The sequence below is a fragment of the Lathyrus oleraceus genome, chromosome 5, assembly GCF_024323335.1.
Source record: "Lathyrus oleraceus cultivar Zhongwan6 chromosome 5, CAAS_Psat_ZW6_1.0, whole genome shotgun sequence".
Taxonomy (NCBI): Eukaryota; Viridiplantae; Streptophyta; class Magnoliopsida; order Fabales; family Fabaceae; genus Lathyrus; species Lathyrus oleraceus.
The window spans coordinates 381547377-381619465 of NC_066583.1; the positions used below are offsets into that span (position 1 = coordinate 381547377).

General features: G+C 36.8%; 2 non-coding genes and 2 pseudogenes across 2 annotated transcripts; 3 read left to right on the forward strand and 1 right to left on the reverse strand.

The window, feature by feature from the left end:
- Positions 1 to 8744: 8744 nt before the first annotated feature.
- On the reverse strand, positions 8745 to 21698 carry LOC127080857 (uncharacterized; annotated as a pseudogene).
- A 36745-nt stretch (positions 21699 to 58443) lies between these two features.
- TRNAG-GCC (transfer RNA glycine (anticodon GCC)) lies at positions 58444 to 58514 on the forward strand. Its single transcript has one exon. It is a non-coding gene; the product is annotated as a tRNA-Gly (tRNA).
- A 9-nt stretch (positions 58515 to 58523) lies between these two features.
- LOC127089992 (small nucleolar RNA snoR114) lies at positions 58524 to 58602 on the forward strand. The gene has a single exon (XR_007791536.1). It is a non-coding gene; the product is annotated as a small nucleolar RNA snoR114 (small nucleolar RNA).
- Positions 58603 to 62679: 4077 nt separating this feature from the next.
- LOC127080860 (uncharacterized) overlaps positions 62680 to 72089 on the forward strand; it is an 11422-nt pseudogene continuing 2012 nt past the window's right edge.

Below are 72089 nucleotides of genomic sequence, written 5' to 3' on the forward strand. Positions count from 1 at the left end.
CAGCCAGGCCTGAAGGTTGCTATCCCCGAGTGGAGCGGGTTTCAATGAAATATATCTCCAGCAGTGTTCATCCTACCAGTGAATTGGACGAGTTTCCGTAGCAGACGGATATTTGCATCCCCAGCTGAGTTGATTCTACCTATGGATTGCATGGGTTGTCCCCAGCGGAGTAGCATTCGTTTTCCCTAGCAGGGTCGGGATGGTTATCCCCAACAGGTGTCAAATCGATGTTTCCCCAGTCGACAGTCCGGGCGGTTGCTGTTTTCCCAGCAGAGTATCTGTGAGCATTTCCCCAGTAAAGTCGTCAGGTATCTGTGAGGGTTCCCGAAGCAGAGTCGGGATTGATATCCCCAGCAAGTCAAAGACTGTTGTATCCCCACAGAGCGTTGGTGGTGCTTATCCCCAGCGGTTTCTCGAGCGGATTGGGTGCAAAGGAGGTTCTTCCCCAGTAAGGGTTGCTTTTTCCCAACAGCAGTGCTTATTCCCCAGCAGGGTGGAGATCGGAGTATTGACGAGTTCCTCAGCAGAGTGTCTCATGCTCCTCAGCAGAATCCCTTGAAGGGGATACTTTTTATACATTCATCATGAAAAAAAATAATAGCATAGCATGTTGCATAGAAAAATAATAAAGCGCGTAGCATTTCCATAATTATGGAGCATTACGCAGAAAAAATCAATCATGCATCATATTGCAAGCACAAGCTAGTCTCAAGCCGTGGTTACCGTTTGAGAGGTGGTTTTACCAGAAGTAGAGGTGTTACTCCGAGGAGTTTGGCCTCATGATTTGATCAAAGGTATTTCCCCAGTAGTGCGATACTGGAGGGTACTTTTTTCCGTCGGGCAGAGATGGAAAGGTTACGCGATCAGCGCGATTCAAGCCGTGGTTACCGCTTGAAGGTTTGGTTTCATCAGATGGTGAAGATGGTACTCCGAGGAGTTCAGCATCACGACGTCAGATCAGCAATGTTCCCCAGTAGTGCGATATTGGAGGAAATGTTTCCGTCGGACAGAGATGGAAATAATATCAGAAGACGTTACGCGATCAGCGCGATTCCGGGGTTCAAATGGAGAAAAGGAGATGTTGAGGCATTTTCTGGAGATGGGGTTCAAATGAAGAAAGGGAAGTGTTGCGACATTTTCTGGAGATCGGGGTTCAATCAGAGAAGAGTATATGCTGAGGCATTTTCTGGGGTTCAAATGAAGATTGGAGTTGAAGAATGTATCCGGGATGAGGTCCTTAGGATTATCTTCTGTTCATGTGTCACCTTAGACTCTGGCTGAGGCCAATGGAGGTCGTTATAGGTGTCTTCTGAGGAAGAGATGCACATGCTACCTTCCTTTTGTGAAGGTATACCCTCTGACATGTCGCCCTCAGAGTGGTGTTTGGTGTTATTTCCGACGTTGCCAGCGGAATTATCACGAGAGATTGGAGATCGGGGTTCAAATGGAGAAAAGGAAATGTTGAGGCATTTTCTGGAGAACGGGGTTCAAATGGAGAAAGGGAGATGTTGCGGCATTTTCTGGAGAACGGGGTTCACATTGGCGATCGCGAGTTATCGTCAGGCGACTGGGGTTCAAACTGGAGAATGGGGTTCATTATTTTGGCAAACAAGAGAACGGGGTTCAAATGCGGTGATCCGAGGATCATTTGCGCAAGAGAAAATTTTGGGGTTCAAGAAAATGGAAAAAATAGAGAAAACTTCGGGGTTCAAGAAAAGCATAAAAAGAGAAGAGAGAATAATAATCCCGAGCGGATGAGTGGTGTTCAGGCCATAGTTATCCCTGTGTTACCATTTATTTTGGTATCCAGGTCGACATTTTTCGGTGATCAGGCCGACTTTCTCCGTTCTAGACGGATTTTGGTTTCGAGGTTGTTTCTTCGCCGATTCTGACAGGCGTTGTTAATTATTTTCCCATCAGAGTGCAAATTGTTCGTCTGTTCTTGGTATTCAATCACTCTTCATCCTGATCATCTGAAAGCCGAGGCTATTCATATCGACAGGTTCACAGTGGATTGAATAGGGGCAGCTGTAACACCTCAAAATTTTCCCTCCTCTCTTGGGACTAGCATAACATATTGCATATCATTTTAGGACATTAGGCATTGCATGTTGCATATCATGTGGTCACATTGTGCAAGTTATCCTCCTAAGTCTTGATCAGAAGATGGTGAGGTTATATGCAAGCTAGGGTTTCATTGGATTGGATCACTAATCATCTGAGGATGTGAAGGTCCAAATTAGGGTTTTGTGGTTCTCAAGGAGATTGGTCTTTATCTTGATTGAAGTGATACATCATCATCATCATGGTCTTGATATCATCCAGAAGATTCAAGAAGATTGATCATATACCTTGAGATTAGGGTTTTGACCACTGGTCAACCCTAATCAGTTGCATTGGGCCAATCAGGGTTTGTGCAGGAGATGGGGTCTGTGATGGATATCGGGATCATTTCATGATTATATTAAGCTTATTGAGGCTAGGGTTTCATCCTTGAGCCATTTCATCAGAAGATTGGGGCTCAGATGGATCAGTGCATGGCCAGATTCATCTATCAGTTGAAAAAGTCAATTGTGGTCAACTGTGCTTGATTTTATGGATTTGGAGGTGGGAGAGAGTTGGATACACTTCATTCATGTTGAAACAAGCTTCATTTGACATTTCAAAGCTCAAGAATGAAGAAAATAAAGTCAGAATAAAAATTGCCAAAAATAGAAAGTGACTTGTAATGGAAGTTTCCAAAAATGGAAAGTTTTTGACCACAAAATTACATGTCCAAGGAAGCTTCAAATGAAAATTTGTTCAACATGAAAGTTGTAGATCTTGTTCTTACCTTTCCAAAAAGTCCAAGAACTTGAAATTTCCATGTATGGTTGACAAGTTATGGTCCATTCAATTTCAAAAAAGACCTATAATCAAAGTGGCATAACTTTCACATGGAGTGTCCAAAATGAGTGATCTTTTTATGAGCAAACTCCATTTAACATGTACTTTCATGGTGCATAATTGGAATTTATCAAAAATGGTCAATGCAAAAGGTCAATTTTCAAGTGTACTAATTAAATCCAAGGGCAAAATGGTCCAACTTTAGAAATAATGGGAATTTTGGAATGGGAGTTTTTGCAACACATCACATATGCCAAATAGAAATGGTTTGGACTGTCATAAGTTTTCAAGGTGCAATATTTGGCTAGGCCATTTTGGAACTTGCACTTAAAATGCAAAATTTGGCATGACATAGTGAAAATGAAAAATACAATGTCAATCAACATGGGATCAAAGCCAACACATCACAAATGATATTTAGGAGATGTATGAGCTGTCATACAGCTGTCATGAGCCCTTATGTGAAATACCAATTTTGCCCTTGCATTGAAAAAACCACATTATGCTAATTACATTTCATTTGGTTAATTGGTGATTAGTAAGGTGATTAAGCAAGAGTATAAAGCTTTAATTGTAACTGAATTTGGATGACAATCACAATGCACAAGAACCTAACTAACTTTCCCTCCATTTTCTCCCAAATTCATCAAAAACCTTCATCACTTTTTTGACAAAAACTCCATCAATTCTCAATGAAATTGCAAGATTCTTGATGATTCATGCTCCACAAGCCATAAACTCCAACTGTTTCGGGGAATTCGTGCAGGAAAGCTTCAAAATCACAACTGTTCAAAGTGTGCTCAACCATGGCATTTGGAGATTTCTCACAATTGGAGCGACCTTGAGCTAATCTAACTTCTCCAATCATCTTCCTCATCCTTGAGGTGCATCTGTTTTGGCAAAATACATCCAAAAGCTTCAAGATCCATGGCTGCCATCACCTTAAGGTTAGTTTTCGAATCTCATGGTTTCTTGAATTGTGATATGCGTAGCGTAGTGCCTTCAATGTAGATGAATGTGATGCTTGTGGTTTGCAAAATGATTGAGTGAGGTGAGAGAAATCTGGATTTGAAACTTTGATGTCAAAACTTCATTCGTTCGATTCTCGCTGTGTATGAACCTTTGGACAATTTCGTTTGTATATTTGTGATCCACATGCTGAGACCTTTCCATTGGTATATCATTTGTGCATTTTCATTGCAATTTGAGCATAACCTAATTTCCAGCCAAGAACATGAACACGATGATGAACACAAGATTTCTGGAAATTTTCCTTGCTTTGATCTTGTTCCACGCCTTGCCGATTCAAAAATGTGTTTAGCGCCAAATTCGTCCAATCAGTATGCGCCACTGAATTAATAATACTGCGTCGTTTTGATCCTTGGACACGTTAATTACAAAACTGCCACTGGACTTAATAAAATCATTTTAATTCATATAACACATTAAATAATTATTTCACTAATTTAACAAAACTTCAAAAAATCATAGAGGCTTCATAATTCATCCAATTTTTGTGAAATTTCTTGTGCCATGCTCATGAGGATGTGTAGAATTTTATGATGATTTTTGTGAAATTTTTGCACGTGTGGAAATTTAATTGGCCTATTGATTTTGTTCATGTGTGCATTTTGTGTATGCTTTGCCAAAACCTTCATGAAATGCTCATACTTGTAAAGAAATGGATGAAAAATTTTGTGCTTATTCTGGACATGTTGATGGTGATTGCCATGTATAGTTTGTGAATTTTGGATACCTGGTTGATTAGATATGAATTTTTGGATCAAGGTGTGACAATTTGTGTCACACCAAGCTAGGTCAACTTTCTGATTTTATTTAAAATGCTTAGGGATGTTGATTTGAGCTGAAATTTTGTGTGGATGATCACTGATATGTCAAGATAACATGTGAATTTTGCTGGAAATTTCGGTTGCATTTTCAAATTGATTGATAATTTTCTTCTCTGTGTGCTCATTTGGTAACCTTGTGTGACACATGTTGGCATTTTGTTTGTGAAATTCTCATATGGTATTGGATGAAGATGAAATTTGATATGAGCATTCTAGACACATTATAGGACATCATGGTTTTGATCCCATTCATTTCTAATATGTTGTCACTGTTTTATGATTTATTGAAGATGATGCTTGTGTTGATGCCTTGAGTTGGCTTGTATAAATGTGTCTGGACTTCTTGATTTTCATTAGCCTAATTTCTTTTGTCCAATTGAGCTGAAAATTGACATGCTATACATTGAATATGTCCTGTTTATGTGTGAATTTTTGTGGAATTAATTGAATTGATTTGGTATGCTTTTGAGTGAGATAGTTCTGTTTGGTCATTTGAAGTTGCAAATTACATGATTGATGTTAAATTGTGCATGAAATGATAATGGTGAATGATATGAGCATGGGACCAATTGAATTTGCTTTTGATTTGTTTGAATTTGATTTTGGTGGAATTACACTTGTTGTTTTGATTTTTTTATCCCCTTTGGACCCTAAGCTTGGCCTAGGGGTCTAGTTTCTCACATTTGGTGTGGATTTTCAGGTTGAAATGCAAAAAGGCTTAAAGGAAAAAGTGCAAGTTGATTAAATTGAGTTTTGTTTGATGTTGTAAACTAACATTGATTTTGTGTTGTAGGTTTGATGCTTGAGCTTGAGCTCATAGCTTGCACTTGTGTGCATTAACTTGTGTTGTCTGTATAGATTAACCATTTGCTGTTTACTGTTGGTTTGTCTGAGTACTGATGATACTTGATTGATTTCAGGTACACTTAGTCGCTTACAGTTCTTTAAGAACTTGCTTGCTGTTGCTTGGTTTTTAAACCAGTTGAGGTAGACTCTCTTGTCTTCATGTAGTCTGGAAGACCTGGCCTGTTACTTGGCCAGGCAACTGTCTGAAGTCCTCCTTAAGAGGCGATGTTTGTGATTGTTTACTTTTGTGCCAAGCAGGTGAAGACCTCTATGAGGCAATTGGCGGAATCCAAGGGATATGCAATCTATCCCCCGCTATTCTGTGAGTCGTCCCTCTGCTCACACCACTGTGTTGATGCATTGGGACACAAACCCAAGATCTTGTGCTGTTGCACAATCGAGTCAGAGTCTTGAGCGTAGAAGGGTCCCTCCATTCTGGACCCACGCTCCTTTGTCTGAAGCTCTCCCTGGTCAGGGATAAGAGCTGTGAAGTCTAATCTTCACTCACCTTTCATCTGCTTCACCTTAGCCCCTCAATGGCAAGGTTAAGAGCGAACACTACCTTGTACAGATGACTTGCCTAGGCAGTCAAACCCATTGTTTGAGCCCACTTGATTGGCTATAGTGTGTGCTATGTGAATACTTGCTTGAAATGCTTGTTTTGATCTGTTGATGCTTGTATGCTTGTATGCTTGCTTCTTTCCTGGATAGGATTAGCTTGCTGTTGTGCAAGTAGGTAGAAACCTGAACTTAGGGCAATGATGCATGACAACACTAGGCTCGAGTACAGCTCCCTGGTAGTGTGTCTTCCCTTGGTTTCTGGCTAAAATTTCTTTCCCTTTCAGGGGAACTACATCGCCCTGATCCTCGTTCCAGACGAGGTATGTAGGCAGGAGACCGTGCGAGGTCTCTCCGGGCACTTTTTTTCTTTTGTGTGTGTTTTGGTTCGGATGCTGATGTAAGTCCAGTGATTGGCATTCAGGCTCCATGTTTGCCTGTGTTTGTGTTTGCTTGTTTGGCGTGCGTGAGCCGAACTACGGCAGCTCTGATTCTCGTTCCAGACGAGATACGTAGGCATAGGATGCGATGTCCTATCGAGCTCCCTTCCTCTTAACCCCACCTGTGTTGTCTTCGGTGCGTGTGCGTGTGTGGTGTTTTAGCAACCTTTTCTTTTCTTAGAGCGTGGATCCCGTCGAGTACGACGGACGTGAGGGGTGCTAATACCTTCCCCTTGCGTAACCGACTCCCTTACCCTTTCTCTTTGGTCGCGAGACCATGCTTTTTCCAGGTTTCTCTGAGCGTTTCCTTTCCCTATCTTGGGATAAATAACGCGCAGTGGCGGCTCTGTGTTGTTTTTGTTTTAGCCCGCCGGTTGTTTTTCGCGGATGCGACAGGATGGAGTAGCTTTGAATTTTAAGCGAACCAGGATATATCGTTTGTGTTGTTATTATTTATTTTGTGTGTGTTATTGCAAAAAGATTTTAATTCTTGTGAAAACAATTCAAGTACCCCTTTCTTGTTTTTCTCTACCTTTAGATATTGATATTAACTACTAGTAATGTTTACGTGCACAACATTTCCCTAGAAAGGTCACTAAGAAATGTCTATTTTAGAACCAAAAAGCAATAGAGATTATTGATGAAGAAACTAGAATGAGCTATTATGGAAAGGTGCATTGTGTAAAGCGTAACGATAAGGTAGTGAAAAAGGAGAAATTTATAGGAAGTGGTTGGTACGAGTTTTCTAAAACCAAGAAGCTTAGAAGAGGTGATAAGCTTAGATTCTCCATAGATACTTTTTCTCCCGAAACAATGTATGTTTCTTTGTTGAACCGCTGATGTTATTTACAAGAGACCGTTTCAGTTATAGATTAATGGTATGTGGTTGGTTATATTTTGTTTGTGGTGTTATGATGAAGCTGTATTAATGTTATAGTAATATGTTGTGATGAAGGTTGTCTATTACAATAGTGTTTTGTTAGTATGGAAGTAATGTATTATGAAAGTTTGGTCAGTTAAAAAGTCTGGGATATTTGTAATGTTTTGGCTATTGTAGGGATAATATAATATTTGTGATATAATGGTATGAATGTTTATGGTATATTTGTCCATAGAAAACAAAGTTAAGAATACTTGGAATGAGAGTTTACAAATTAAGACATATAACGTATAATATGATAGTGGTAGTTGAGTCTATAGAATATTATGTTTAATATTCACTAAATGTTTGTAGAAATCAATTGTTTTATGAAATTGGGAGATATGTCTATTGTAATCCATATTAAGAAAACCTGGAAGGGTTCCTTGTTTAAATGTGGTTGATAACAATACTGGTTTGAGTAAAGAAGTAAATTGTTGTAGTGATTTTTTGGTGAATAAAATAAAAAGTAGAAAAGGTTTGCAGAAGTGGTTGTAATGTTTAACTTATTTGACATGTCTGGCAGAGTTAAAAGATAATTGTTGATGTTATAAGCATATGAAAGTGGTGTATAGTCAATCTGATGTGAAAAATTAAAATATTAGAATAGTGTATATACAAAGGTATAATGTTGACATAGATTGCATTCTACAAGAAAATAAGTATTAATATATTCACATAGATAGGAAAGTAGGAGTAGGGTGATAAATGAGTTGTTCTATAGTATATAGGAGCATAATTGCTTTAACAGAGTTTATCATCAGCAATATGTCATTTTATGTGTAAGGAAATTATCATTTGAGTTGTTGGTAAATCGATGAAATTACAGATAACGAAACCAACCAATAATACAATACTATTTCATCAATTTATGAGGCAAAACAAAATGTAGCAATGAAACTATAACATATTTGTGGAAAGAAGGAAAACCATATAATGTAACAAAATTGGAGATAACGGAAGCAACCAACCAATAATGTAACAAAATTCATATCATTACAAAAGTAAAATAAGGAAAACCATATAACTAATATTAACAACAAAAAGTAAGAAGTAGCAGCTGAGTCAAAATGTTCACGGTCAAAATTCTGCAATGGCCACATGAAGAACTATATGGTGAATGTAGAATTTGTAAGACGGAGCAATATGCAAATTATAATCAATTCAGAAGGCCTATATGACAAGTTATGAATAAACTTGATTAAAATTAAACGGTAGAGTTAAATAAGTGTTGTGACGTACCTGTTAAAGATTGTGGAAGACTTCTTTATAAACAACATTTGTTGTTACATCTTTTACTTGAATGTGTTCGTCATGTATCAAAATCTTGATTCCTTTTTTTGAAGTCACTCTTGAAATTGCAACAAAAATTTGACCGTGACTAAAAATATCTCGTGGCAAATATAATCCAACTCAATCAAGAGATTGACCTTAAGATTTGTTGATTGTCATTGCATATGACACAATAATTAGGAATTGTCTTCGACTTGATTTAAAGGGCCACGGAGATTGTGAAGGAGACATATCCATACGTGGTATGTAAATGAGGTTTCCATGACCTTTACCACCCATTATCCTTGCTTCAAGTACATGGTTAGCCATATTAGTAACAATTAAATGTGTACCGTTACATAAACCCTTTGATTGATCAAGGTTCCTCATTATCATTATAGGTGTCCCAATCTTCAATTTAATGTGATGTCTTGGTAATCCTGAAGTTCTTAGAGATCTGAGAAACTATGGACTAAGCAGTTCAATGATGTCCATGTCATGTATTTCGGATCTATCAATTGAGTTGGAACTATATTAGTCTTTTGAATCACCTTAAAGAAAAAAATTATCAATGGGATATGAAATGAGATAACTGACATGAACTCATAACAGTAACGTGATACATATGAATAACTACTTGTCATTCTTTCAAGAACATGTTCATTGATCTTATCAACAACTTCAATGGTTAAAACCAAAATAGCTCGACTTTTGAGGTAGTCATATGATTGATAATTATCCAAAAAACTCGGATAAGTACTCTCAACAATAACCCTGATTGGGTCATCAAAGTTGTCGCTACCGGGATTTCACGATAACGAAACCAAGACTAAAGAGATGCCAAAGAGAGGCAAAATCAGAAGAGTCGCCACCAAATTTTATTTGTGTGCCTCTATCAGAGAGGCGAGGGGAAATAGTCGATAAGACCCTCGGGAAAAAAAGACGTTCACGGGAAGCGCTAAACGAGAATAAGGAATCGGTCTCGCAACCGAGGTTTGAGCTCAGAAGTCGGTTACGCAAGAGGAAGGTATTAGCACCCCTTGCGTCCATGGTACTCCATGGGAACCATTTCGGTTATTTTACATACATGGGATTTATCTATCATTGTTTTATTTTCAGAAGAATGTATGTGAAAGAGGGGGTGTTTTTGTTATTATAGTGCTCGTCGAGGATTGTGGCCCTTGTGCCTACGTATCACTCATTTGGGGATGAGGAATCAGAGCTCCGTAGTTCGGAGTAGAAAATATTTGTGTGTTGGTTGATTTTACCTTTGAGAAAAAGGTTTTCGGGGTGATGCCCTGAGGCATAAAAATGAGTTTGATGGGTTGCATTATTTTTACCTTGAATAAGGGTTTTATGAAATGAATGTTTGTGATTATATTGCACTAAAGTCTATGGGCGGAGGCGATTATTCTAGACAACAAGTCAAGCATCTTGCGTCCAAAATAATCAAAGTAAGGGTAGGAATGCTCCATTCTTACTCATTCTCCACCATTTAAGGCTCGTGGCGCACAATAACAATCATAATTATTAAGTGTTTTGAATTTGATTATGAAAATGCCACTTGATGTTGAATCAAGGGTTTGTTTTATTTGATTATGAAATTTGGCTTATGCAACATGAATGTAAAGTAACCAACAAGAAATTAAAGGGTCTCATTGTAAGGTAGCCCAAGAGAAATCCTTGTGTGTGCAAAAGTGGTCTAAGCTAAACAAAGGATAATGGTCTTACAAACATGTCCCCCTAAGGTGGTACCATGATGCCATTATTATAACATAATTGTATGTTACGGATGAAAATCCAACATTTACAAAGTATCACAAAAGAGTAAATGAAAGCCTCCAAGCAAATGTTCTAAGATGAAATCCTCAAAGTCCAAGTTGATTAAGAGTGGAGTGGATATTTTTGGTCTTATCATTTTGTCATGTTTTTGTTGTTTTTAATGTATGATGACAATAAAATAAATAACAAGTAAATAAAACATGCATGATGAGTTTGTACAATGATGATGATGATGAGTACTTAAATGTGAATTATGAGGTAATAACATAAAAGTAAATTACAAGATAAAAAATGACAATATCACAATAATAATGGTTAATGATAAAAAAAATTAGTGAAGTATAATTAGTGGTTAGTAATATGTACAAAATGAACATTTTTTAAGACTATTTCCTAGGCCAAAAAGACTTAAAATATGACACATTAAGGGATAACTTATCATTGATGCAAAGTATTGAAGATGATTAAAAAATCAACTAACAATAGATTTGTAACAAAGAAAGTTATGCAACCTTAAGTCTATCTATTAATATTTTTAAAAAATTGATTTGTTCTCTTTCTTTTGTTTTTATTCCTCTTTTATTTAGCAAGATGGTAAGAGATAAAATAAATTAGCATAATGTAAATGATATGGTTAGATAAACAATAAGCATAAACATAAAATACTTGAAATAAAGTGAAAAACAAAATAGATTGCAAGAAAATAAAGTGCAATAATATAAATGTTAGAAGTTAGTAGTTAGTGAACATAAAAATAAAGTAAATAAAAATGAACAATAAAATAAATTATAAGGAATTAAAGTGCAATAATATAAATGTTAGTAGTTATTAGTTAGTAGTTAGTAACAATAAGCAAATGGATTAGCAAGTTAATGTAAAGACATGGTTTCATCTATGTATCAAATGACTCCCATATGGTTGAAATAGAGGCAATCTATCAATCCCTCAAAGTATCATGAATGATCTATTGATCAACCATTAATAAGTTTGAAACATTGAAGATTTAATCAACTCTAAACAACCATGGCCATGATCTAATAGAACTCATCAATCAAATAAATGTAACAACAAGTCAACAATAAATATTAAATGATAACAAAACAAAGCAACACTAAAGAAGGTGAACAAAAAGGTAGTAAGAGTAAGAAATCTCAAGAAAAAATGTGTAAACCAAAGTTAATCATTTTTACAAGCTTGAATCTAAACCCTCTCAAAATATCAACCAAGAACAAACAACCATTTTCAATACAAAAAGTTGACAAAGTTTAAGCTAAAATCATTACCAAAAAATGTTGAAAAATGATAGGTGTAACACCTCAAAATTTGCCCTCATCTCTTGGGACTAGCTTAACCTATTGCATTTCATTTTTTAGGTCATTAGTCATTGCATTTTTGCATATCATGTGGTCACATCAAGCAAGTCATCCTCCTAAGTCTTGTTCAGAAGATCAAGAGGTCAAAAGATTCAAGCTTGAGGGTCCTATTGAATTGATCACTAGCCATCTGAGGGTGTGCTTCAAATTAGGGTTTCTTGGTTCCTCAAGGAGGTTGATCATCATCTTGGTTGAAATGGTACATCACCATCATCATGGTTTTATCATTACCAAGAGATTCATTGCTTGATCAGATTCCTTGGGATTAGGGTTTTGACCTCTGGTCAACCCTAATCATCTGAATTGTGCCAATCAGGGCTTGTTAAGGAGATGAGGTCTTCATTGAGATAAGGGATCATCCCAAGGTTTCATTGAGCTTATGGAAGCTAGGGTTTCATGTTTGAGCCTTTTCATCAGGAGATTGAGGCTCAAATTCATCTGGGCATGGTCAATCCATCTATCAGTCAACAAAAGTCAACCACAAGTCAACTGATGAATTTGGAGGTGGGAGAGGGTTAGAGACACTTCATTCATGTCCAAACAAGTTTCATTTGACATTTCAAACATCAATAATGAAGAAAATAAAGTCAGATGAAAACTTTCCAAAAATAGAAAGTGACTTGTAATTCAAAATTGCCAAAAATGGAAAGGTTTTCTCCTTAAGATTACATGTCCAAAAATGCTTCAAATGAAATTTTGTCCAACATGAAAGTTTAAGATCTTGCTCTCACCTTTCCAAAAGGTCCAAGAACATGAATTTCTCATGTGTGGTTGGCAAGTTATGGATCAATCTTGGTCAAGAAAATTTGAACTTCAAAAGTGCATAACTTTTGAACCAAAAGGCCAAATGGAGTGGGATTTTTTGCCACATTCTTCTCTTGTCATGTACTATCCAAATTACACATCATAATTCATGCATTTTGCTCATAAAAAAATTTGAATTTCCATTGGAATTTTGGAGGGAAAAGGGCAATTTGAAAATTATTCATTACATTCACTTGCTACCACTTGAATTTGGCTCTACACAACATTTTGAAGTGAATTAGGACAGAACCTTGCACTGTTACATTGAATTGCATGCATGAGGGGTGAATTCCCAATTTGGCATAAAACTTGCATTTCACTTAAACCTTTGCATTAACCTAATCATGATTAGTGAACATCATTAACAACACATATAAAACCATAATTATAACTGTTTTCTTGCTAATCATAACAGAATTGTGAAATTGAGATCTAGATCCAAAAACTCTTCAACTTCTTCTCTCAACTTTTCTCCATTTTTCTGCACAAACATTGCTTTTGCTTTGATCAATCCTTCATCCATGTGCATGATTGAGGCCATTGGAAGCAAGATCCAGTGATTTGCAAGCTGATTCGAGCACTGTTGAAAACAAGCATCATCAATGGCAATTTGATTTTTCAGCTTGATCGTGCCAATTCAACTCTCAAGCATTCATCCAAAGCATCATATGAGAGCTGGAGAACATCTGTTTCACTGTGCCAAGGCCTGAAAACATCGAATTCATTTCTGCCATTCAATTGAGGTCAGTTTTCGAATGTGCTAATTCTTGAAATTAATGGATGCATTTGGTAGATCTTTGAACATAGATCACACTGAGCTTTAGATCTCTTAATTTCATGAAGAATTGAAACAGTTATGTGGAATTGAAGTTTGGTTGATGAAACTTGTTGTGCTCGATTTGTTTGATCTAGGAAGAATTAGGTTAAAATAGGTTTAGATTGTTGTTGTGCATTGAGAGACGAAGCCAATGGTATAACTTTCATGAATTTCTGTGAGAAAATGTTCTTGAGTTGATGAATGATGATGAACAGTGTATGAACCCTAATTTTCGTTTCCAGAAAGTGTTTTTGATCCATGAGCGCGCTTGCTGCATGCGTTTGGATGTTATAACGCCATGCATTGGACCACGTGTCCATTTATTTAACTGTAGCGCGCCAGATTTCAAACCATACCTCCCTTCGATCCTTGGCGAGGACATCCATGTTTGCCTTATTGCATTTTTAGTTCATCATTTTTCACATGTTCATACCAAGTTTCATTATGTTTTTTTATTTTTCTTTCCTTCATTCAAAATTCCATAACTCATTGAATATTGATCCAAATCACATGAGGTTTTTTGCACAATGTTCATCATGATGTCCTCTATTTTATGGATATTTTTCCAGATTTTTTGCACGGTTGAATTTGTTTTTGGCCTAGGGTTTATGTTTGCATGTCATATATTGCACCTTGCTTGCCATTTTCATTGTGAAATAATGATGCATAATCCAATGATGCTGAAAATTTACATGTGTAAACTAGAGATCCTAATTGACATTTTGGCATTGAGTTTGCAATTTTTGCATTTCTGGTTTGTGAGATATGATCTGATAAATAAAGGTGTGACAATTTGTGTCACACCTTTGCTTGCTTGACTAGTGGAATTTATTTACCATGCCAATTGAATTCCAAATGATGTGAATTTTTGCATGATGCTACTTCTGGATGTTAGGTTTGGTTGTGATTTTTTATGGAATTTTTGGATGCATCTTTGATTTGTTTGAGATTTTCTCTTCTGGTTGGTCATTTGAGGACTTTTGATGAGTGTTGAACTTAGATGATTTGTGAAATTCTTGATGTTTATCATATGGACTTGAAATTTTGTGGAGTGATTCTAGACACATTGGAGTTAGCCATGGCTTTGGTTTGAGTCATTTATCATGTGTAGATTCTGTTTTATGCTTGTGTGAAGTTGATGTATGAATTTGTGCCTCATTTGAGCTTGTTTGTGCATACCTTGCCTTATGGAATTTATTTGACATGCTTCCACTTGTCCAAATGACTTGAATTTTGGTATGATGATCATGTGATGAGTTCTGTTTAGCCATGATTTTTCTTGGGATATATTGAATTATCTTTGGGTTAGTTTGGATTGATTCATTCTGTTTGGTCCAATGAGCTTTGAACTTGCATGCTTTACCTCATTTGCTTTGTGAAATGAAATTGGTGTATGATATGAATGTGAGACCACTTGGACATTGTTCTTATTTGATTGAACTTGATTATTACCAATTTTCATGTTCTGTTTTGAATTATTTCTCCCTCTTTGACCCTAGGCCTTGTCCTAGGGGTTTGCTTCTCATGTTTGAGCTTGGTTTGCAGGTTAAGAAGCATATGACTATGAAGGAATTGATTCACATGGCTTGAGTTGCTTATTTGATTGATGTTGATTAACATTGAGTTTGTTTTGTAGGTGGCTTCTAAGTCATTTGAGTTGGAATTGTGCTTGCTTGTCTGTTTGCTTGTGTACAGTTAACTGTTGACTTTTAGCTTGTCTGTTTGACTGTTTGAGTTGAATACTAATTGAGTTAGATTGTTTTCAGGTACATTAGTTGCTATAGTTCTTTTGAACTTGCTTTTGCTGTTGCTTGGTTGCTTAACCAATTGAGGTATAACTCACTGACTTCATGTAGTCTGGAAGACCTGGTTTGTTACTTGGGCAGGCACCTGTCTGAAGTCCTCCTTAAGAGGCAATGCTTGTGATTGTTTATGTTTGTGCCAAGCAGGAAAAGACCTTTGATAAGGCAATTGGCAGATACAAGAGATGTGAAATCCATCTCCTGCTATTCATTTGAGTCATCCCTTTGCTCACACAACTGGTGTTGATTCATTGCGGATATTAACCCAAGATCTTTGTTGAGTCAGTCATAAGTGTAGAAGGGTTCCCACTTTCTGAACCCACACTTCCTTTGTCTAAAGCTCTCCCAGGCCAGGGATAAGAGCTGTGAGGCACACCCCTCACTTCCCATTTCATCTGTTTCACCCTAACTCTCAATGTTAGGGTTAAGAGCTAACATCACCCTGATACAGTTGGCTTGCTTTTGCAGCCTAACCCTTGTGTGAGCCCACTTTGTCTGTATATAGTGTGTGCTAATTGTGTATGTTTGCTTTATTTTGATTATGCTTGCATGCTTTGCTTTGCCTGTTTAGGATTAGCTTGCTGCCTGTGCAAGTTAGATAGAAAACTCAACCTAGGACCATTGTGGAATACATGATAACTATTAGGCTCGAGTCAGTCTCCCTTATAGTTGGTCATTTCCCAGTCTCTGGTTAGGAGAAAGTTTCACCCCTGTTAAGGGGAACTACGTTGCCCTGATCCTCATACCAGATGAGGTACGTAGGCAGGAGATCGTACGAGATCTCTCCGGGCACCCTTTTTCTTTTTGTGTGTGTTTGCTTGACAGTTATTAGGCTCGAGTTCCCGACTCCCTATTAACTTGTTGTCTGTTATCCTTCTTGTGTGAGTTAGGAGACGGATGTAAGCCCAACGATTGGCATTCCGTATCCTATTGTTGTGTGCTTGGAGTCCGATGTAAGTCCAGCAATTGGCATTTGGTTTCCAGTGTGGGTTTGTTTGGTTCGGAGTCCGATGTAAGTCCAGCGATTGGCATTCGGTTTCCATGTTTGCCTGTGTGCGTGTGTTTTGTTTCGGCGTGCGTGAGCCGAACTACGGTAGCTCTGATTCTCATTCCATATGAGATACGTAGGCATAAGATGCGATATCCTAGCGAGCCCTTTCCCCTCTTCCTCCACCTGTGTTGTTTTCAGTGTGTGTGTGTGTGATGTTTGTTTTAGCAACCTTGTTCTATCTTTTGAGCGTGGATCCCGTCGAGTACGACGGATGCGTAGGGGTGCTAATACCTTCCCTTCGCATAACCGACTCCCGATCCCATTCTCTTTGGTCGCGAGACCATGTCTTTTCCAGGTTTACTTCGAGCGTTTCCTTTCCCTCTTTGGGATAAATAACGCACGGTGGCGGCTCTGTGTTGTTTTGTTTTTGCCCGCCGGTTGTTTTTCGCGGATGCGACAGTAGGTTGAAATGGTGTTGAGCTTGGATATGAAGCAAGGGGTTTAGGATGAAAGTGTTGATGGTGGAAGTTTAGTGAAGAGGCTGAGTTATGAGTGTTAGAGAGTGAGAAGTTTTGAAAAAAATGTGAAAGAGGACAAAAAAGTTGGTGGGGTGACTTTTTTTAGTGAGAAATATTTTTTTGTTTTGACCTAGGTTTGGAGAGGAGAGTGAATGGTACTTGGACATAACTTTTGGGGGCTAGGAAGAATGAAAAATAAGGGGAAATAGTACATCTATTTATAGGGAAAGTAAGTGGAAAAAGGGGTGAACCAAAAAGTATTCTGTGTAAAAAACAAAGCTATTGTTGTTGTCCTCGCATGTGTAATCGATTACAGGCACCAAAAATAGCCTGGGAGCCTGATGTTTTGCCAAGTAATCGATTACCCTGATTGGTGTAATTGATTATAGACACAAAAATGGCCTGGAAACCTGATTTTTGCCTAGTAATCGATTACCAAGGTTGGTGTAATCGATTACACTGTCCAAAAAATGAGTTTTTGCTGTTTTGGTGGTGTTTTCTCAGGTATGAATGCCATGCCTTGAGCCTGTGCAACATGCCTTTGGTTTTGGATGTTAATGCAAGTATGGTGATGAAATGATGAATGTATGTAGGGGTAATAGGGACACGGATCAGATGAAGGTTGTATTGGAGTAGGGTGATGGATCGAAAGAAAGTTGTATGGGGGTAGGGTGAATTTTGGGGTATGACAAAAGCTTAATATTAAAATTTCCTAAGGAATATCAATTTATTTATATCCATCATTTGGTTCAGATATTTTTCCTTCCCCAATTTTGAGTATTCATTTTGAAAATTGTCCTATTTCAAGACATTCAATTGGGTCTGAATCACTTTGTAGTCGCATATTTTTGTTGTCAATGTAAGTACTTCACAATCATTCCAAATGTATGAAGCGTTTAATGAACTGTGTATAATATCAGAACGAGCTCCTCTAGGTACAACAAGACGAGTTTGCCTAAAATCACCACTAAAAATAATAACCTTACCACCGAAAATGGAATCGGAATTTGGATGGTTAATCATAATATCTCTAAGTGATCTATCAACAGCCTCAAAATAATGTTTGTGAGCCATTGGTGCTTCATCCTAAATTATCAATTGTGTCTATCTTAACATTTCTGCAAGGTCATCCTTAGGTTCGATGTTGCAAAGAGAGTTGTCTAAAGTAGGAACTGGTATTTTCAACTTTGAATGTGCAGTTCTCCCACCTGGGAGCAAAAGTGCAACAATTCCTCTTGATGCAATGTTCACGACAATTTGATGATTTGATCTCAAATAACTTGCAAGAGTTTGCCACATAAAAGTTTTTCCGGTTCCGCCATGGCCATGCAGGAAAAAATGCCCCCCTTTTGGTTGGTGATAACAGTGATGATTTTACCAAAGATGATGCTTTGTTCATCTACAATGACATCATTACAAAATGTTAGCAACATCATAAAAAAAAGTTCAACTAAATTCACGTACACCTTTGTAAGTACAATATCAATGACGAAATGTGTACGAGGTCAAACAACATGGCCAGTTAAAAAAATTGAGTTAAGAAATAGTTATGTAGTTATAATTTAATGTTATCCAGCAGTGCAAATAAATCAATACCAATGTAAAACTATTCATACTTTGTAGTTATCTATAATATAAAGTAACAACCTATGAGTGATGCATACAACGTAGCAAATTCTGATTTAAGTGAAGGAACGTCATAATTTCATTCGTCGTAAATCAAACGATTACCAAGTTATTCCAGAATATAATCATTTGGATATGGAATAGGACAAAAATCCTCCAAAGTACGACGATTAGCTTGCAAAATCTTTTCAATTTCAACTAAAGTCAAATTTTGTAGTTCTTCATCATTCAAACTAAGTTCTATAGTAAGAGAACATAATGTTATGCTTGATCATAAATACATCTAATATGATACATAAAAGCAAGACAATAATCAATACTAAAGAGTTATTTGAATATGTACCTGGATTACAAAACAAAATTTGTTGTTCATGCAATATACCATCCTACAGCCATGTCCCCGTATTATTCCATATATGACTTGGTATATTTACAGTACCAAACAACAACATAATAACAAATAACTTCCTCAAAAATTATCCTGAACCCCATGCACTTGCTTCCTTTATGGCCAAAATAAATTCTTTTCCATCCTCAAGAAACCCCATTGCAAAGCATACATCTCTAAAGCTAAAGTATTGTGTTCCTCCAACGTTATGTATGTCCTCGTAAGTTGTTGGACCTTTAACTACATTGAGCATCATTCCCAAATAGAATAATTCACCGGTTGTTGGTGGAACCCATATTAACCTTATGATGGTATAACCCTTTTTCCTTGGTTTCCAACATATACTTTTCTTGTCATAAACAAACTTTGTAACAAACTGACCATATGTAATGGTTCTTGCCTCTTCATACTTTTCATTGGCAACCAACCACGCCGTAAACATGGATTCAGTTACACTTGATTTTTCAAGTACATTTTCCATTGTGGCATGCTCTATAAAAAATACAGGCTTCTTTCCAATCAAAACGTAAAACATACGTTCGACTGTAGGTTTTCTAGCATGAATCTTAAAAGAGAAGATTATCCAACATGCCTCACTTGGTGAAACATAACAGCAATCAGGATATTATTGAATTTCATCACACGCGGAATCCAAAGTTGAACTTCCTCCTTTGGCTTGGACATTGGAAGCAATTATTCTATCATAAGCCTTATGAATGTATTTGAAGAAATACCTTATGGATGAACATTGGTTGCACCATTCCATGTTGATATGAGCCTGAAACTTTAACAACAACCTTGTGCTGTAAGGCACAACATGTCTGTTGTCAAGAGAAACTCTATTTTTGACAATTTTATGGGTGTTTGCCCTTCTTCTATATTATGTGAAACCGTCTTGGTCAACAATGTTTGTTTCATTGAATTTTTTGGGGAATAATTTTGAACATTTTCTATTTTTCATGCATGGTGATGATAACCGTGACAACCCATATGGGCCATGCATAAAATGTTGCTTCACTAAATTATAAAGTCTTGGATGTAAGTCGGGGTTAGGAATTTCACATGAGATAATTTTGTCGATATCAGAAGGATTGGGATACTTACTTTGAGGGTGCAGGAAAATGAGAATATGTGCATGTGGAAAACCTCTCTTTTGAAACTCAATTGTGTATATAACTGCCATGAAATATAACAAAATATTAATGAAGCTGTAGAAGTGAAACATTCTACAAAACAGTTTTAGTTATAATATGAATAGAAAATAGGTGAAATTTATGCAACATGTCCAACACAAGTATTAGTGGTAACATGAATAATCTATTCATATTAAAAAGAAAATAAATGAGCCTGGAAAATTGAATATGGCCAATAAAAAACTCACATGCTAAAACCTTTCTAAGTATATGCATGTGGGTGATATCAACCATCAATTCATCAAGTTTAATTTTGAACACCCTTGAGATAATATTAGGACGATCATGAGGTTTCAAATTTTCTTTTGCCAACTCTCTTGTGATTTATGGCCAATTTGGATTACATGTGAACATCAAAAACAAATCAGGGAACCCTACTGAACTTGAAATAGCCATACCATCGAAATAGAGTTGATCCATATATCTTTTGCTCCCAACAAATGTTGACGGCAGAATAACTCTTTTTCCATTCTTTTCATTTGTATGTTGAGTTGGGTTGTTCTAATTTTCTTTTAATTTGTGATATTTACCAACCCTTAATTTTGATTGATTTTTTCGTAGCCAATTAGCCTCTCTGTTTCCATCATTGTGTAGCCAGCAACCAAAAATTGATGAAATAGTCTCCGTGAAGAAATAATAGTTTTTGCCTCACGTTTTCTTTTTTGCAATCTATATGAAAGCCAATCTATTATTGTTTGGCGGTTTCTTTTAGTTACCATAACCTCACCTTTTATGCATGGAGAATATTCGCTCTGTATACATCCTCACCACATGGGAATAATAATGGATATTGAAAAGCAAGGTAGCTTGGATGAAACTCATCAATTCTTTGCAAATTTCCGCCATGTCCTTGAATGATGATATCTCTTTTTGTACCAATATCAATATCACCAACAATAAGGGCAACAACTTCAGAAATTGTTGGCTTGTTGTTAACCATACCGTCTATTTGACGATAAAATATTAGTCTTAGTTTTAAGTCCTTCACATTATGATTTTTAAACATATCATGTGTCATCCTAAAATCTTTTGCATGAACATTATTTTTATCCAACATTAACCTCGGGTTAGTTACAATTGTTCTGTTAATATGTTTGTTGTCCCTATATATTAACCAAAACGAATAAAATGTCAACTACATAGTAATAATATAATTCACGTTGCACAATGTTAGTATTCATAGTAAATACCTGAAACATTTCATCCGGTTTTCAATTCCATTGTCTGTGTCGAATATATACAACTCTGCATACTTAGGTGGTTGACCTATCTCTGACAGCATCATCCCTATTCTATGGCAGGTATGTCTGTGAACTCTTAGAGTTGAGGGACCACCTCCCTTTGTAAACTTGGTGTAAATTTTCATACCAGGAGAAGTGAAAGAGAACATCGCACTATAAGTCCTTGTGTTTGCTTGGTAATTCTTTCCATCAACTATTTTAGGGTCCAAAAGGAGTTGTAAAGTATGAGAGGGGGGGGGGTCATAAATCATGGGTAGTTTAACCTTTACTCCATGACAACATCGTTTAAATTTAAGGGATGTTGTATTCCTTGATTTTTCCTTTATTTCACCATACCACATACAAGCAAGACAGTGTTGGCATTCCCAAACCGGGTCACCAATGTCAAAGAATTATGTTGGCAAATTAAATGTTAAAGATACTAATGCAAGATATAACATACCAATGTGTAAGATATGATGGGAACAACAAATAATTAAATGTTAATATATCATATAAATAATTAAATGACTAACCTTGAAGGTGGTCTTCGACCATATAATCATATGAATTATCTATGCCACTATCTGAATTTCCATCTGAAGCATTATCTAAGCCGGAATCCAAGTCATGTTTCTGATTTGTGAAAAATGTGGAATGGTTGGTAGTTTATTGTAGAATGCTATTATTGATTAAGTTAGTCGTAGCATCAAGTTGTTTATCAAAAAAATTTAGAGGTGGTATATTATGGTCATTGCATAACTTAGAAGTTGTTTCTTGGAACTGCATTAATAGATTAACTCCGACAGGTCTAACAAAGGACGTGGTATTAGACCTACAATGACATTTTGAATGTTGAGTATGACTAAAATGATTAGTTTATTCTTGAAGTGATGTTTCATATGATATTTTCCCTGATTGAGCCGTAGTTAGGTTTGATTGTTCACTAGGAGGAATATCTTATTTAACAGAAGAACTTGAAATATGTCTCCTATTTATTAAGGTTAATTTTCTTTGTTTCCTTGCAGCAACAACAAGAACGTGGTTGGTATCCATGGATGTGTTATGGAAATAATTTAAAATAAAATAGAGAAAGTAACCAATATGAGGATCTTATAAAAATAAGTTATACATGTAGTGTAAAACGTCATTAAATTTGTAATTAAAGACCGGGAAATCTTAAGTCAAGAATAAATGTTCAAAAAAGTAATAAAAATGTTGAATGCTCAATCCCAAAAGTTTTTGTTGGAAAAAGAATTGTTTACATTGCAGATTTTAAAAATCTTGAACAATTGTTGTGTTGCTTGAAATAATTAAAATGTACACATTGAGGAGAAATATGCTAACATTTATGTAAAAGAAGTTTTTTGTTTGTAGCTGAATAAGTTTAACTTTACACATTGGATAAGTAAATTGTTGGATAAATGAGAATATTATAAAATGTATAATATAGTGTTAGGGACAAAAAATGTGGGAACTGTAGTTGGTTGGGAAAATGTATTTGATTTAGTTGAGGTGACAACACTTATATAGAAAAACATTTTGAAATACATTCATCATTGAGCCGTATAAATGCCAGCATAGTTCACTTTATGAGTGAGTTTTATGATGATTTAGTAGGTTTTCGTAACAGGCTAGGAAAAGTACACGATGGGTGTGGAACGTGGTTCAATGTGAAGGATGATTCGGTTGACTAAGCAAGAAAGTAGTTTTCGAAAAAGTTATCCGCGTTTTGAAACGTGGGTAGTAAAAATGGGGATGGGTTTGTTTGCAAAAGTTTCCAATGTATGCACGTGTACATTTGCAAACCCATTCACATTAACGCTGCATTAAAATATGGTTGGAGTACTAACTGATATAATAATGACATGAAGAGGTGAATTACAAAAATACCACAAGTTAACGTTGGAGTATTTTGGGGGATTATAAAAGGCACAAGACAAAGGGTGTATGAAATATCGGTGAAGTTTCAAGGTTATAACATGGAGTCTAAGAGATTTGAGATGGTCTCCTAATGCAGGTAATAACCATCATTTTCATTGTATTTTGTTGTTATGATAAGTTAGTACGAAATATGTTGAGAAACTTGAGTAACATAAAATATGTGATGCAGTCCTTATGATGATCGGGATTCTCAGATTGAGCATATAAAGATTAGCATGGTTGTAATGAAGTCTGCAAATGATTTTGACAACATGCAGAATGGCATTTCCGATTCAGAGAGGCATGTTGCTGTAGAAGAATTTGAGTCGCAGAGTGTTGATGTTGACTGTGGGAATGATGACATTGAGTTTGTTTGGGAAAGAGAAATAACATCACCAGTTAAGGCCACACGAAACGTGCTTGTAAGCAAACATATATAACATTGTCAAGTTAATGTTGTTGTTGTTTAACTATCCTAAGTTTAATTGTAACATGAAATTTTATTTGCAGAATATTCCAAGAAAGGCTGCAGAGGGGTGTGTTACAAGGTCTACAGGTACGAAAGTGAATATCATTGATGTTGATAATGGAAATTGGTATGGAAGTGAATTACACAGTGCAAAACGAAAAAAAGATGAAAAGTTTGTAGGCAAAGGGTGGTATGAATTTGAGAAAGAAAAACAACTCAGGAAAGGTGACGTGTTAGGCTTTACATTTGATCCATCAGAAGGTTTCTTGTATGTGGAGAAGAAAAACAATTGATGGATTTCAAGGAATTTGCATTACTGTCTAATGTTATTATTAAAGTATTAATGATGTACTTAGGGTTAGAATCAGGTGTGATGTTGTAATTTCGGAATAACTAATGTTGTACGGTGGTATTTTAAAGTGATAAGAAAATGGATTTGAAAAAAAAGAAGAGAAAAGTTGAAGGTTGGAAGTACAATAAGCCCCATGTAGAATGTAACAACCCGATTTTAGTATTTATTTCTTATATTATTATTATCTTATTTTATTTTATTTATTTGGAGTGTTAATTAATTAATTGGTTGTTAGGTAGTATAATGAATAATTGAATTAATTAACTTGATGTGTATATTGTGTTGGTTTAATTTATTTGAACTAAATAGAGATATTATAATACTATGTCTTATTGGGCCTAATAATTAAATTATAAGTATCATTCCTTAAGCCCAAACATAATACTAGAATAGTAAGAGGTGAGGAGAGTGAGAAGTATCACTCATTTGGTCATTTTCAAGGCAACAGAGAAAGAAAGAGGAAAAAGTAAGGAGAAGAGGGGAAGAACAAGGGAGAAGCTAGGATTTCCAGAAAATTGAAGAGGTAAGGGGGAGAATCCTAATTATTATGGGTTAGTATAATTGGGTCAATGGGTAGAAAAATGTTTAGGTTGAAATCCCTAATTTTTATAGTTTTGAAATTGTTAGGTTTTGATGAGTAATCTGTGATTTGTGGTGGTTAATTGTGTTTGGAACTGATATATGGGTGAAATTGAGGGATGGGTGGAGAATCCAATTTTGATGTTTTATACTGTAGTAACGTTAAGAAAAATTCCAGTGTTAAACTGAGTAACGGGTTACCCAAAATGCGTTAACGGGTTACTTGCTGAAAATCTGCCTAGGAATTGAATTCTGTTAAATTGAGTAACGGGTTACCCAAAATGCGTTAACGGGTTACTTAGTTAAAAATCTGCCCAGGAATTGAATTCTGTAAACTGAGTAACGGGTTACCCAAAATGCGTTAACGGGTTACTTGCTGAAAATCTGCCCAGGAATTGAATTCTGTTAAACTGAGTAACGGGTTACCCAAAATGCGTTAACGGGTTACTTACTGAAAATCTGAATTGAATTCTGTAAACTGAGTAACGGGTTACCCAAAATGCGTTAACGAGTTACTTAGTTAAAAATTTGCCCAGGAATTGAATTCTGTAAACTGAGTAACGGGTTACCCAAAATGCGTTAACGGGTTACTTGCTGAAAATCTGCCCAGGAATTGAATTCTGTTAAATTGAGTAACGGGTTACCCAAAATGCATTAACGAGTTACTTGCTGAAAATCTGCCCAGGAATTGAATTCTGTAAATTGAGTAACGGGTTACCCAAAATGCGTTAACGGGTTACTTGCTGAAAATCTGCCCAAGAATTGAATTCTGTTAAACTGAATAACGGGTTACCGAACATGCGTTAACCGGTTACTTGCTGTTGAAAAAGGGAAAATTGAGAACTTTAAATGTTGTAACCATTTTGAAATAAAATCTAAGTATGTGTATTTGATAAATAACCTATATATGTGAAGGGTGTATTTGTTATGAATGTGCATACGTACCATTGGTGGATAATTCATAGAGTTGAATTATGGTTATATGTGAAATGTTAAGATGGTAGAGATGATCTTAATTGCATATATTGCTGGTATTTGTACATTCATTCATGGCATAGTCGACTTTATGGTGGAAGCGGTGAAACTGTGGGTTCACATGGTAATAAACGTTGATCCTTGAATGGAAATAGGTGTAGCAGAGGTTGATCCTTAATTGGAAATAGACGTAGTGGCTTTGATCTTGTCCGGATTGGAAACGTGGCTTAGATTCTAGATATTGAATCGGAAAGGGGTGAAACTGTGGGTTCACATGGTGATAGACGTTGATCCTTGAATGGAAATAGGCATAGCAGACGTTGATCCTTAATTGGAAATAGACGTAGTGGCTTTGATCTTGTCCGGATCGGAAGCGTGGCTTAGATTCTAGATATTGAATCGGCAAGCGGTGAAACGTTGGGTTCACATTGCGGTACCACATGCCTAGAGTCACATGTCTTGGATTGAATCACATTAGAGTTATGTGATAATTGAATGTATGCATTGATGTGATTGTTATGTGTGTATGAGATATGGTAATTGAATTTGGTGATGTTTGGATACATAACTTGGCAAAATATGTGATTATGTGATAATTGTAGTTATGTGTATATTTGGGAATATAGTATTGGATTTTAATATTATACTCCTTGAGTTTTGATGGATGTTTGAAACATGTGAAATAAATGTTGGTTAGTATTATTTACATGGTTATACAAGGTGTGATGAATCCTTTAATTGTTGATTTAATCATTGTGCTTTATTATACTTCTTCATAATGATTCGAATTCTCACCCTTTTGTTTGAATGTTGCCTTTACATGGGCATCGTGCAGATACTCAAGAGTAGTGTTGCTAAAGTAAGTGGAAGGTAGCTTACTCGAGATTTAGCCGGAGAGTTTCCGTGTTTCGCTTTAGAGACTAGGTAGTGAGTCAATGCTTTGGTCATGTAACACGGGGTCGATTAGTAGTATTGAACTCATATCTTATTTGGATATATATTATGTTATTACTTGTGAACATGTTTAATTGCAATTGCTGTTTGAGAGGCCATAGTGCCAAATAGTCAGGATATGGTTTTATTTTATCTTGAGTTATTGAGAGATGATCATGGTATGGGACATGAATCATTTTATGAAATACATGAGTATTCATTATTTTCCGCTACGAACGCATATTCTTGTATATTCATGATACTTGAAATGTGTTATTTTAAATGACCAGGTGTATTGTATATTGATGATGAATGATGTTGGTTTTTGAAAGCTTTTAGTTTTTGAAAACGTCGATGTGACGCCCTTTTGTTTATATGCGTGCTTATTCACTCTGATTATATGATGAGTAATTTGGGGTATAAAAAGGGGTGTTACTTTAGAGGTATCAGAGCATGGTCGACCAGTTGGTCAATAGTCGTTAATGTTTTCCAATCCTGTTGTATTTGATTTGTGTATCTGACACGATCGATACTGTATGTCTGAATCCCGTTGAGTATCTTTGGTACGGATTTTGGAATTGATTTAGTTTTTCTTCCTTTAGAGCAGCTTGATGTGATTATGGGTATGAATTGGTTAGAATTTAATCTGGTGTATATCAACTGTTTTGAGAAGACGGTTATTTTTCCTGAGGTTGGTGCTAAGGAAGATTGGTTTGTGTCTGCTAAGCAAGTTGATGAATCGGTGCAAGATGGTGCCGAGTTGTTTATGTTGTTGGCAACTTTGGATATTCGTGAGAAGAGGATGATTGAAGAATTGCCAATAGTTTGTGAGTTTACAGAGGTATTTCCTGAAGATATAAGTGATTTACCGCCGGAGCGTGAGGTTGAGTTTTCGATTGATTTAGTTCCTGGAACTAGTCCTGTATCGATGGCTCCCTATAGAATGTCTGTTTTTGAGTTGAAAGAGTTGAAGAGTCAACTTGAAGACTTGCTTGAGAAGAGGTTGATTTGTCCTAGTGTGTCGCCGTGGGGTGCACCTGTTCTGTTGGTCAAGAAGAAAGAAGGTTCTATGAGATTATGTGTTGATTATAGACAACTGAACAAAGTGACGATTAAGAACAAGTATCCACTTCCGAGGATTGACGATCTGATGGATCAACTGGTTGGAGCTTGTATGTTTAGCAAGATTAATTTGAGGTCTGGGTATCATCAGATTCGTGTAAATGCAGAGGATATTCAAAAGACTGCTTTTCAGACAAGGTATGATCACTACGAGTACTCCATGATGCCTTTTGGTGTGACTAATGCACCTGGTGTATTTATGGAGTATATGAATAGAATTTTTCATGATTATCTGGATAAGTTTGTTGTTGTGTTCATCGATGATATATTGATTTATTCTAAGAGTGAAGAAGATCATGCCGAGCATTGAAGGTTGTGTTATCGGTGTTGAAAGAGAAGAAGTTGTTTGCTAAACTCTCTAAATGTGACTTTTGGTTGAGTGAAGTAAGTTTTCTTGGGCATGTGATTTCGAGTGGTGGTATTTCTGTGGATCCTACGAAGATTGAAGTTGTATCTCAATGGGAAGCTCCTAAGTCTGTTGCTAAGATTAGAAGTTTCCTTGGTTTGGCTGGTTATTATAGGAAGTTCATTGAAGGATTTTCTAAGTTATCGTTACCGTTGACGCAGTTGACTAGGAAAGGTCAAGCTTTCTTTTGGACTTCGTAGTGTGAAGTGAATTTTCAAGAGCTTAAGAGAAGATTGACTACGGCTCCTATTTTGATTTTACCGGATCCGTTAGAATTTTTCGTTGTGTATTGTGATGCTTCTTTGTTGGGTTTGGGAGGTGTTTTGATGCAAAAAGGGCAAGTGGTAGCTTATGCTTTAAGGAAACTTAAAGTTCATGAGAGGAATTATCCGATGCATGATTTAGAGTTGGCCGCCGTTGTGTTTGTGTTGAAGCTTTGGAGACATTATTTGTTTGGATCGAGATTTGATGTGTTTAGTGATCACAAGAGTTTGAAGTACTTGTTCGATCAGAAAGAATTAAATATGAGGCAAAGGAGATGGTTGGAATTCTTGAAAGATTATGATTTTGGTTTGAATTACCATCCTGGAAAGGCGAATGTTGTAGCTGATGCATTGAGTAGGAAGTCATTGCACATGTCTATGTTGATGATTCGAGAGTTTGAATTGTTGGAGCAATTTAGAGATTTGAGTTTAGTTTGTGAAGTGACGTCTTCGTGTGTTAAGCTTGGTATGTTGAAGCTTACGTGTGGCATTCTTGACGAGATTAGAGAAGGTCAGAAGTCAGATTTGAAATTAGTCGATGTTATGACATTGATTAATCAAGGCAAAGGTGGTGACTTTCGGATTGATGAGAATGGTATCATGAGGTGTCGTGATCGAGTTTGTGTTCCGGATGTTGCGGATTTGAGAAAGAGGATTCTTGAGGAAGGGCATATAAGTGGTCTGAGTATTCATCCTGGTGCTACTAAAATGTATCAAGACTTGAGGAAGATGTTTTGGTGGCAAGGTATGAAGAAGGATGTAGCGGAATTTGTGTATTCATGTTTGACTTGTCAAAAGTCAAAGATTGAACATCAAAAGCCGTCTGGTTTGATGCAACCGTTATCTATTCCCGAGTGGCAGTGGGATAGTATCTCTATGGATTTTGTTTCGGGTTTGCCGAGAACATCGAGTAATTGTGAGGCGATTTGGGTTGTTGTGGACAAGTTGACGAAATATGCTCATTTTATTCGGATGAGGATGGATTATTCGATGGAGAGACTGGCTAAGTTGTACATCGAGAGAATTGTGTGTTTGCATGGTATTCCGTCGAGCATTATTTCAGATAGAGATCCGAGGTTCACTTCGAGATTTTGGGAAGGTTTGCAAAGTGCTTTGGGTATGAAGTTGTGTTTGAGTTCGGCATATCATCCGCAAACTGATGGTCAAACGGAGAGGACTATTCAGTCACTTGAAGATCTTTTGAGGTCTTGTGTTTTGGAACAAGGAGGAAATTGGGATAGTTTCTTGCCTTTGATCGAGTTTAAGTATAACAACAGTTTCCATTCGAGTATTGGAATGACACCTTTTGAGGCTCTTTATGGTAGAAGGTGTAGAACTCCTTTGTGTTGGTACGAATCGGGAGAGAGTGTTGTGGTTGGACCCGAGTTGATTCAAGAGACTACGGATAAGATTAAGATGATTCAAGAGAAGATGAAGGCTTCTCAGAGTCGTCAAATGAGTTATCATGATAAGAGGAGGAAGGCTCTTGAGTTCGAGAAAGATGAGCATGTGTTTCTTCGAGTTACGCCAATAACGGGTATTGGTAGAGCTTTGAAGTCGCGTAAGTTGACTCCGCGTTTCATTGGTCCTTATCAGATTTCCGAGAGAGTAGGTGAAGTGGCATATCGGATCGCATTGCCATCGTCACTTTCTAATCTTCATGATGTGTTCCATGTGTCTCAATTGAGGAGGTACATTGCGGATCCATCGCATGTTGTTCCATTAGATGATGTTCAAGTGAGGGATAATTTGACGGTTGATACATCACCTATGCGAATTGAAGATCGAGAAGTGAAGAAGCTTCGTGGTAAGGAGATTGCTTTGGTGAAAGTGATATGGGGCGGAGCCGTCAATGGCAATATCACTTGGGAACTCGAGGATAAGATGAAGGAATCGTATCTGGAGTTGTTCGTTTGAGGTAATTTTCGAGGCCGGAAATATTTTAAGTGGGGGGGAGTTGTAACAACCCGATTTTAGTATTTATTTCTTATATTATTATTATCTTATTTTATTTTATTTATTTGGAGTGTTAATTAATTAATTGGTTGTTAGGTAGTATAATGAATAATTGAATTAATTAACTTGGTGTGTATATTGTGTTGGTTTAATTTATTTGAACTAAATAGAGATATTATAATACTATGTCTTATTGGGCCTAATAATTAAATTAGAAGTATCATTCCTTAAGCCCAAACATAATACTAGAATAGTAAGAGGTGAGGAGAGTGAGAAGTAGCACTCATTTGGTCATTTTCAAGGCAACAGAGAAACAAAGAGGAAAAAGTAAGGAGAAGAGGGGAAGAACAAGGGAGAAGCTAGGATTTCCAGAAAATTGAAGAGGTAAGGGAGAGAATCTTTATTATTATGGGTTAGTATAATTGGGTCAATGGGTAGAAAAATGTTTAGGTTGAAATCCCTAATTTTTATGATTTTGAAATTGTTAGGTTTTGATGAGTAATCTGTGATTTGTGGTGGTTAATTGTGTTTGGAACTGATATATGGGTGAAATTGAGGGATAGGTGGAGAATCCAATTTTGATGTTTTATACTGTAGTAACGTTAAGAAAAATTCCAGTGTTAAACTGAGTAACGGGTTACCCAAAATGCGTTAACGGGTTACTTAGTTAAAAATCTGCCCAGGAATTGAATTCTGTAAACTGAGTAACGGGTTACCCAAAATGCGTTAACGGGTTACTTGCTGAAAATCTGCCCAGGAATTGAATTCTGTTAAACTGAGTAACGGGTTACCCAAAATGCATTAACGGGTTACTTGCTGAAAATCTGCCCAGGAATTGAATTCTGTAAACTGAGTAACAGGTTACCCAAAATGCGTTAACGGGTTACTTGCTGAAAATCTGCCCAAGAATTGAATTCTGTTAAACTGAGTAACGGGTTACCCAAAATGCGTTAACCGGTTACTTGCTATTGAAAAAGGGAAAATTGAGAACTTTAAATCCTGTAACCATTTTGAAATAAAATCTAAGTGTGTGTATTTGATAAATAGCCTATATATGTGAATGATGTATTTGTTATGAATGTGTATACGTATCATTGGTGGGTAATTCATAGAGTTGAATTATGGTTATATGTGAAATGTTAAGATGATATAGATGATCTTAATTGCATATATTGTTGGTATTTGTACATTCATTCATGGCATAGTCGGCTTAATAGTGGAAGCGGTGAAACTGTGGGTTCACATGGTAATAGACGTTGATCCTTGAATGGAAATAGGCGTAGTAGACGTTGATCCTTAATTGGAAATATACATAGTGGCTTCGATCTTGTCCGGATCGGAAGCGTGGCTTAGATTCTAGATATTGAATCGAAAAGCGGTGAAACGGTGGGTTCACATGGTGATAGAGGTTGATCCTTGAATGGAAATAGGCGTAGCAGACGTTGATCCTTAATTGGAAATAGACGTAGTGGCTTTGATCTTGTCCGGATCGGAAGCGTGGCTTGGATTCTAGATATTGAATCGGCAAGCGGTGAAACGTTGGGTTCACATTGCGATACCACATTGTCGCAACCCGAAAAATACGGTCTGCGAAAAAAACAACCGGCGAGAAAGAAAATGACAGAAGAGTCGCCACCGTGCGTTATTTATCCCAAAGGAGGGAAAGGAAACGCTCGAAGTAAACCTGGAGAAAGGAAAGGAAAAGACAAGGTCTCGCAACCAAATCTTGGGTTCGGGAGTCGATTATGCGAAGGGAAGGTATTAGCACCCCTACGCATCCGTAGTACTCTACGGGATCCACTCTTGTTGTTTCTTGTCTGAAGGGTGTGTGTTTATCTAATGTACTATTTACTAAAAGAAAGGGTTAAAGAAATGACTCGCATAGATGTCGCATCCACTGCATACGTATCTCATCTGAATATGAGAATCAGAGTCTTCGTAGCTCGGGTACCTATGGGTGAAAGAGATGTGTGCTCGCTAAGACATCGCGTCTTATGCCTACATATCTCATCGGAAATGAGAATCAGAGCATAATGTAGTTCGGCTAACTACGAGAATAAGGGTCTCGATTGCAACTAGGGCAAGAGGAAGGGAAGGTCTCGATCGCAACGAGGGCGAGAGAAAAGATCGCAACGAGGGCGAAAGAAAACAAGGATTAGTTGTTAGTCGTTAGTCAAACTCGGCAAGACATCGCATCTTGTGCCTACGTATCTCATCTGAACATGAGAATCAGAGTTGCCGTAGTTCGGCTTACGCACGCCAAACAAAACAAGACACCTACACACAAAAAGGTGGCAAACATGGAGCCCGACTGCCAATCACTGGACTTACATCAGCATCCGAACCAAAACACACACAAAAGGGCAAACGTGGAGCCCGACTGCCAATCACTGGACTTACATCAGCATCCGAACCCAACAAACCCACACTGGAACCCGAATGCCACTCGATGGACTTACATCAGCTTCCAAGCACACAACAAGCACAAACAAACAACAAATCGCTAGGGAGTCGGGAACTCGAGCCTAGCAACTGTCAGACAAACACACACAAAAAAGAAAAAAAAGGTGCCCGGAGTGGTCTCGCACGACCACCTGCCTACATACCTCGTCTGGAACAAGGATCAGGGCGATGTAGTTCCCCTAAACAGGGGTTGCCATCTGAATATGGACTTAGAAAAGGAGGACACCAGTTGTGTCAAAGGAGAGTGGGCGATGTATTCACGTCCTAGCAGTAGGTGTCGCAGCTCGCTGAATCGAGTCTTAGGCAGTTACCTCTTTGCAATAGGATGGATTACATGCCTCAAGATCGGAGACGCTCGGAAAGGTCTAGAAGTGGGGAAGCTCTGCCCTAGAGTTGTCATGCAATATGTACTTAAGTGTTAGGATTTATAAATGGGAATATCTTCCTAATGTTAGCATGCAAAGGATATGGGAATCCTACCTATGTTATCATACAAAGGGTTCTATCTAATGGGTGCTACCTAATCGGAACAAGAATCGACGAATGGAGCAAGGAGAGGAATGGGGTAAAGGTAGATGGCGATGCATGAAGCAATCGACTTACAAGGTTGATGGCGATGCATAAAGCAATCGACTTACAAAAGGGTGGATGAATACGTGCTGGTTCTGTTAGGTTTTGAAAAATGATTACTCGACGTTGGATCGAGGTTTTGATCTTGTTTTGAAATGGTTATCGAATGTTCATTTTAATTCTTGTATTAACAGATGGATAAAGAATGAAAGAATATTATACATTTCAAGGGAGAGGGATACATTTGTTATGAATGGGGGTTGACATGGCAATCAAGCAATATAAATATATGCCTCATACATCATACAAGTAGGCCACAGTTGATCAAACAAGTAAGGTATAAACAAATATATAATCGAATCAAATAATCAAAGAATGGAATAATAAAGCATTAAACAATGTATGAGTGTAAGTGCAAAGAAACCGGCTCATTGTAAGAAAGCCCAAGAGTAAGCTATGTGAGGTTGATGGCGATGCTTAAAAAGCAATCGACTTACAAGGGTGTAAAAATGGGCTCGATATTAAATCGAGAAAAGTGTGATTTTTATAGTTTGAAAAAAGATTTTGAACTAAACTAAAATACAACAACTATGAACATATGAGTGTAATAAACATAAAAAGATATTAGTCAACATACTAAAAGAATAAAAAATGCTAAAGGAAGATAAAATCAAATAAAAAGCAAAAAGTTCCACACATGAGTATCGAACCCTCTCCATCTAATATTATGAAACTACCTTCTCTCCACTAGGCCATTTATGATTAGCTATCATTTTAACAAACACTTGGGAATATAAACAGAACTAGCTAGAGATAGTTTAGAAAACAAATCAATTAAAAATGAGATAGGCTAATGCTACTGGACAACCTAAGTGAATGATGGAGGGATATAAAACAGAAACGTAGCCTTGGTTTTATGGGGTAGAATATTAAATAACAATAATATACACTATGTAATAAAAGAAAATATTAAACATATAAAATTTTTTATGGTTTTTTTACTTATCTCTGTTTTTTTTAAAAAAGAAAATAAGCTAAATAAATAAAAAGTAAATAATAATAATAAAAGAAAATAAAAAAAACATATACATTTTTTCTGATTTTTGTGTTAAAAATGAAATAAATAAAGAAATAATTAAAAAAAAGGGAAAAAGGAAAATGGAAACAGCAGAAGCTCTTCCCTACTGCTATCGTCTCCCTCACTCTCTCTCGCCTTACGAGCTACGACTCTCCTTCCTCATCGCTCAAACCTCAAAATTTCTCTCTCTCTCTCAAACGCTATCCCTCAACCTTTACTCTCAAAGTCTCTCAAACGCAACCAACCCTCTCTCTCTCAAAATCGCTTAATCGCAGCTCAACAAAAACTCTCACAAATATTTTCAGATAACAAGCGTAAAGAGAAAGACACAGAGAAAGAAAGAGAGGTCCTTACAAAGTGTCACTGCGGTGGTGGTGAAGGATGCGAAGCTGGCCTCCAGGTAATCAATCTTGGGATTTTTAGGGTTTTCTTTGCTTGAGATTTTTGCTTCCAGGTTTCTCTGTGAACAGTGGCCGCTAATGTTCTCTAGGGTTTTCTTTCTTACTGATTCCTCCCTTTTATAATCCCATTGCTAGGGTTTGGATGAGATCAAAAAAGCATGGAATTGGAATTGCTTTCTTTTTTGTGCTGCTCTGTTGTCTATCCCATTTTGGTGTTTGCTCTGAAAAAGGTAACATGTACCTTGTACTTCTTCTGTGAAAATGTTTCATTTTGTTGCTTGTGAATTTTCCATCTTACTGAGTTGTTGTGATTTTACTGCAGTGAATTTTCTTTTTTCTTTGAGGCTTCTGTTAACAACACTCAACCTTGCAAGAGTAGCTTGTTTCTCCATGTGAAAACTTCACTGTTGGTAAGAAACAAATTCACCACTGTGAATTTTTGAATTTTTGAAAATGTTTTAATTACATCTCAACTAACTGTGTGCTAAACCAATGTTGCAGAGCCTGTTCGGGCACGATATCGTTAACTTGGCTTCACTACGGTAGCCTTTGCCGAATTGAAATTGGTTCGCTGGAATAGCCTTGGTGAGCTGCTCCGGAATCTTTCCGTGCAGGAGCTTATGTTATGTGGAATAGATCCAATTAGACGATTATTGGCGAGATTCAATTTGAACAGATGTTCAAGCTTCCCAGTGTGAAGGATGTTTTATTTGAGCCTGTCAAAAACCCAAGATGTTATGTTCTTCTTTAAGAGTCCTGAGGGTATGTGGATCCCATGGGGACCAAAGCAACAGGGCGCAATTCAAACTACAATGCAGGATCTTTCCACAAAAGGACTTGCTTCTGGATCCATACGATTTTGGAATCTCGTTCATCCCACTCTAACCACTTCACAACTTACAGTCAGCTTTACCCTGCTTCAATCAGAAGCGAATCTTGGAGATGTCGTTGCAATCCACAACATATAAAGCTAAACCGAGAAATCTGTTGGAATCAATCACTGAACCAATCGTCTCGGATGAACCCTCTTCTGCGGCCTTCTTGCGCCTCACGGCAGCCTTAGCAGCTCCAATACTGTTGGGAATAATGTCAAATGAAGTAGCTCTTCCACTTCTTCAGTCCCTGCTTGATGATCCATCAACAATCTTGTGGGTGGCGGTGATGGAATGGGAAGTGGTTGTGTGATCCTCAATAATGCCGAACCTGCCATTAAGAACTTTTTCAAGTAGTGCAAGGAAATTGGTGGTGCAGCTAGCATTGGAAATAAATCTGGCTTGTATTCATTATCGCCGTCAACATCCCTTGGTGTTTGGTTTTCTAATATTTGCAAAGCCTGCTCTGGTTCAAAACTAGGGGCTGGTTGGCCCTTGCACCTCCTCAGATTCGAGAGCATTCAAAGCATTTTCAAATCCAGTGGCCATTTCTATATCATGGTGGAGTTGTTCCTCATATACTTCATAATGCTCTGCCGAAATATCACCAAAATTCTTATCCACAACAATCTTTGAGGCAACATGTTGTTCTTGAGCATGAAGATTAATGATACCTAATTCATCGTCACGACATCCACAGATAGGATATTGATTAACTACAGTATAGTCATTCAGCGAAATCAAGTTAAAATACTGCAACTGGGGCCAAATTGCATGATCCTCCAACATCTGAAATCAACTCAGTTACGGAATACAGTGACTCAGTAAACCACATGTGCAAATTCCGAGCTAAATTGTTATAATTTGCTTTTGAAAACTGGTAGAATTGGTCAAAGTTAGCCCCTGCAAATTCTTAAGGAGAACCGCGACTTAGGCAAGCCCTTTGCTTCAACAGTTGCCTTTGCAGTCACCATCCCAGATTCTGTTCCTAAAACAAATTGAAGATGGTCATCAATGTTTCTATCCAAAGATTCTTGAACCCTGTCTTTTATGAAATCCAATATATTCTGGGTGTTGGCTTAAATACTGAAGACGTTCGTCACACTGGATGAGCTTTTCAAAATGCTTGATCAACAATCCTTGTTCACATTGCAAAAAAAATGCTTCCTGGATTTGATAGCCTGTCCACCGGTAAAATCGGTCCCTGTTTGCCAAAATGTATGCTTTCTAAGTTTAACTGAGGCCTGTAAGCACAATGGTCGGTTCAGGAATTAAACCGGCATTGACGTGAGATCATGTTATCGTTTATCATTGATCAACAATCTGTTTAACTTATCAATTGCATTCTTCGCAGGTTCAACCTTCTCCAATTGGGCAAAGTCAAAACCTTTAGACCTGCCTGAGCCAACGGTAGCCATTTTGCAAAAACAGAATGTGTCCAACAGCAGAACAAGTGTCATACGAAGCCTTGGAACCAATTGTCTTGTCCAAATTCTCAATCAAGTATTTGCGTTCAGAGCGGGGATGTTGATAGAATTCAGGATTTGATTGGAGGTTAGTTGGTGAAAACGGTTCCGCTCTGTTACCGTTTTTTCTGTTTCTGTTTTCGGTACCGGTAATAGGTCCTCATTTGCATCAGGTGCCTTTGTTCGAATCTCCTTGGCTTTATCAGCCCGATGAAGGGTGTTTTGTTTTCTGCTTCTTGATCTCTGCCAGAAATCTCCACTGTCCCTGAATCGTTCTTCAACAGTTACTAATAAGGATGATGCGACAGCCGCCTCAGTGATACTTCCGGCTTTCATCTTTGTACGTACAGGTGCGTAGCGGTCGAGAAAATCTTAATAGTGAAATCATCCGTTTGGAAGGAGATTCTGCCGCTATCCAAGTTTATGAGGAAACTGTCGGGTTGATGATTAATGATCCGGTGGTACGTGCACCCAAGCCTCGGTCTGTGGAGTCGGGACCTGCTGATGTCTATACTCCCCGCGGTGTCTCTGTTTCTGCACTTGACGAAGATGCCATGCTACTGTTTTCAAGAACAGTTTGATGGAGCACCGGCAGGCTAATATTCCTTGAAGGACATTATGTTGGAGTTGGAGTTTCAAGGTATTAAAAAGAAAGTCCACCATGCTTCAGAGTTAGCCTGTACGTACACCAAGGTCTGTTGCATCAAAACTGGTAGTTGATGCTCCTCTTCTTAAGGGTTAGCGTGTTCTTGATGCCCTTTTCCCCTCAGTACTTGGTAGGACATACGCTACATCAGGAGCTTTTTGTTGTACAGTCATTAGTCCAGCTCTTCCTAATGGTCGTGAGGAACCTGTCATGAAGCATACAACATTTGTGGCTAACACTTCAAACATGCCAGTGATCAATCGTGAAACTTCATCTAGCAGGAATCCAATCCAAGCATCATTTGACAGCAACAAACTAACAGTTTGTGCATCCATTTCAAAGCAATTGGACCAATCCACGTAACTAAATAAAACGATGGAGTTTAACACAGTAAAACAGATGCACTTCAGCTGCAAGTGGAAATGCGTAGCTAAAACACGAAGCAACCTCTCCTGCAGCCACAACAGTGCGGCAGATCATACATGCATGAGGATTGCTAGGGAGCCTTGGGAACAGCCTCTCCTAGTGGATGATGGTACTGTTTTAGGTTAAAGCCAAGAGTGATAAGTAATGAACAAATGTTGGGCTGTTAGAGGACCCCTTGGAAATGGATTAGGGACAGACCAAGGCAAACGGTTATTTGTTCCAAAATGCCAAAATGACAAGGTGTGCAAAGTCACTTACTTGTAATGGAAGTAATCAAGAGAAAGGCATCACCAAGTGAAGCTTGGACGGAGAATCAAGGCAGATTGGGTTAGGTTAGGTTCTTGATGGTCAACAATGAGGAGGTTGACTTTGGTCAAAGTTGACCAAAAAGACAACTGTTGACCAAAGTCAACAATAGGTCAAAACTTCATTTTTTGGTATTTTTTGTATGGAATCAAATGTAATGAAATAAAATTGAAATGGATTAATAAAAATGGTTTGAAGTTGGTTTCCAAATTGTTTAATCATAACTTGAATGTTTGACTCTTGAAAAGAAAATAACTTGACTGATAATGTGTATGAACAAAAACAATGAAATAAGACCATAAGGTTAGGGTTTTGGCATAGTATCCATGACTTTGGATCAAAACCAATCCTCATGTAAAACCAAAGCTAGGTTAGGCCAAGCATGCCAAACAAACATAAAAAATTCAGGAGCAAAATCGGGGTATGACAGTTGCCCCTATTTAAGCGTCTTCAACTAGAGAATATGAAGCAGGATATTCTTCATATGATCATAGTGGGAGATGATTAAATACTAAGAAGACCCGGATTTTGATCCTGAATCCCCATGAAATAGTTAACAATGTCTGTCAGAATCGGCAAAGAAGCAATCTCGAAAGAAAAGTCCGTCTGGTACGGTGAAAATCGGCCTGAGTACCGAAACAGAAAGTTGACCTGGATACCAAAATAAATGGTAACACAGGAATACCCATGGCCTGAACGCCACACATTAGTCTGAACACTAAGCATTGGAATATGAGAGTATCAATGTTGGTCTGATCACCGGAAATCTGGTCTGAACTCCACTTCGATTTGGAAATCGGAAACTGGCTTGAATGCCACTTCGGTCTGGATACCGGGAACTGGCCTGGACGCCACTTCGGTCTGGATACCGGGAATTGGCCTGGAATGCCACTTCGGTCTGGATACCGGGAAAACTGGCCTGAATGCCACTTCGGTCTGGATACCGGGAAAACTGGTCTGAACACCACAAATTCTTCGTCCTGATTGTTGAGAACTTCTTCGATCTGGAAATCGGAAACTGGCCTGAATGCCACTTCGGTCTGGATACCGGGAACTGGCCTGAATGCCACAAGTTGCATCGACTTGATCGTCAGAAACTTCTTCGATCTGAAAATCGGAAACTGGCCTGAACGCCACTTTGGTCTGGATACCGGAAAATTGGCCTGAATGCCACTTCGGTCTGGATACCGGGAACTTCTTCATGTCTATCAGCATCGGCGAAGATAACGAAACAGTGATACGCGAGCCGGCAAGCATGCTAAAGACCTATGCTGGGGATAACAATCGAAAGATTGACCAAAGAGTGCACGAGATATATTATCTGTAGCCGTCAAAATGTAGATAATACACTCGCATGAAAGATTATCCATAACCGGGTTGTAGGTTGTTAAATGGATAAACGACTGAAAAGAAAGGCAACGGGGTACCAGACTAGGTATGCAAAAGATGACCAATCAAAAGAGGATAAAGTTGCTTACTCGGAGCAAGTATCCAAGAAGAAGGGGAAGACCCAATGGGGACAATACTGCTTGATCAAGGCAAGTATCCAAAGGGGACAAGACTATCAATACCACAAAGAGGGGATTACATCTACCGGTTTGTAGGCAGAAAACCACAGAAAAGTAACCAGTCCTCGACCAGGATGAGCACAAAGGGTTAACTCTGCTAGGGGATGAAAGTGGGATTTTACAACTACCGGCTTGTGGGTAGAAAACCACGACGATAGGACTTATAACTACCGGTTTGTAGGTAGAAGCCAACAAACATCATGAACCACAAAGGTTACCTCTGCTAGGGGGTGAAAGTGGGATTTTACAACTACCGGCTTGTGGGTAGAAAACCATGACGATAGGACTTATAACTACCGGTTTGTAGGTAGAGGCCCAAAATTCCGCTGAGGATAAGATGAATGAGTGCCGGTTAGTGAGTAACCATTCATTTATGCCCCAGAGAAGTACAAGAGACAGCGAACAAGAAGCCAATTTAGGATCGATCCAAGAAGGCAAACTGAATCAAGACTCATCCTAATGAGGAAAGAACTCAATAGGTAAAACCCATCCCATTATGGAGGGAACAGAAGCAACCGTCATCCACGAGGATGTATCTCGGTGGGGAGCGCAGAAGGAATGGTAGACACTTTCTGCCTAAGGGGTAGACTCTATGTGGAGAGATCAGACACACCCACTTCTGCTAAAGGAATGGACCCAAGCTTGCAAAATGCTGCCAACCTCGGGGAGTAACACTGCTGGGAATACCTACTCAACTAAGGAGTCACTTGTTGGGAAAGCACCAACCTCTCAACCATGCTGATGAACCCAATTCTGAAGCCGATCCAATGGCGCGATGCTAAACTCTTTCCAACAACCCAATCTCGGCTGGTCACCACGGCCTAGGGCTAATGGACACGTTTGCAATGTTGATGCATGAGTTTTTTTGTTTTACACAATGCCCCATGATCATGGAAATGCTATGCACTAATGATGCAATATGCTATGCTTATCTAAATGATGAATGCATAAACACCCGTCTCCTCCAGAGACAACACCGGGGAACTCCAGGAACTGTGCTGAGGATCTTATAATCACGTCAACTTTCACCCTGCTGGGGAAAGACAAACCTTGCTGAGGATGCACTCCATCGAACCCAAACTGCTTGGAGATTACCCTGCTAGGGGAGGCAACCCATTCTTATCTCTACTGGGGATGATTTTCTCCGAACCCGATCCGCTTGGGGATCTCACTGAGGGAAAACCATCAACACAAACCCTACTGGGAAGGCAGTAACCTTCAGGCTCGCTGAGGAGACACTGATCTCAAATCTGTTAGGGAGGATCTACTGGAGAGATTTGTATCAACAAATAGCAGGAGACAACCATCAACAGATACACGGCAACAGCTGCATCATGAGTATCTGAATGCTATGATTATGCATGTATGCATGATACCTAAAAATGTATGATGAATGCTGACAAACAGACGTGCTCAACACACAGGTCCGGGAATCAACCATCCGGTACCACTCTTCCGGAGGGAAAACCAAAGTCACCAGAGACGAGAAAATCCACTAGAGACTGGGATATCAGGGAGCAACACCATCCTGCAGGGGAGGAAGGCCACCAGAGGCTTCCGGAGGGATCGTCGGTCACAACCGGAGAACAAAGCTCAGCATACAGGCGGACGCGCCATGACCACTCGTGCTGGAGATCAGAGATACCATGAAGCAACTAGATCTCTGATGAGGATAGATAGGCACTGGTAAAGCTCACCATGCCAACAACTCCGCTGGGGATCTATCTGAGGACATGATGGAGTACTGGATGTCAATCCACAAAATACCGAGTCTTCCCAAGACAAGCACCCATGCCGGGGAGAGTATAAGACTGCTCTACTGGAGAGAGGAAAGTTGAAATCTTCAATAAACACTCTGCTTGGGAATTGCCCCATAAAAGTGTTCCAACAGCCACCTTGCTGGGAATGCCCCACGGTAGGGCTCAAACAAACCTCTACTGGAGATGCCCCACAATAGGGCTAACAGGGACTTGGAGGAAGAATGTTGTACTGCCGGGAACATGAAGATAAACAACTTCAACCAACACTGCACTGAGTAACCTTGCTGAGGAGAAACCAAAAGAGGTTCGACAGGAGAAAGATAAAGTTATGCTCGAGATACGAACAAATGTCTTACCTGTTGGTAATCATACCGCCCTTGGGAGAGCACTGTGGGTCTCCTAAGTATCCTTCCATCATTGTGAATATTCACTTAGTTTAAGAACAATTTTGAAAAATTTGTTTATTTTGAAAAACAATGATACTTTATCAATTAAAACATGCAAAACGTTTGTTGAGTTGAAACAAATAAGAGTGCAAATAATTGGATAAAAGCTCAAATTGATGTGATGGAATGGTAGTCTGCAAAGGGCGAGACTCCATAGATCTGTACAAGTTTGAAATCGGTGATATATATTGGAGAGGGCTACATTGAACATAATGACCTTTTCTCTACCATTCTGAATTTCGATGTATTCAAAGCTTCAGTCAACGACGAATCGAGAATCCCTGACGGATGACAGATATCGAGCACAGTCTTGTCAAGATGCAGTTACTTGCCAAATCCCTAATTTTTGCCTAGATTGCCCCAGTGTGAGGTGCTCAATCTAGCGGGATGCAAATTCTTTTTTTTTCAATGTCTCTAACTTTTGCCTGGATCGCCCTTTCGGGTTTTCAATCCACCGAGACGCTCCTTTTTGCCTAGATTGCCCCAGTGTGGGGTGCTCAATCTAGCGAGCTATTCTGCTTTTTTTCGTTTTAGGCGAAGTATTTCTTGACTGCATCGGAATTCACAGGACGAGTGAACTTCTCCATCCATTGTTGTAAGTGTCAAAACACCGCCTGAAAAGGCTCTCTTGAAAACATATGGACGTTCATAGCTTGGGGTTCACTTGCCCCTGGAATCGGGCACGAAAGACAAGACTTTCTTGAGCACAAAGTCCCTCGGAACGCACGAGGCTTGACCTTCTTATCGCGTGCTTTCGTCACTCTCTGCTGATATAACCGACCATGACACATGGCAATTGATCTCTTCTTTTCGATCAGATTCACTTGGTCGTAGCGACTTTGAATCCTTTCAGCATAAGCCAACTTGGGACTTTGAGGGTGCTATTTTTCTTTTGTTTTTTTCTCCTTTTGATTTTGCTTTTGATTTCTTTTGATTTTGCACCCTCCTCTTTCTTTTCTCTTTTTTTTTTTTTTTTTTAAATGCCCCAGTTGGCTGTTCTGCTGATTCTCGAGATGCAGCTGAGTGATCTTCTTTTCTTGCTCAAGAAGTCGGGAAATACCGTCAGGAATCCCTTCAACATCATCTTCGTCCGCTTCGAATACAGGGAATTCAAAATTGGGAGATGACGTCCGATCATTATGTTCAATGGGTTTAAGAAACAACCTGCATAATGATTTGATATGAAAAGCTTTTTGAAAAACAAACAAAACAATCGTTATGCAGATGAAAAGATTGCTTTTATTCTTGTTTTTTAAAGGTTTTTTTGTGATCACCAATTTCATGCAAAAAGCGAAAAGGGAAAACAATTGGAAAAACAAATGTTTTAACATGAATTTATTTGAATGAAAATATCATTGCACAAAATGTTGCCAACAATGCCATCACTTCTCCTTTTGGCATGGGAGAAGGGTTTTTTAAACAAAGTGATTATTACTCTGACTTATGAACGACTGTAGGAACGCCCACAGTGACCCAATTGTGATAGATCCCACCAGGGATAACAACTATCAGTATCCTTTGCATCAGCAACTTCTGCTTTTGAACAAACCTCTTCGTTGAAGACCTCAGAAGAACAACCATCGCCAACCCGGGACTTGCCGTCTTCAAGCTTGATTAACACGGGGACCTAAGTCTTCAAAGCTCAGAATCCCTGACCTCACAAGGTCTTGAACCTTCATCTTCAGCTGGAGACAACTATCCACATCATGACCAGGAGCACCCGAATGATACACACAATGCTGTTCAGACCTATACCACCACCGAGGGTTGACGGGTATAGTCGGCGGGTCTCTGGGAGTAATCAAGTTCCGCTCTATCAAAGAGGGATACAGCTCTGCATAGGACATAGGGATCAGATCAAAAATGATCTTCTTCCTCTCATTACTCGTACTGGCTTGATTACCATTGGGAGGCCGGTAAGCCTGCTGCTGAGGACGATGTTGTTGATGCTGATATTGCTGAGTTGGTCTTCTCTATTGCTGTTGAGTTGCTGGAATAGTCACAGCAACGGCCTGACGAAACTGTCCTCTGTTCACACTCCTCCGACGGTGCACAACATTTGTTTCACTCTCTCCCCTTCTGGGTGCCCAGAGGATGGCTTTTTAGAACTTGAAGGATTTGAAGAGCCAGGATGGCGAACCGGAGCAAGGGTTGCTCTGACATTAACAGTCTCTGTAGCAAGGGGCTGTCCACTGATTATAATACCCCTCAAATCTTCACCCACGGCATAGTTGTTGACGGGAATAGTGACAGCAGTAATTTGATAATTGACAGGGACCCTCTCTGGTGAAGCACGACTGGGCGGCAGAATCACAGCTTCCTGTCTCTGGGCTAAGGCACGCAGCTTCTCTTGCCCCTGAACAACTCCTTGCATCATGGTCATGAACTGGGCCATGTCCTGTCTTTGGGCTAAGGCACGCAGCTCCTCTTGCCCCTGAACAACTCCTTGCATCATGGTCATGAACTGGGCCATGTTTGCCCTCATCTCAGCCAACTCAGCTTGGACTTGATCCATACTCCTCTGACGATTCAATCTGGTTGCGGTGCGGACGATGATCAACAATCCCGTCTCAGTCAAAACCCAGAGTGAGAAGTCTCTCCCAAGCATGTCTGCAATGCAAGGATGATATGTGCATGATATGCATATGATGCGGATGCTATTTTATCATGAATGATCCTGAAAAGGATATGCACATGCGAGTTAACTTTTTTTTCATGCATTATTATTTTTTTTGGAAAATAAACATGCTATGATGCAAAGGATGGAGCCAAGACTGGCAGGTTGTGCATCTCGGCACACAGGATCCGAAGCTTCGGCTCGAACTCTGATCACAACCATCTGAAACCCAAAGTCAATCTGATCAACTGGCATCTGAACCCATGTCTGGAGAACTGAGCCACCATCTGAGTGAGCACCCACAGATTCAGCCCAGGGATCCGAAATAAACGGAACCCGCTGATAAACCACGGACAGAACTCCGGCGTCCCAGAAATAAACGTCCATAAATTTGGCTGAACCAAAGTCACCATCACAGCACCACTGGCAGAAACCGTATCTGTAGAGATCAAACCCTCCCCTCACAGGTAGGTTCTAAGAACAGAAGTTTGTCAGTTTCAGCCCTTCAGTCGAGAATAATACGTTTACCACTGAAGGTTTGGCATTATTACGGGATAAAAGACCTCTGCTGACTCCCCTCAACAGGACATCCTAAAGCAAGTTCTCAGTCTCGGGGTCCTCGGATTGAGCAGCGAGAATGCGCCCACCAGAGCTAACATAATCACGTCTCGGAGGAGAGGCCTCGACTGAGTTCTCGGGAAATGGTCACCAGAGTCGACGATTTCTAAAGGAATATCTGTCATTATGGAACACCCATAGGACAAAATATATCCAACAGAAACCTCGTCTGGAATGTGGGTCTCATGAACGACTTAACGTAGCAACATGCCACGCAAGCCTCATGACTATCCACTCTAACACTTATGTGTATGCTCAAGCCTGGGTAGTGGGCTTATCTCTCATAGAACATCCCCCCTCAACAAACAAACAACCCACGGAACCCACTGATACAACAAACATATGTACATGAATGCAATAAGATAAAGCAGGTAAATGCGGAAAATAAATAACTGTACAAAAGAATAAACACCCAACAAACAAGAAACCTACAAAAGCTAGGAGGGACTCGCTTAGGGAAACCAGGTCCCCAGCAGAGTCGCCAGCTGTCGCAACCCGAAAAATACAGAGGTGCGAAAAAAACAACCGGCGAGAAAGAAAATGACAGAAGAGTCGCCACCGTGCGTTATTTATCCCAAAGGAGGGAAAGGAAACGCTCGAAGTAAACCTGGAGAAAGGAAAGGAAAAGACAAGGTCTCGCAACCAAATCTTGGGTTCGGGAGTCGATTATGCGAAGGGAAGGTATTAGCACCCCTACGCATCCGTAGTACTCTACGGGATCCACTCTTGTTGTTTCTTGTCTGAAGGGTGTGTGTTTATCTAATGTACTATTTACTAAAAGAAAGGGTTAAAGAAATGACTCGCATAGATGTCGCATCCACTGCATACGTATCTCATCTGAATATGAGAATCAGAGTCTTCGTAGCTCGGGTACCTATGGGTGAAAGAGATGTGTGCTCGCTAAGACATCGCGTCTTATGCCTACATATCTCATCGGAAATGAGAATCAGAGCATAATGTAGTTCGGCTAACTACGAGAATAAGGGTCTCGATTGCAACTAGGGCAAGAGGAAGGGAAGGTCTCGATCGCAACGAGGGCGAGAGAAAAGATCGCAACGAGGGCGAAAGAAAACAAGGATTAGTTGTTAGTCGTTAGTCAAACTCGGCAAGACATCGCATCTTGTGCCTACGTATCTCATCTGAACATGAGAATCAGAGTTGCCGTAGTTCGGCTTACGCACGCCAAACAAAACAAGACACCTACACACAAAAAGGTGGCAAACATGGAGCCCGACTGCCAATCACTGGACTTACATCAGCATCCGAACCAAAACACACACAAAAGGGCAAACATGGAGCCCGACTGCCAATCACTGGACTTACATCAGCATCCGAACCCAACAAACCCACACTGGAACCCGAATGCCACTCGATGGACTTACATCAGCTTCCAAGCACACAACAAGCACAAACAAACAACAAATCGCTAGGGAGTCGGGAACTCGAGCCTAGCAACTGTCAGACAAACACACACAAAAAAGAAAAAAAAGGTGCCCGGAGTGGTCTCGCACGACCACCTGCCTACATACCTCGTCTGGAACAAGGATCAGGGCGATGTAGTTCCCCTAAACAGGGGTTGCCATCTGAATATGGACTTAGAAAAGGAGGACACCAGTTGTGTCAAAGGAGAGTGGGCGATGTATTCACGTCCTAGCAGTAGGTGTCGCAGCTCGCTGAATCGAGTCTTAGGCAGTTACCTCTTTGCAATAGGATGGATTACATGCCTCAAGATCGGAGACGCTCGGAAAGGTCTAGAAGTGGGGAAGCTCTGCCCTAGAGTTGTCATGCAATATGTACTTAAGTGTTAGGATTTATAAATGGGAATATCTTCCTAATGTTAGCATGCAAAGGATATGGGAATCCTACCTATGTTATCATACAAAGGGTTCTATCTAATGGGTGCTACCTAATCGGAACAAGAATCGACGAATGGAGCAAGGAGAGGAATGGGGTAAAGGTAGATGGCGATGCATGAAGCAATCGACTTACAAGGTTGATGGCGATGCATAAAGCAATCGACTTACAAAAGGGTGGATGAATACGTGCTGGTTCTGTTAGGTTTTGAAAAATGATTACTCGACGTTGGATCGAGGTTTTGATCTTGTTTTGAAATGGTTATCGAATGTTCATTTTAATTCTTGTATTAACAGATGGATAAAGAATGAAAGAATATTATACATTTCAAGGGAGAGGGATACATTTGTTATGAATGGGGGTTGACATGGCAATCAAGCAATATAAATATATGCCTCATACATCATACAAGTAGGCCACAGTTGATCAAACAAGTAAGGTATAAACAAATATATAATCGAATCAAATAATCAAAGAATGGAATAATAAAGCATTAAACAATGTATGAGTGTAAGTGCAAAGAAACCGGCTCATTGTAAGAAAGCCCAAGAGTAAGCTATGTGAGGTTGATGGCGATGCTTAAAAAGCAATCGACTTACAAGGGTGTAAAAATGGGCTCGATATTAAATCGAGAAAAGTGTGATTTTTATAGTTTGAAAAAAGATTTTGAACTAAACTAAAATACAACAACTATGAACATATGAGTGTAATAAACATAAAAAGATATTAGTCAACATACTAAAAGAATAAAAAATGCTAAAGGAAGATAAAATCAAATAAAAAGCAAAAAGTTCCACACATGAGTATCGAACCCTCTCCATCTAATATTATGAAACTACCTTCTCTCCACTAGGCCATTTATGATTAGCTATCATTTTAACAAACACTTGGGAATATAAACAGAACTAGCTAGAGATAGTTTAGAAAACAAATCAATTAAAAATGAGATAGGCTAATGCTACTGGACAACCTAAGTGAATGATGGAGGGATATAAAACAGAAACGTAGCCTTGGTTTTATGGGGTAGAATATTAAATAACAATAATATACACTATGTAATAAAAGAAAATATTAAACATATAAAATTTTTTATGGTTTTTTTACTTATCTCTGTTTTTTTTAAAAAAGAAAATAAGCTAAATAAATAAAAAGTAAATAATAATAATAAAAGAAAATAAAAAAAACATATACATTTTTTCTGATTTTTGTGTTAAAAATGAAATAAATAAAGAAATAATTAAAAAAAAGGGAAAAAGGAAAATGGAAACAGCAGAAGCTCTTCCCTACTGCTATCGTCTCCCTCACTCTCTCTCGCCTTACGAGCTACGACTCTCCTTCCTCATCGCTCAAACCTCAAAATTTCTCTCTCTCTCTCTCAAACGCTATCCCTCAACCTTTACTCTCAAAGTCTCTCAAACGCAACCAACCCTCTCTCTCTCAAAATCGCTTAATCGCAGCTCAACAAAAACTCTCACAAATATTTTCAGATAACAAGCGTAAAGAGAAAGACACAGAGAAAGAAAGAGAGGTCCTTACAAAGTGTCACTGCGGTGGTGGTGAAGGATGCGAAGCTGGCCTCCAGGTAATCAATCTTGGGATTTTTAGGGTTTTCTTTGCTTGAGATTTTTGCTTCCAGGTTTCTCTGTGAACAGTGGCCGCTAATGTTCTCTAGGGTTTTCTTTCTTACTGATTCCTCCCTTTTATAATCCCATTGCTAGGGTTTGGATGAGATCAAAAAAGCATGGAATTGGAATTGCTTTCTTTTTTGTGCTGCTCTGTTGTCTATCCCATTTTGGTGTTTGCTCTGAAAAAGGTAACATGTACCTTGTACTTCTTCTGTGAAAATGTTTCATTTTGTTGCTTGTGAATTTTCCATCTTACTGAGTTGTTGTGATTTTACTGCAGTGAATTTTCTTTTTTCTTTGAGGCTTCTGTTAACAACACTCAACCTTGCAAGAGTAGCTTGTTTCTCCATGTGAAAACTTCACTGTTGGTAAGAAACAAATTCACCACTGTGAATTTTTGAATTTTTGAAAATGTTTTAATTACATCTCAACTAACTGTGTGCTAAACCAATGTTGCAGAGCCTGTTCGGGCACGATATCGTTAACTTGGCTTCACTACGGTAGCCTTTGCCGAATTGAAATTGGTTCGCTGGAATAGCCTTGGTGAGCTGCTCCGGAATCTTTCCGTGCAGGAGCTTATGTTATGTGGAATAGATCCAATTAGACGATTATTGGCGAGATTCAATTTGAACAGATGTTCAAGCTTCCCAGTGTGAAGGATGTTTTATTTGAGCCTGTCAAAAACCCAAGATGTTATGTTCTTCTTTAAGAGTCCTGAGGGTATGTGGATCCCATGGGGACCAAAGCAACAGGGCGCAATTCAAACTACAATGCAGGATCTTTCCACAAAAGGACTTGCTTCTGGATCCATACGATTTTGGAATCTCGTTCATCCCACTCTAACCACTTCACAACTTACAGTCAGCTTTACCCTGCTTCAATCAGAAGCGAATCTTGGAGATGTCGTTGCAATCCACAACATATAAAGCTAAACCGAGAAATCTGTTGGAATCAATCACTGAACCAATCGTCTCGGATGAACCCTCTTCTGCGGCCTTCTTGCGCCTCACGGCAGCCTTAGCAGCTCCAATACTGTTGGGAATAATGTCAAATGAAGTAGCTCTTCCACTTCTTCAGTCCCTGCTTGATGATCCATCAACAATCTTGTGGGTGGCGGTGATGGAATGGGAAGTGGTTGTGTGATCCTCAATAATGCCGAACCTGCCATTAAGAACTTTTTCAAGTAGTGCAAGGAAATTGGTGGTGCAGCTAGCATTGGAAATAAATCTGGCTTGTATTCATTATCGCCGTCAACATCCCTTGGTGTTTGGTTTTCTAATATTTGCAAAGCCTGCTCTGGTTCAAAACTAGGGGCTGGTTGGCCCTTGCACCTCCTCAGATTCGAGAGCATTCAAAGCATTTTCAAATCCAGTGGCCATTTCTATATCATGGTGGAGTTGTTCCTCATATACTTCATAATGCTCTGCCGAAATATCACCAAAATTCTTATCCACAACAATCTTTGAGGCAACATGTTGTTCTTGAGCATGAAGATTAATGATACCTAATTCATCGTCACGACATCCACAGATAGGATATTGATTAACTACAGTATAGTCATTCAGCGAAATCAAGTTAAAATACTGCAACTGGGGCCAAATTGCATGATCCTCCAACATCTGAAATCAACTCAGTTACGGAATACAGTGACTCAGTAAACCACATGTGCAAATTCCGAGCTAAATTGTTATAATTTGCTTTTGAAAACTGGTAGAATTGGTCAAAGTTAGCCCCTGCAAATTCTTAAGGAGAACCGCGACTTAGGCAAGCCCTTTGCTTCAACAGTTGCCTTTGCAGTCACCATCCCAGATTCTGTTCCTAAAACAAATTGAAGATGGTCATCAATGTTTCTATCCAAAGATTCTTGAACCCTGTCTTTTATGAAATCCAATATATTCTGGGTGTTGGCTTAAATACTGAAGACGTTCGTCACACTGGATGAGCTTTTCAAAATGCTTGATCAACAATCCTTGTTCACATTGCAAAAAAAATGCTTCCTGGATTTGATAGCCTGTCCACCGGTAAAATCGGTCCCTGTTTGCCAAAATGTATGCTTTCTAAGTTTAACTGAGGCCTGTAAGCACAATGGTCGGTTCAGGAATTAAACCGGCATTGACGTGAGATCATGTTATCGTTTATCATTGATCAACAATCTGTTTAACTTATCAATTGCATTCTTCGCAGGTTCAACCTTCTCCAATTGGGCAAAGTCAAAACCTTTAGACCTGCCTGAGCCAACGGTAGCCATTTTGCAAAAACAGAATGTGTCCAACAGCAGAACAAGTGTCATACGAAGCCTTGGAACCAATTGTCTTGTCCAAATTCTCAATCAAGTATTTGCGTTCAGAGCGGGGATGTTGATAGAATTCAGGATTTGATTGGAGGTTAGTTGGTGAAAACGGTTCCGCTCTGTTACCGTTTTTTCTGTTTCTGTTTTCGGTACCGGTAATAGGTCCTCATTTGCATCAGGTGCCTTTGTTCGAATCTCCTTGGCTTTATCAGCCCGATGAAGGGTGTTTTGTTTTCTGCTTCTTGATCTCTGCCAGAAATCTCCACTGTCCCTGAATCGTTCTTCAACAGTTACTAATAAGGATGATGCGACAGCCGCCTCAGTGATACTTCCGGCTTTCATCTTTGTACGTACAGGTGCGTAGCGGTCGAGAAAATCTTAATAGTGAAATCATCCGTTTGGAAGGAGATTCTGCCGCTATCCAAGTTTATGAGGAAACTGTCGGGTTGATGATTAATGATCCGGTGGTACGTGCACCCAAGCCTCGGTCTGTGGAGTCGGGACCTGCTGATGTCTATACTCCCCGCGGTGTCTCTGTTTCTGCACTTGACGAAGATGCCATGCTACTGTTTTCAAGAACAGTTTGATGGAGCACCGGCAGGCTAATATTCCTTGAAGGACATTATGTTGGAGTTGGAGTTTCAAGGTATTAAAAAGAAAGTCCACCATGCTTCAGAGTTAGCCTGTACGTACACCAAGGTCTGTTGCATCAAAACTGGTAGTTGATGCTCCTCTTCTTAAGGGTTAGCGTGTTCTTGATGCCCTTTTCCCCTCAGTACTTGGTAGGACATACGCTACATCAGGAGCTTTTTGTTGTACAGTCATTAGTCCAGCTCTTCCTAATGGTCGTGAGGAACCTGTCATGAAGCATACAACATTTGTGGCTAACACTTCAAACATGCCAGTGATCAATCGTGAAACTTCATCTAGCAGGAATCCAATCCAAGCATCATTTGACAGCAACAAACTAACAGTTTGTGCATCCATTTCAAAGCAATTGGACCAATCCACGTAACTAAATAAAACGATGGAGTTTAACACAGTAAAACAGATGCACTTCAGCTGCAAGTGGAAATGCGTAGCTAAAACACGAAGCAACCTCTCCTGCAGCCACAACAGTGCGGCAGATCATACATGCATGAGGATTGCTAGGGAGCCTTGGGAACAGCCTCTCCTAGTGGATGATGGTACTGTTTTAGGTTAAAGCCAAGAGTGATAAGTAATGAACAAATGTTGGGCTGTTAGAGGACCCCTTGGAAATGGATTAGGGACAGACCAAGGCAAACGGTTATTTGTTCCAAAATGCCAAAATGACAAGGTGTGCAAAGTCACTTACTTGTAATGGAAGTAATCAAGAGAAAGGCATCACCAAGTGAAGCTTGGACGGAGAATCAAGGCAGATTGGGTTAGGTTAGGTTCTTGATGGTCAACAATGAGGAGGTTGACTTTGGTCAAAGTTGACCAAAAAGACAACTGTTGACCAAAGTCAACAATAGGTCAAAACTTCATTTTTTGGTATTTTTTGTATGGAATCAAATGTAATGAAATAAAATTGAAATGGATTAATAAAAATGGTTTGAAGTTGGTTTCCAAATTGTTTAATCATAACTTGAATGTTTGACTCTTGAAAAGAAAATAACTTGACTGATAATGTGTATGAACAAAAACAATGAAATAAGACCATAAGGTTAGGGTTTTGGCATAGTATCCATGACTTTGGATCAAAACCAATCCTCATGTAAAACCAAAGCTAGGTTAGGCCAAGCATGCCAAACAAACATAAAAAATTCAGGAGCAAAATCGGGGTATGACACACATGCATAGAGTCACATGTCTTGTATTGAGTCACATTAGAGTTATGTGATAATTGAATGTATGCATTGATGTGATTGTTATGTGTGTATGAGATATGGTAATTGAATTTGGTGATGTTTGGATACATAACTTGGCAAAATATGTGATTATGTGATAATTGTAGTTATGTGTATATTTGGGAATATAGTATTGGATTTTAATATTATACTCCTTGAGTTTTGATGGATGTTTGAAACATGTGAAATAAATGTTGGTTAGTATTATTTACATGGTTATACAAGGTGTGATGAATCCTTTAATTGTTGATTTAATCATTGTGCTTTATTATACTTCTTCATAATGATTCGAATTCTCACCCTTCTGTTTGAATGTTGCCTTTACATGGGCATCGTGCAGATACTCAAGAGTAGTGTTGCTAAAGTAAGTGGAAGGTAGCTTACTCGAGATTTAGCCGGAGAGTTTCTGTGTTTCACTTTAGAGACTAGGTAGTGAGTCAATGCTCTGGTCATGTAACACGGGGTAGATTAGTAGTATTGAACTCATATCTTATTTGGATATGTATTATGTTATTACTTGTGAACATGTTTAATTGCAATTGCTGTTTGAGAGGCCATAGTGCCAAATAGTCAGGATATGGTTTTATTTTATCTTGAGTTATTGAGAGATGATCATGGTATGGGACATGAATCATTTTAGGAAATACATGAGTATTCATTATTTTCCGTTGCGAACGCATATTATTGTATATTCATGATATTTGAAATGTGTTATTTTAAATGACCAGGTGTATTGTATATTGATGATGAATGATGTTGGTTTTTGAAAGCTTTTAGTTTTTGAAAACGTCGATGTGACACCCTTTTGTTTATATGTGTGTTTATTCACTCTGATTATATGTTGAGTATTTTGGGGTATAAAAAGAGGTGTTACATAGAACTTACCATTGAGTGCAAGTTACACAAACTATTTGCTTTATTGGATAGAGTGGATATATTAAATTGGACAGGCTATAACATTGTTTATAGTGCCTATGGTGACTATACATAAAGCAAATCAGAAATGTAAACATAAATCAAAATTAGAAATGTAGGTGGACTCCCTATTTCTATCAATATTATATTACAATATGGGGTTGACAATTAAAATGGTAGGCAATTGGTGCACTTGAATGCAAATATATGCATAGAACCACAACTCAAGTTGGGAAATACATATAACTATTGGTATAATAAATTCCACCAAACCAAACTATTATATTATATGCCATTTAAACGTTCTCTTATTTTATGTGCATAGTTGAGAAGATAGTATTATATTATATAGAATGTCTTAATATTTCATGTGCATAGGGGAGTAAAACTTGTGTTTAAATGAAGGTATCAACAGATAGGAACATAAAAATTCGGTAATATTTATAAAAATATTTTAGTCAATAATAAAACACAGAATAATATGTACCGATGCAAAATATCTTATTATTGCAAATACAAAATAATATTTGAATCAATAGTAAAAGGCAATGGTCTGCTATAAGCGTGTGATATGACTTGTTTTGAGAAAGTATTAATAAAATAACTTGTACATAATTTCATTTGCATGGAGGCCATAGATTTCCCGTGCTCCAGACAAAACAGTTCATATTCTTTTAACAAAGTATTGATTTTAGATTTCTAGACGTCTTATGTTCCCTCATGGAGAGCCTGAAAAGCATCGCACATCTTCTTAGCCATCTTACAATGTGATTTTGAAAAATACACATTTACACTCACTGGAGATATGAGTATATTTCTCGCTTTCAAATATAAGACGCATACTTAATTTCATTTTCATTCCATTCCTTTGGTGGTTTGTTATTGGGTACACATCAAATACCTTTTGAGGAACAAAAGGCCCTTCTTCTATGGCTACCCATAATGATAAATCCATTGACTTAAGATGCACGCACATGTAATCCTTCCAATGTGCGTAATTTTCACTAGTGTAAATGAGGGCTCTATTATATGCTCCCTTAGGATCAATTTCCACCAAATTTAATAAATATTGGGGTTGTTAAACCTTATCAAAATAATCCGTTATTGATGCCAATTGTTGGTTTGAATATGGTGTTAATTGTCTATAAAAGGGATTGAATAGACAGTAAAATCCTTGTCGAATATATTCAAAAAAATCTAAGTAAATTGCAATATCTTTTATGTTAAATTTCATTTGAAAAAGGTTTTTTAAAGTTTGAAGGTTTGATCGTAACGATACATACATACCAATGATATGGAATTAAATGAAACACATTATTCTAATTAACATTCAATAGACCAAATAAGAAATTTGATATATTTATTAATTAATCAATCTTAAATAATCTCTAATGATAATTTGATAGCATTTTCAAAAATAAGATTCTTTGGAAAAACCAATCTTATCATACCTAAGCTTATACAGTTGATCTCTATGAACAATTCTTTAAATTTAATTGCTCACCAATATGTATAACCTTTTTCATGTGTTTGAAAGTCACAACGTTGTTTCCTTGATTAAATCCACCTTCTTCGTATATCTTATCCTTAGTGACATGGTAGATTTTCCTTTGCTTTCTTGAAAAACTAGAGCATTCAGCTTGAATATGTAATAAATCTTTGCATTTAAGACATTAGATCCCTTTGCACATAAATGAGTAGTTAAGATTTTGTCTTTCACCATTCTTTTTCTTTATGCAGAATGTTCTTTACATTAGTAGGGACATTATTCCCATATCTCTTGTCAAGTTTTCTCATGACTTTACTAAATATCTTATCAAGCTTGAGTTTTTTTTCCAGAATTACATTCTACTTGGTCTTCACAACCTTCATAACTTACTTTGGCTCTATTCTTTGGAGGATAAACAATATTTGATCTATGAACTGCTCCTCCTTCATTGAAATTGTTCATCTTACATATAATAAGAACCATGGAGCTCATCCAAGCAAAATAGGGTGCCTACTCTAATGCCAATTGAAATTATGTTTTCAGGAGGACAGATGGTAGACCAGATGCCTAGGACAAAGAGTACAACGAGTTTATGACAGATAACAGATTTTGGGGACAGATGTTAGACATAATGTCTAGGACATTGTATACTAGAAACTAAAAACCATTTATACAACCAAGTTATGACAAACTAACTTATACAAGATGATGAAGCAAAAAAGCAATAAAGAACACAAGGAATTATTAACCCAGTTTGGTAAAATCACACCTATGTCTAGGGTACACTTTACCCAAGAAAGAAAATTTACTACTTTGAATTAGTATAATTAGTCTTATGTGAACACCAACCCCATGATGTTCAATGCCTCTTCCTAATCCTAGTGACTTTTTATTTAGGACTCCCCCTAAATATGAGAACTCATCTCACTTTCTCTCAATCACTAATCCCAAGTGATCAACTTTAATAACAATAATATTGAATGTTGAACTTACAACTCAACTAAGACAAACCAATAAATATGTCAAGTTAATGAAACATATAGCGGTTTACACAAATACAAATACTTTGTTCTCCAGCTTATAACATTAGTATCTTGGAACAACGTTTTACAACTCAACTAACAAACTAAATTGTATGCCTTAAGATATGAATGGAGGCGCTAGAGTGGTGCACAAAAATAACACAAGCAAAGAATCAAAAGATAAACCTTAAATCTACATTTTAGCAAGTGGTGTGCTAAGAATACAAAACAAAATTGGATTCAGAATACCCAACCAAAGTACAATTCATCCCTTTGGAGTACCATGAACCCATAAGTGGTGTGCTAAGGAGATACCTCATAATGCATTTTGCCACATTGAGGTATGATTCATTGGGGTTTGCTTGAAAGCATGCACATAAACTGACAACAAACATGATATCAGGACAAGAAGAAGTAAGATAAAGGAGGGAGCCTATCATACCCCATATATTTTATCTCATTTATTGCTTTTCCTTATTCGTCCTTGTCTAAATTGCATGGAGTACTCACCAGGGTTGAAATTATGTTTGCTTTATCATGCCAAATCTCTTTGTAGCAACTCTTTGATCCACATGGAATTGAGCTACTCTTCTCATTAGAATAGTTCTCAGAATTCATATTTTGGAATTCATCACCATGATTGCTTCAGATTTATGCAATGTTTAGTCATTTTTTCGTTCTAGATAACCTTGGCTAATTTATGAAAGGGAGCAAAGGCGTCTCTTTTGTTAGATTGGAAAAATGTACATGTATAGCGAGAGTAGTCATCCACAACTACAAGGGCATATTAATTCCCACAAAAACCCATGGTTCTGGATGGGCCAAAAAGATCCATATGCAATAGTTGTAAAGGCTTATTTGTAGAAACGATGTTTTTATATTTAAATGGGGTATTTACTTGCTTAGCATTTTATCACTCATCACATGATCCATTCTTTGACAAACTGATTACTAAATCCTTGCAGGCCAACTTGTTCAGATGATCCACATGGAATTGAGCTACTCTTCTATGCCATATGCTTTGAATAACATGTATCAAGGTACCACCTAGCATTTGATAAATATTTTTACTATATTTCTCATGAGGGTCATAGTTACATAAATATGATGAATCATATCATATATGTTTCTCATCTTGTGATCATGGTGTTATTTATAAAAATGTGGAGGATAACCATATTTACTTCCATGAGTTTCTTAATAAAGAGAAATAGAGCAACATGACCACTCTCATTATAATAATTACATTTGAGAGTTTTTCATTTAGAAGTTTGATGATCATGTCATATGTTACAGAAGTTTTCAATGTTATTCTTTGGTTCATAACCTAAACCATCTTTATTATACAACCTTGTTCAAACTAAATCCCAATCATGCAAAGGGACAAAAAAATACGAAACTGGGTATGATGAAGTCCAAAACAAATTCGACTAAGCCTATTTCATCCCCTCCATTATATGAACATAAAATTTTCAAACCACGTCAATGTATTGTCTTTGATGATTTGTCATGACCACTTTATTCTCTTTGGTATTCTTCTTTCCATGATAAAATATTTGAACCACCTTCTCCTTATGAGATAGGAAAATATCGATAAAAATTTTGCGTCCCTACAATGAGATGTTATTGGTGCTAGAAATTAAGTTGAATTAACAGATTAAAAATGCTCTTTATTTTGTTAATATATTAAAATAAAAAAAATAAGTGTAAAAATATCAAATAGTTGGGAGGAAATATTGAATTGTTTTAGTTTTTTGAAGAGAAAATATGATAAGTAAAACACATTTAAAACCTTTAAGTTTTGTTATAAAGCATGGTTACAAAATATATGGAAGTCATGGAAGAGTTTAACTGTGATTTTGGTATCATAGCAACAAGCACCAGTGGTCTAGTGGTAGAATAGTACCCTGCCACGGTACAGACCCGGGTTCGATTCCCGGCTGGTGCAAATTTGAAAGAGCTGTGATGATAAATATTGTGATGTTTGGTAACATTACCTCTCCTGAAATACTGGATGAAAATATGCCTCTGAGCTCTGATTTTTTTATCATTAATTACCACCGATCCAGAAACTACATTTCTGTTGGACACAAACCAAACAATGCTACTTACTACTTGGATGAATTAATGATCGCTGCTGCTGTTGCTGCAGACTTGTTCTATTCAAACACCTTCTCAAATTATAGTTTTACATTTGCACTAGACACACAACAACATCGGATTATGGTTATGGTTTTTTTTTCTCTCTTTATTTATTTATTTATGGAATGATACTCATTTCTTTTTACTTTTGATTTTCAACTATATATTCTTCTAGTTTTAAGGGATTGGAATAATTGGTTTTCATATGCTGGCAAATGAATGTTTCTTTTGGTTCAGCTGTCTTGTGCTTTATATTTTGTATCTAAACACCTCTAGGTGGATGGATCAGAAATTTGAACTTTTTTATACATCAATATTATTCAGAATCTTAAAACTATAAGTTTAAAGAACGAGTTTTGTAAGAATACTAGTTAAAAATCAATGTTCCATAATTTCTCAACTTAAATAAATTTATTCTAAACTTTTTATAATTTTCACCACATAAATTCTCATAAAAAAGAGTGTATAGTCAAATTTGTAAACATGATAATACAAAATTCAACTAAATTTCTCCTACATTAGTTTCATAACTCTAAAATGTTTACAACTTAATTTATCATTTATTAGGTTTCAATATGCTTCTCACACCTTAAAAACAATCTTGGATAAGAAAAAATAGATGAAAAAAATAAGGAAGTAATCAGAAAATATATCTATCTGATATATTATTTTCTTTAGCATTTAGTGTGCATGACATGTTCGACAAATTTCAACATTGTAAATAATTTTAATATATATCAAACAAATGATAATATAGAATATATTTTTAGATTAAAATAAAAGTTAAGAAATTCTTTATCTAATTGATCGGCGGTGCCTTGTTTTTGTTAGAATGTAATTCAAATTCATATTCTCTTTCATTTAGAGTTAATTTGGTTTTGCATTTATATTATATTTGGCTTGGGCTTTTGTATATAAGCTAAAGCTTAGTTCAGTTTGATATAGAATTTTGTAATCAATTATGTTTTAAAATTTAGTGAAATTCACATTGAATTATAAGTGAGAAGTGTGTGATTGATTTCGTCTTTGAAATTCACAGTGAATTGAAGTTCGAAATCGAAACAGAATCATATTTATTAGGAAACACGAGGGTTAGTGAAATTTGAGTGATTTTGCATAAGAACGAAGATGAACTGAGGAAACGGCAGCTTGAACACAAAGCTTCCAGTCTTTGATGGAAAGAATTAGAATTGGTGGATGATTCATATGCGTGTGTTGTTTGGCGCTCAAGATGATTCAGTTCAGCAGTTGGCGTCGCATATCCAATGTATACAGCAAGAAGTATTGCATCAGGGTATTCTTAAGGACATGAAGGATAGTTTCGGTTGGATTGGTGATGGTTCGGGTAAGTTTTCAGTGAATTCTTGTTATAAGGGACTATTGAAGGAGCAATTAGAGACTAGGTACTGTTATGAGATTTTACTGTAGTTTAAAAGATTGTGGAGCACCAAAGTTCTGTCTAAGATTCAAATCTTTAGTTGGCGTATGTTGATTAATCAGCTTCCCTCTAAAAAGGAGTTAGCTAAGGGGCGGTTTCGTTCTCAGTATCTAAACTTATGTGTGCTGCTTGTTTTAAGTTGGAGGAAGATTTATTCCATATTCTTTACCTAATTGATGTTATAAAAAACCTTTTAAAAAAATAATATTTGTAGCACCATTCAACAATTGTCTTTTTTTTTTCATGTATTAAAATCTTTAAATCTTATTTATATTATAATGTAGGAATGTTTGAGAATCTTAAACAGGACAAGTGTTTCTTATTAGTGGATCCTCAAGATAAGTGAACGAAGATGTAAATCATATTTGATCGTGTTGTTCTTTTGTTATATAAGTTTTGTTGTTTACTAACTTTATTTGTACAATAAATCATGTTCTAGATCATCTTAATTGGTATGATCGTTTCAATTCTTTAATCTTCTTATTGGGTATCTACAGATAAAATTAATGAATATTTAACTATCCATCGGTTCACGGCTACAAATACACATTGGATGGTACATTTGTCCGTGGGTATTCATATTCATTAATAAGTATTAAAATTACTTAAATATTATTTTGTGAAAACTAAAATTATTATTATTATTTGTACTTGCTAAATGTATAATACGTGACAACCTTTGATGATTAAGTCTGCCAGAGACTTTTAAGTTTTGTTGTGAGGTGTAGAGCTAAATCACGCAGCGAGGTGAGAAGCTCTGTATGTGGTATCTGCGTAATCATATTTGAGGTATTTATACAAATCCTTGGCCTTGACCTCAGGATCCCAGGAAGTAAAAACCACTTCTAAGAGCGCGGAAAGGGGACAATTAATCCCATATTATTCAAGAGTATGTGATTGATTTCCTCCTGGCTCCTTATTCACATTGTTATGGATTGAGCACTTTTAACGTTCCCTTTTAGAGCAACAACAATCTTCGTGTAGAATTACAACATTTATATTGCCTTTTTTTGGAGGCAAGGCTCTTCCTATGGAAGTCTAGTATTTATATTTCCTTTTTAGGTCAATGATAAGTGATTTTCACACCGTTTTTACCCGTTGTTTTTCTTTATCATTTTATTGTTTTCTGTCTGATTTGCTTTCTTTTATCGTATTTTATGCTTTGGTAGTATGTTTTTGTTCTTTTCGGGTTTTAATAAGTATCTGAAGCGAAAAAGGAACAAAAATGAGCAAAGCGTGAGAAAGAGTCAAAAGTCAGAAAATCCTAGTACAAGAACCAGAGGGCTACTACGGGTCGTACCGGTCATGCCCTAGAGATCCTTTCATTTTGATGTGCAAATACAAAGATCAGATGCCTGCTACAGCCACCCATAGAAGTTGCTACGGGTCATGGTAGGGTGGTGTGTTGTCTCTTGATTTGTTTCCTTTTTTGGATCAATTTCATGTGTTTTTGAAATTTTGAATGTTTAGATATGATATTTTCTGATGTAATGACAATTGATCACTGAGATATTGGTCCAAGTTTAGATTTTTCTATAAAACTCACAGTTAGTCTTAAGTTTAGGGATCCAAGTTTTATTTTCTCAATTTCTACGTATTTTGTATTCTCTCTGTACTCAAGTCTCCATTGGATCACTGGATCAAGGTTTATTCAATCAGGTTTTCTTTATTGTTTTCAATTAAATTGTTTATCTATTTTCAATTATTTTTCATGAATTCGATTACGAACACTATTTTGATTGTATTTTCCCTCACCATGAGTGAGTAGTCCATTATAGACTAAGGGTCATGAGGCCAAGGTCAGTCATCTCAAATTATTTCATAAGTTCACTCTTGAACTTTGAAATGCACTTTTCATTGATGCATGTTATCAACAAGTCGTCTACATATAGACAAAGGATAATCACTCCTTCACTTATATTTGTCTTCACATGCACGCCATGCTCAGATACACTTTTCTTGAAGCCAACCTCCTTTAGGAAACCATCTAGTTACTTGTTCCAAGCTCTTAGAGCTTTCTTCAAACTCTAAAAAGCTTTATTTAACTTGTAAAACTTTAACTCATGGTTTCTCACAACAAAACCAGAGGGTTGTTCTACATACACCTTTTCTTCAAGGGTTCGTTCAAAAACGCAGATTTGACGTCCATTTGATGGATGGACCAATTGTTGTTATTTGCAATACCAATAACTAGCCTTATTGTTGTACATGAGGCGCGTGTGATTGATTTCGTGTCTCTGAAATTCACAGTGAATTAAAGTTCGAAATTGAAACAGAATAATATTTCTTTATTATGAGGGATTAGGAAACACGAGGCTTAGTGAGATTTGAGTGATTTTGCACAAGAACGAAGATGAATGGTGGAAACGGTAGCTTGAATATAAAGCTTCCAGTCTTTGATGGAAATAATTGGAATCGGTGGATGATTCATATGCGTGTGTTATTTGGCACTCGAGATGATTCAGTTTAGCCGTTGGCGTCGCATATCCAATGTATACAGCAAGAAGTATTGCATCATGGTATTCTTAAGGACATGGAGGATACTTTCAGTTGGATTAGTGTTGTTTCAGGTAAGTTTTTCAGTGAATTCTTGTTATAAGGGACTGTTGAAGGAGCAATTAGAAACTAGGTACTGTTATGAGATTTTACTGCAGTTTAAAAGATTGTGGAGGACCAAAGTTCCGTTAGCTAAGAGACGATTTTATTCTCAGTAGCTGGACTTATGTGTGCTGCTTGTTTTAAGTTGGAGGAAGATTTATTCCATATTCTGTTTGCTTGTCCGATCGTTGTTAGGGTGTGGTAAGTTGTTTAGGATTGGTCGGAGCTTGAGTTTATAATGGAGAATTCAATTCAGAATAATATCGACAAATTATATTCGCTGATAAGGGGTAAAGTTGTTCCCGTTTCTAACAAAAGTATTTTTTCCCGTATATAAAAATATTTTAATCAACAATATATTTTTTTCGCATATAAATATTATTTTTGTGTTGATATTATCTATAAATATATTTGAATCAATAATAATTTGTACCCGTATATAAAAATATTTGAATCAATAATGTATCTTTTCTCATATATAAATACTATTTTAGTTTTGACAATATTTATAAAAATATTTGAATCATAATAAAACACAGAATAATATGAATCAATGCAAAATCTCTTATTAATGCAAACGCAGAATAATATTTGAATCAATAGTAAAAGGCAATGGTCCGCTATAAACGTGTGATATGACTTGTTTTGAGAAAGTATTGATAAAATAATTTGTACATAAAATGTGATTGTAATGTTGTTATAATTTATACAATCAAATCAATAATTGATATTTATAAATATAATTTCACATATATTATACAACTCATTTCATTACCGCCAATCTTAATGGAATAAAATTAGGATTGATTATTTCAGATACATCAAATTTGTAACCTATGAAACTCAATCTCAATCTCATTATATACAAAGTTATTTAGGTTTTTTATTTATTTATCAATACACACATAATTATTAGATTTTATTTAAATGCAAGAGGAAAATAGAAAAATGTAATTGTCTCATAATTACAAATCTGACTTGACATATGATAAACATTTGACACATAATTAAACTACTTACATTTTTTTTTCAAACTAAAAAAATAGAATTTTGTTAAAATATTATCAAGATATAAGTTAAACTATTTTTTATAAAATTTTATGAAGAAATAAGTTAAACTATTTTTCAACAATATATGATAAACATTGAAATCATAATTTTATGTATCAATGTCAAAATGTTTTCCCATATTTTAATCAAAAATATTTTATTTTTCATGTTATGTCTTGAATTTAATCAACTTTTTCTCACAAGTTAAGATAATATATATTGTAATCCAAACTTGTGAGGCTTATTTATTTATCTTATGATGATTCTTTGTAATTAGTTTTGTTTATGTTGTTATTTTGTTTGGAATCATTGTTGTTGTATGTTGTTGTGACGATGAAAAGGCTTTGATTTTAATGTTCGAATAATATGTTTTTTATGTCTGTTAAATTTGAAACCATAAAAAATCTCATGTTTTGATGTTCGTAAATGTGTTGCAGGATTTACGGGAATGGCAAGGCCTTTTGAAAAGATTTGTGATATTATTGACAAGAAAGAGTTATGGAAAATTGTTGTCAAGGTGCATCACAAATGGAGTGTGGTTTCTAACAACAAAGAGCATGTCGAACTCATTTTTATGGATGCAGATGTAAGTCTTTTGTAATATGGTGTGTAATGCGTCTAAAATATTATTAACATGCAGTATTAACTTTCCAGCAGTATTATAGTTCCATTAGTTTGTGTGTATAATGTTTAATGCAAGGCTCTGATATTCCTGTCACTGTGCCATCCGCACTGAAAGCAACATTTGATTCAATGTTACATATAAACAATACTTACATTGTGACTAACTTTCTGTCATTACCCAATGATTTAATGTTCAAAACTTCAGAACATCAGTTTATCATTAGATTTACAACTGGAACTTCTGTGTCGAATATAAGCAAACATAAAATTGCTAGAAAAAAGCTCAACATCAAACCATTTGTTGATATTATTACTGGAAAATGGAAGAAGGATTTGTTAATAGGTTATACATTTTCATGAATTCACTGTTATGATATACTTATACATATCGTTTTTATTATTTGTCTGGCTCTACCTTATGTGTTGCGGACTAATCATAATTGAATTGTTAGATGTTATTGGACTAGTTGAAGAGATAGGATATACCCAAATGACTTTAGGAAGCAAGAAACAACAAGTCAATATTATTTTGAAAGATCTTGGGTAAAGATTATTGTGATATGCAAATAATTTGATATGTTGCATTTTGCTCCCATACTAACCTTATTGAATATGATTTTCCAAATTTAGGAACAACACCTTGAATTGTACCCTATGGGAGTCCTATGTTGTGAAATTCATGAACTACATTCAAACTAAAAAAGATGGTGGTCCAACTATAATGTTATTACAGTATGCTAAAGTGAAAGAGGAATGCATGTCTGTCTTTTAGTGTTCATTTATAAATGTTTACTTCAATTAGTCATAGAATTTTTACGTAATATAAGTATGCATATGTTGCGTTATATGTGTTGTGTTTAAGTCATATTTTTGCGTCATATAAGTATGCATATGTTGAGTTATATGTGTTGTTTTTATGTCATATTGGGTGTAAGTAATTTACTGATCTAATTTTTTATTCACTTATAGAAATATCCACTTTCGAGGTCGAATACCTACAACATCACAAATCTGGTCATTAAGAGGAGGTTCCCAAACTTGTTAATTTTTGAAGAACGTATTGTTTAATAAAACTAACCATTGTATACTTACTTAGAGTGATTGATTAAATTTATAAAGTAATGAAAATATGAAGGTAGTATTTTTTTGTTATACAGGATACCTAAGGACTACCATGTTGGTAGTTCAAGTCAACTTATTAGTACACAATCTAATATGTGGTCACAAAACTCTTTTGGTTCTCAACTCACATCTTATGATAAGTTCATGTCACAAGCTACAGATCTTAGTCTGGGGGATATTGTAAAACTTCATGATGTAAGTATATTTATGGTGTCGTTATGTTAGTATATTTTGTCTGTGTTTTACTTTATACTATTATGTATATTCATGCGCCATTACAATATTTAAATCACATGAACCAGTTGATTTGGTGTGTCACGGTAGCCACTACTTATAAACTGAAAGCATCTGGAAACGTCTGGTATTACCAAGCATGCCACAAGTGTCCAAAAGTAAGTAAAGGGAGTTCTCCACCTTATATATGCATTGATAATCATTCAACAGAAACTGAAATATTGAGGTATTCTTTAATCAATACGAAATAAATAAACAAGTAGTGTGATACATTTCTAACCATTATGATTAAAACCTTATAGGTGAAAAATCGAGATTAAAGTAGTTGATAATGGTAGTAATGTGATTTTCGTGTTTTGGGACCGTGAATGTACTGAGTTGTTGGAAATTTCAGCTACTCAACTTCGTCAAACCATGGTTGAGGTGTGGTCATATTTTTAAACTCATTTAAAATATCATGTTAATACAAATGTCTTTGAATGTCACACTTTTTCATTTCTTTTAGGATGATATTCATGATCCACTAGAGTTTCCATTTGTACTTGATCAGTTGCTTGGACATGAATTTGCATTTAAAGTAAAATCGCAACCAAAGTGGAAAAATGGTACATGTCTCTTAAAAAGGAAAAAGAAACAATTAATAAATTACTTTCTCTAGAGAGGTTTGAAACATATTTTGCAAACACTTGCGTATGGATTTTGTATTGTGTACATGTATGTATGATTCCAGACATAACATAAATACATTTGTAATTAACAGCAACCAAATTTATCTGATGTTAATGGTGAACAAATACTACATGTATTATAAGAATGTCATGCAATTTTGGTTTTCTTTGCTTCATCCCGTGTTAGCACATAATCACTAAATTATTGTCATTTGATTTATTTAGATAAATGAGGGTGTATATGAGGCTGCATTAGCTGAAGAATGGAATGTCATAAATGTGAGGATAATATTACTTTTAGCATTTAGGATTGATATTTATGTGTTTGAAATCATCATGGTTTTATAATTTTCTGCTTTATGGTGCATGAATTGGAAATCACGTCAACATTGAATCCTAAAGCCTTTCCTCCAGTTCCATCTCCAAAATGGTTGATTATAACTTATTTCATGTTATGAGATGGATACTATTTCTTGTCTCTTAAAACCTGTGTTATGTGGCTCATTTAATTTTATGTCATTTTTTATCCAGGTTTTTTTAACTACTGAAAAACACAAAGCACCGCCTATCACTCCATTAAATTCTGGGAAAAGGGGTGCACATCGGTTCAAGCGAGTCATTGACTTTGAAAGAAATTGTTGAAGGAGAACAATCTTCAACAAGGATACTTCGAAAACGTGTCAAGTTGGAGAAGAAATAAGGTATAACTTCATGTATCAGTATTTCTAAGAACTACTTACCCCACTACCCATTTCGTATGAACTATGTGTTTTGTTTTAACTATCATGGTTGCACTATGTTATAACATTTTGGACAAATGAGCAGGTTCAGTTTTACTATTACTATCACCGACTTATTACTGATTATAGTAGTATTACCAAATTTTTATGTTCCTATCTGTTGATACCTTCATTTAAACACAAGTTTTACTCCCCTATGCACATGAAATATTAAGACATGCTATATAATATAATACTGTCTTCTCAAATATGCACATGAAATAAGAGAATTTTTAAATGACATATAATATAATAGTTTGGTTTGGTGACATTTGTTATACCAATAGTTATATGTACTCCCCAACTTGAGTTGTGGTTCTACGCATATCTCTGCATTCAAGTGCACCAATTCCGTACCATTTTAATTATCAACCCCATATTGTAATATAATATTGACAGAAACAGGGAATCCAGTTACATTTCCAATTTGCTTCATGTTTACATTTCCGAATTGCTTTATGTATAGTCACCATAGGAACTATAAATAATGTTATAGCTTGTCCAATTTGATATATCCACCATGTCCAATAAAGAAAATAGTTGGTGTAAATTGCACTCAATGGTAAGTTCTACATGGGGCCTCCTGTACTTCCAACAGTCGGCTTTTCTCTTCTTTTTTTCAAAACCACTTTCTTATCACTTTAAAATACCACCTTAAAAGTATTAATATAAAAATATTTCAACATTTTCAAAGCAAATTTTTCATTTCTTTTGTGAACCATATAACATTAGTCATTCCAAAATTACAACATCACACCTGGTTCTAAACCCTAAGTACATCATTAATACTTTAATAATAACATTGGACAGTAATGTGAATTCCTTGAAAACCATAAGTTGTTTTTCTTCTCCACGTACAAGAAACCTTCTGATGGATCAAACGTAAAGCCCAACACATCACCTTTCTTGAGTTGTTTTTCTTTCTCAAATTCATACCACCCTTTGCCTACAAGCTTTTCATCTTTGTTTCATTTTGCACTGTGTACTTCATTTCCATACCAATTTCCAGTATCAACATCAATGATATTCACTTCCGTACCTATAGACCTTGCAACACACTCCTCGGCATCCTTTCATGGAATATTCTACAAATAAAATTTCATGTTACAGTTAAACTTATGATATTTAAACAACAACAACATTAACTTGACAATGTTATATATGTTTGCTTACAAGCACGTTGTGTGTGTCCTTAACTGGTGAAGTTATTTCTCTTTCCCAAACATACTCAATGTCATCATTCCCACAATCAACATCAACACTTTGCGCCTCAAATTCTTCTACAGCAACATGCATCTCTGAATCAGTAATGTCGTTATGCATGTTGTCAAGATCATTTGCAGGCCTCATTATAGCCATGCTAATCTTTATATCCTCAATATGAGAATCCTGATCATCATAAGGACTACATCATATATTTTGTGTTACTCAAGTTTCTCAACACACTTTGTACTAACATATCATAACAACAAAATACAATGAAAATGATGGTTATTACCTGCATTGGGAGAGCACCTCAAATCTCTTAGACTCCGTGTTATAACCTTGAAACTTCATCGATATATCATATAACCATTGTCTTATGCCTTTTATAATCCACCAAAATACTCCAACGTTAACTTGTGGTATTTTTGTAATTCACCTCTTCATGTCATTATTGTATCAATTATTACTCCAACCATATTTTAATGCAGCATTAATGTGAATGGGTTTGCAAACATACACGTGCATACATTGGAAACTTTTGAAAACAAACACATCCCAATTTTATTACCCACGTGTCAAAACACGGATAACTTTTTCAAAAACTACTTTCATACTTAGTCAGCCGAACCATCCTTCATAAGGAACCGTGTTCAGCACCTACCGTGTACTTTTCCCAGCCTGTTACGAAAACCTACTAAACATCATATAACTCACTCATAGAGTCAACTATGCTGGCATTTATATGGCTCAATGATGAATGTGTTTTAAAATGTTTTTCTATATAAGTGTTGTCACCTCAACTAAATCAAATACATTATCCCAACCAATTACAGTTCCCGCGTTTTTCTGTCCCTAACATTACATTATACATTTTATAATATTATCATTTATCCAATGATTGACTTATCTAATGTGTAAAGTTAAACTTATTCAGATACAAACAAAAAATTTCTTTTTCACAAATGTTAGCATATTTCTCCTCAATGTGTACATTTTAATTATTTCAAGCAACACAACAATTGTTCAAGATTTTTAAAATCTGCAAGGTAAACAATTCCTTTTCCAACAATAACTTTTGGGATTGAGCGTTCAAAATTTTAATTAACTTTTTGAACATTTATTATTGACTTACGATTTCCTTGTCTTTAATTACAAATTTAATGATGTTTTACACTACATTTACAACTTATTTTTACAAGATCCTCATATTGGTTACTTTCTCTATTTTATTTTGATTTATTTCTAGAACACACCCATGGATACCAACCACACTCTTGCTGCTGCTGCAAGGAAAAAAAGAAGAAAATTAACCTTAATGAATATGAGACATATTTCAAGTTCTTCTGTTAAAGAAAATATTCCTCCTACTGAACAATCAAACCTAACTACAACTCAATCAGGGAAAAGATCATGTGAAACACCACTTCAAGAGTCAACTAATCATTTTATTCATACTCAATATTCAAAACGTCATTATAGGTCTAAGACCACATCCTTTGTTAGACCTGTTGGAGTTAATCTATTAATGCAGTTCCAACCAACAACTTTTGAGTTACCTAATGACCATAATATACCACCTCCAATAAATTCTGATGAACAAAGTGATGCTACTACTAACTTAATCAATAATACCATTCTACAACAAACTACTAACCATTCCATGTTTTTCACAAATCAGGAACATGACTTGGATTTCGGCTCAGATAATGCTTTAGATGGAAATTTAGACAGTGACATAGATAATGTAGACGATTATATGGTCGAGGACCACCTTCAAGGTAGACATTTAATTCTTTATATGAGATATTAACATTTAATTAGTTGTTGTTCCCATCATATCTTACACATTGGTCTGTTATATCTTGCATTAGCATCTTTAACATTTAATGTGCTAACATAATTCTTTGACGTTGGTAACCCGTTTGGGAATGCCAACATTGTCTTGCTTGCATGTGGTGTGGTGAAAGAAAGGAAAAATCAAGGAATAAACCCAATCCCCCCATACTTCAAAAACTCTTTTTCGACCCTAAAACAGTTTATGGAAAGAATTACCAAGCACACACGAGGACTTATAATGCGATGTTCTCTTTAACTTCTCCTGGTATGAAATTTGACACCGAGTTTACAAAGGGAGGTGGTCCCCCAACTCTAAGAATTCATAGACATACCAGCCATAGAATAGGGACAATGCTGCCAGAGATTAGTCAACCACCTAAGTATGCCCTGTTGTATATATTCGACACAGACAATGAAATTGAAAACCAGATGGAATGTTTTAGGTATTTACTATTAATACTAACATTGTGAAACATGAATTATATTATTACTATGTAGTTGACATTTTATTCTTTTTTTGGTTAATATATAGGGTTAATAAACATATTAACAAAACAATTGTAAATAACCTGAGGTTAATGTTGGATCAAAATAATGTTCATGCAAAAGCTTTTAGGATGACACGTGATATGCTTAAAAATCATAATGTGAAGGACTTAAAACTGAGACTAATATCTGATCGTCAACAGACAGTAGGGTTTACAACAAGCCAATAATTTATGAAGTTGTTTCCCTTATTATTGGTGACATTGATACAGATACAAAAAGAGATATCATCATTCAAGAACTTGGTGTAAATTTGCAAAGAATTGATGAGTTTCATCCAAGCGACCTTGCTTTTCAATATCCATTACTATTCCCATATGGTTAGGATGAATATAGAGAAAATATTCTCCATGCATACAAAAGTGAGGTTGTGGTAACTAAAAGAAACTATCAAACAATAATGGAGTGGCTTTCATATAGATTTCAAAAAAAGAAAACGTGAGGCAAAAACTATTATTTCTTCACGGAGACTATTTCATCAATTTTTGGTTGATGGTTACACAATGATGGAAACAGATAGGCTTAATTGGCTATGGAAAAAGCAATCAAAATTGAGGGTTGATAAACATCAGAAATTAAAATAAAATGAGAACAATACAACTCAACACACAAATGCAAAGAATGGAAAAAGAGTTGTTCTTCCGTCAACATTTGTTAGGATAAAAAGATATATGGATAAACTATATTTCGATGGTATGGCTATTTCAAGTTTAGTAGGGTTCCTTGATTTGTTTTTGACGTTCACATGCAATCCGAATTGGCTAGAAATCACAAGAGAGTTGGTAAAAGAAAATTTGAAACCTCATGATCGTCCGGATATCATCTCAAGGGTGTTCAAAATTAAATTTGATGAATTGATGGTTGATATCACCCACAGGCATATACTTGGAAATATGTTAGAATGTGAGTTTTTTGTTGGTCATATTCAATTTTCGAGCCTCATTTATTTTCTTTTTAATATGAATATATTATGCATGTTATCACTAATACTTGTGCTGAACATGTTGCATAAATTTCACCTATTTCCTATTCATATTATAACTAAAATCGTTTTGTAGAATGTTTCACTTCTACAGCTTCACTAATGTTTTGTTATATTTCATGATAGTTATATACACAATTGAGTTTCAAAAGAGAGGTTTTCCACATGCACATATTCTCATTTTCATGCACCCTTAAAGTAAGTATGCCAAAAAATTCAATGAAACAACCATTGTTGACCAAGACGGTTTCCCTCAATATAGAAGAAGGGCAAACACCCACAAAATTGTCAAAAATGG